We start from the raw sequence: 64,425 nt of genomic DNA, 5'->3' as shown, positions 1-64,425 counted from the left end.
GAGGGACAGCACCAGCCATATTTTAGAGTTATAACATGCGTCCATACTGTTCATACTGAGGTGACTTACAAATTTATTTTATTGAACATAATTGTTTGGAGGCTCTCTTAAACGGCCTTTTAAACTACCACAGGCATTATTTTGTGTTTGTATTTTCTGTGTATTCTTTTTTTTTTTAACAGTCATATACCAAAAAGATATCTTCTAACCAAGATGATCACTTGAGTCACATTAGAGATTCACTTTTTAAGCAGCACAGATTCTACTCTAAAAGACAGTTGACAGGATGCATGGCTCAACCAGCCTTAGATAGAAGATATAAAACCTGACATTGGGAATGTCTTTCTTATTAGTAGTACACCCAACGGTACAGATTCGTTTGGATTTGTTGATATGTGGCTAAACTGCTACTTAGCTGCCTTTCCCTGAATCAGACACATTACATTCATTTGGATTAGAAACTGCTAGCTTACAGTCAAGACTAGACTTGATGCTCTGTGGTCTTTTTTTCATAGGCTTTATTTCTTACCCATATTTAATAACAGCCAACATTTAGTATATATACTATATCGAAATTATCATGGTAATCACATGAGATCTTCATAGTGATATTATCCCCCCAGATAATTGCATCGCAAAGGTAAATTGTATAATAGTGCATATCAGCCATTTGTGTCCTCATAACATCCTCTTCGTAACAAATGAAATAGCCATGCTCCAGCTCTGTGAATGTGGAATCATACTCATAAATGCAGTCACTGCTCTCAGCATTTCTGCTCGCTTTTTACGTTGTGATCATCCTTTCTTGACAAGCAACAATAGGGTCCCAATGGAGGCATCCGACTGTAGGCCTTTGAGGACTGTAGATCCTTCCTAAATGAAAGCTTGATCCACGCCGGTGAGGTGCAGCAGTTAAGCGTTATCCCTGTCCCGCACGCTCCAAATTCCAGCCGAAGGAACAGGCCAGACACTACACTTTGGGATCCAAGAAATCTGGCATTCAGGAATTTTATTTGCGCTGGGATCAGACTTGTGGACCTTTCCCTTCTTCTCCTTTTTCTTCTTCCCCAGATTTTCAGTGCTGTGTTCTTTTCATTTGTCAGAGAGAGAGAGAGAGAGTGGGGATAGGTGGCTTGTGGTGGGGGGGACAAACTTGTGGTCTGGTCACATTCACTCGAGCTTAAAGCAGGCTCCACATGTGGAGAAAACCTGGGCAGATATTTCTGTCATTTGTGCGCCAGCAGATCCCACTGGTCGCTGCCAAGCTGTGACAGAGGTGCTGACAGACTCGCTCGTATGTGCTCAGCCCTAGCAGCAGCTCCGCGGCCTGCCCAGATGTGCTCGGCGTGGCAGCAGGGGAGACATTAGGGCTTCACAGCACACCAAGGTAATCCCCTCTCTCTCTCTCTCTCTCTCTCTCTCTCTCTCTCTCTCCGTTCCTCTTCTCACCTCTCTGCCTCACACTTTCAGACACTTCATTGTCCAGCCTACTCCAGCAACTGACCCTCTGCCTGGGAGCAGTCTTTGGTTTTGTTCTTTCTGTCTGAAGTTTGGAATCTGTAATCACTGTGTGGCTTCTGTGTGTGGAGAGGGAGCAGGCAGACGTTTGTGGAGTTGCTGTCGCACTGCTATGGTTCACGTGGCTCACCTTGTTTCTCTCCTTCTGGACTGTCTCTCTGATCTGCATGCAACAATGACTTTATGTGGGATAATGCACTTTCACCTGTATTCAGTACTCACATATACATTTAACAGGGCATGTTATTGCTTTTGACAACGTATGCAGCCGTGGTAAGAGCAAAGTGCTGTGCCCTGTAAAAGTCTTGGCTCGTCTGTGTCAACGACAGTAATGCGAGTCTATTCTGTGTCTTAGGGCAGAATGTGTGCCTGAGGGCCAACTAAGCTGAATAATCAAGGGGTGACTTTTTATTTCCACTGTCATAAAGACTTCTGTTAGCCTGCTCCGCGCTCCGCGCTCCACGTCTGGTACACTCTGCCTGTCTGGAATGGCTGTAGTCGCTTTCAACTAAAAACATTCAGTGCTCAGTTTCTGGGTTGTTACGGGACCACAGCTGAGGCCTGTTCTTGCAGCCAGGCATACGTTGCACTGAAAAGACCACTTGTTGCCCCCCCCCCCCCTTAATTACGTTCTTTTAAAGTCACTGGGCAGACTTCAGGGGGAATTTTGTAGTGAAATTCCGCTGGTATGCCAGCGTTTAAAAAAGGTTTTGTGTTTTCTCCACCAGACACTACTCAGCTTATTTTCCATAGTCTGAAGTAGTCATTCTGTGTCATGTATTCACTGTGTAATTATTCAGCAACTGTATTTGATCCGAGGAGAACTAGGCGAATAATCACTAGTACGTCTCTTTCATCTCTGCCAGTGATCATAATAAAATAGTGAATGTGAACAAGGGAGAGGAATGTGTTCTTGGAGGACCATTTGTTCTGGATGAAATGAAATGAAATTTAAAGACGTTTCACTGTTTTGTCAGACAATATGTGGCATTTAATGGGAACGAGTGAAAGTCCATTGACGTGTGAACGAAAGAATTCTGTTCCATTCCACCGCTGGCCATTGGCATTCTTTCTGGCTGTGATTTCCTGTGGCGTGGCTGAACCCCCCCCCACGCCCCCCCCCCAGCTGTGAGGCGTGACTCAGTGCACTCAGATGCCAGTGGTCTGGGGCTGACCTAGTGATAGTAGAGTGGAAAGAGATGACAGGCAGGTTCTCCGGTGAGAGCACAGGGACACAGTCAGAAATACACACAAGTCCAGATTTATGTGATGGCACAGACAGCCCTGCATGCACAGACTCATGCAGGCTCACAGGAGTGCATGCTCCTCTGTCTGCTGAGTTTGCACGCCGGCCTTGTGGTCAACCACTTCCTGGTTTCTCAGGGTTATATTCCCTCCCTAAAATCCACATCTTTTTTGCAGAGATACTTAAATTCACATCATTTCCCTGGTTCCCTTTGTCATTGTCATATATTTTGTAATTCTTGGACTCTTTCACAGATATATGGCGTACAATTTTAAAAAGAAAAGGAAGAAATGGTCATTGCCATGTTTCATGATGATGTAGCAGTCAGGTTCTGGACCCCTACCCTGTTTTTTTGGCAACCAGCTGGCAACATTATAGACTTTTGTGTAGTCATTTAGCTAATGACCTGTGTCTTGTTTGATCTGTGTACTATAGTTGCCCTGATCGTGTCTGTCTTTGTTCAGTCTTTGCCTTTGAACTGCACATAAGTCAGTTCTTTGTGCCACTTTTGAGAACTGTTTGTCGTCTCCATTCGAGATTTTGCATCCTCTGGGATTTCTGATGAGTTTGACGTTTTCTACCACTTCCATGAACTTTGCCCTGAGTTGCTTTATTCTTGCACAGTGAGGAGACTGGCTTTGTGGTTGACCTTTTCTTTATCATGTAATAATTCAAACTTGATAACTGGGGGGGAGAAATGACACATCACCTGAAGGCTCTTGTGGTTTCCATCTCTCGTCTCAGCGTTACGGCCACTGTACGAGAGTAGCAATCTGGCAGTGCACCTCTCCTTCACGTATCTCTGTCCTCAGGAAGAGGTGAGATTCTGCCGTATCCAGGCTCCTCCACGCTCCATTTCATCCTGGAGCTAACCAGACCCTGGAGCTTCTGCGGAGGTGCCTCTAGTGTGTGTGTGTGTGTGTGTGTGTGTGTGTGTGTGTGTGTGTGTGTGTGTGTGTGTGTGTGTGTGTGTGTGTGTGTGTGTGTGTGTGTGTGTGTGTGAGCATTGGTCTCAGCCTGCCAGACCTGTCCTTAAGGGCTACTCCATCCTTTGGTGTGTGTGTGTGTGTGTGTGTGTGTGTGTGTGTGTGTGTGTGTGTGTGTGTGTGTGTGTGTGTGTGTGTGTGTGTGTGTGAGCATTGGTCTCAGCCTGCCAGACCTGTCCTTAAGGGCCGCTCCATCCTTTGCCCATTCCTTCAGCAACCCTGGTCCCATATCTTCCCTGACTTCATCAATGGCCTGCCTCCATCCCAAGGTAATTCAGTCATTGGAGTTATTGTTGCCTGTTTTTCTAAGGCTTTTAGTTTTTGATCATTGCCTAAATTCCCCACTGCAGGGAAACATGCTGAGCTCATATGCACCTATGTTGAAGTCTATGGGGAAACCTGATTGGCTAATATGCACCTATGTTGAAGTCTATGGGGAAACCTGATTGGCTAATATGCACCTATGTTGAAGTCTATGGCCTACCTCAGGATATTCTTTGCGACCGGGGTCCCCAGTTCACCTCATGCTTCTGGCAAGCATTCTGCAGATTCATTGGGGCCATGACCAGCCTGTCTTCTGGGTGACACCCCGAGTCCGATGGCGGGACGGATGGAGGGACTAGACTAGGTTCTGGAGGTAACCCTGCGCTGCCTCGTCGCTTCCAATCCAGCCTCCTGGTCTCCTCACCTCTTCTGGGTGGAGTACGGTATGTGATGATGTAGCTGTCAGGTTCTGGACCCCTACTCTGTTTTTTGGCCACCATTATACCATTATTTGTCCAACTGTAGACTTTTTTTGTCGTCATTTATAGCTCCTTTGCTTCCCCTGCATGGTGTTTGATCGTACGTAAGTCAAGCCCTCTCTTCTTTGGCCTGAGTGGGAGTCTACTTGACTTGTTTTTTTTGTTTTTCCTCTCTGCCAGTCTTTAGAACTGTTTGTCTCCATTGAATTAGACACCCCTCCCCCCATCCCCCAGGATTCAGTCGTTGAGTATAGCTCCATCAATAGAGTGTCACTCTCTGACTCCAAAGTCCGGGGTTCAGATCCTCCCTGCTCCAGACAGCAGCGCTGCGCTGCTCAGGCATCTGAAATAGAGAACATATGATTCCCCTGGGAGCCAACAGCACCGTGCCTGGGGGGGCAAGTGTTTGTCGAGTAACAGATGGCCACGATGACCAAAAAAGGAAAAGAAAAATGTAATAAAACTGTCTGGCTATGGCGATTGATTTAAGTCATATGCTGTTTTCTTCCTGTCTCAATGGATGACATATTCCATTATTCTGTGGAATGTGGCAGGTCAATGAGAGACAGCAAATACCCTCAAGGCACTGAAATAAGTCATTCCTTGATACCCGACTTCACTCATTCAAACAAGAACACACAAATAAAACAGAAGCTCTATGTTTTTGTGTGAAATTAAATGTTAAGCATACCATCAAATTCTCCAATCCTGCAATCTTCCCACAGATAGTGTAATCTACTGTGGTGTAATCCATCATTCGGCTTCCCCATTATTGTATTCTATTGTAGTCTAAATTTCCCTCGGGATTAATAAAGTATCCATCTATCTATCTATCTAGCGTTCCTTACCGTTTTTAGATGACTCATTGAGGACTTTTACCAACAGGTAGTACATGTTCCTATGGCCCCTGAACGTTGCATCTTCTAATGTTGTAAATATGTTCATAAAAAGCTGTCATGGTTTAGAGATGATGTTTTATTATCCCCGCGCTCCGTGACCACCATCATCAGTCAGACTACCATCAGTGGGAAAGATATCTGCTCACATCAGGCTTCACATATGTGCTTAATCTGTAGGAGGGGGAGGGGTTGGGGCTCCCGACTGTTTTTACTACATCCAAGGGTTAGAGTCATTCAGTTTTAAACATGACTGTTTAATCATTTTATCATGGCAGCTAGATGGCCTTAGATGTGATCGTGACAGTGATATTTTTTATTTTCCCTTGTTTACTATGAAGTGTTAACAAGCATTTTGTAAAAATGAAGCACCAAGTCATGCACCAAGCACTTGCCTGGGTTCAGATAACGGCATGGTTTTGCCTCTGTGTGTTTAGGGTGTAGGTGTGCGTCACAACCACTAGATGGAGCTATCAACAGACCCATACAACAGAACCCCCATGTCATGATATCCTTTGCTTTGAGCAAATTCAATATTTAGTGAGCTAATTATCACGTATGGGATGTCAGTGGCTTAAATATTGACTTGTACGTTCCTGTTGTTGTTTTCACCACTAATGTGATTTGAGTCGAGGTTGTTCTTTGTGGAGGTTAGCAGTGGAGAGGGAGAGTTGATGGTAATAATAGCCTAGAGATTGAAAGGTGTGTTGCTGACCAGGACATTCCTGTGAGAAGGGCCCAGCCCAGCCCAGCTTCCCAGAACCCCGTGGAGAAAGCGTTTCCACCTGGAGCCCACTGGATGTGTGTGTGTGCCACCAGCAGAGGCCAGCTCGGGCTCCGTGTGAGAGGGGAACAGGGGTCATTTCCTACAGACTTCCTGCAGAAGGCCATAAAAAATTCAAAGACAACAACAGATACAAAAGGACAAAGTTGGAAAGAAAGAAAGATATAAGGAAGAAAACATGTGGGACATGATACAAATATGGCATGAACTTGAGGGAAACACTTGATTTGTTGTGTTAAAAGCAGTTATCTAAAGATCATCTGTCCTAATATGGTTTCATCGAATAACAGAGACTTTCAATAGTGAAACACACACAGAAAGCTCTTGATACAACTTGTGAGTGAGGCATCAATGACAACTGTTTCCAAAAAAAAGTGTAAGGGAGGCAGACAGCCGTCTGTTTATTGAAATGTGTCAGTAACTTCACAAAATGTTCATTGCACTTAAATGCACTGTTCTGTATGTATTTGTGAATAATCACAGTTGATAATCACATCTGTTACCAAACCTGTCTGTATTCATCTGGCCTTGCCCCAGAAGTGGTATTGAAAGCAGACAGTGATCTTGAAAGTGAAATTTAGTTTAATAAATGTTATGTAACTGGTCAAATTTCATTCTGCTGTTAACTCGCGGGAGATCCTCAGGCCTCTCTATCATAAGACATCAGTGTTCAGAATCTCCACTCTTGGATTGTAATGATTTGAGAGTTTTTCCTCTTATCATTTCACCTTGTGAGAATTAAGTTTTCCTCTGCCTCTACCTTCTCAGAGCAGAAATCTTCTAACGCTCATCATCAGGAACAACAACATTGTTTTAGCCCCTTCTTATCTCCCAGCTCCCAAATATCCTGTTTCTTAGAGTTGCGCTGGCCAGAACCAATAGAAGCCTCTTCCTGCTATTGGCTGAATTCACTTCCCAACGTTAGCACAATCTCATCCGCTCCAAACAACGCTTAGTAGAACTCCAACTTGCCCACTGGCTAGAAAAAAAAGACAAAAAAATCAGAATAACAGTCGCATATGTAAAACAGGACTAAAAAGTCCTGATCAAGAATGGCAAGCACTATAAAGGTAAGTGACAAATTTCCCAAAACTTTGGACACGGGTCAATTTAGAGAGTTCTTTAGCTTATCAATGATTTTCAAGCATTATGCAGCAATCAGATTGAGAGGGAGCGGTAACACCCAATGGCCATACCCGTAAAGCAAGATTTCCTTTTTGCTGCCTTGTAAATTTCCTTTTTCCCTACCCCAGCTGTCGACATGGTTTTGAAAGCCTTCAGAGGAGATTTGGTTCATTGGTTGGGGAATTATCAAGTGGAGAGAAGTTGTTTAAGCACATTAATTTTTTTTACATTGTTCTTGGGATGAACTCCCACCATGTTTCCAAGTAGATTTCTTTTGAGGGTTAAGTGAATGTTATAAATGGATGGATATCAGATCGATCAATACATTGTGACATTAAAGTAATTATATGCAATATACAGGGTAATACTGAAAAGTGGAAAAAAAGATTTTACACATACCTTAACAATGTGTATTAAAACACGCCTTACACTTTGGATTCATGAGTATGAGACAAAATACAAAATGATTGTATCTAGCTTTGTGCTTTTCTTGTATATAAAGATGTTCATAGTGATGGCGTGAGCTTTGCGTAAAGAGAGAAAGCTGGAATGGAAGCTGTAGTTACATAATTATTTGTGTTATTGATGTTCGGTCTAAATAATACAGAGACGTGGCTAGATCCTTGAACATTCTGAGCTTATATTGATAACCTTGTGATGTTAGGCTAGGTGTTTTCTTGATATTTTAGTTATTTTATTATTGACTCAGGATTGAGCAGGTGGTTGGCCATTTGGTCAGACATTTTAAGTAGTTCTCCCTTTACTTTTTTCAGTACACGTTTAAAATACATTATCTCAAGTGCATAACTCATTCATTGTTTGTTTATCACATTACATAATAAGACACAATTAAAATAATAATAATATGCCAGTCAAATGGAATGTATGGATGTTAACACATCACTGTGAGTCAAAGTTGCATATAGCTAGATATGAAAGGGGACACTTAGATCAGCTTTAGAAATATGACTGAAGAAATAATATACCCAAGCAAACATGTTTGCTGTAAGACAACACCTTCTCTTATCTGGCTTATCACCATCAAAACATAGGCTGTCAATAAATGTTGTCTTCCATAGGAGCAACACAGTAGTCAAGTCATTAAGATCATTAATAGCTCTGATTGGTTGAAGACCAATACATCTGAAAACACAAAATATCCAGAAAAATAAAATTGTAAAACAATCTGTGCATTTGTGCCTGAGGGGTCCCTAGGGTGATTAGCATCCAACATAATTTTAATACTTATCAATGTTCTGTCAAAAACATAATGTTTCACAATAAGGCTTCACAAAACAGTCAACACTTTGAACAGTTGGAAAAAACAGCACAAATCACCCTACTGGTTCAAAGTAGGGTAGGCGATCTCTCCTGACTAAATGGAAAAGAGACCAAAGTGAAGGAACGAGGGAGTTGGCTGTAACAATAACACATTCAACATTATGCTGTTGATGGTAGGGAGATGTAAGGGCGAGCTCGTACTGTTGATGTTGCTCCGAGGTTAATGCTCCGCGCGTCTCCTCCACCTCCATTAGTGAGGGCCCCCCCGCTTTCTCCCGCCTTCACCATGAAGCCTTCACCCACAATCAGAATGTCGATGGACGAGCACTTCCTCTTTTCCATTCCCCACCTCCATCAGGAACTTTCAATGCAGGAAATGCCCTGAGAACAGAGCTTCCTCTCTGATGGCATACCGCTGAGCCCGTGTTGTTGCTCCGTTGGCCTGTTCTGCATGAATGAACCTCATATCTCAATGAAGTCCACTGTCTGTCACAACTGTATCAAAGTCAGGAGATACCACAGGTTAAGCATTTTTTAATTCTGTAAAATATCACAAATTCAGGAATCAGGTGAATAGCAAAGTTTCAATGAATACAAATTCTTTGCTGCTGATTTGCTACGGGTTTGCTGAATCTGAAATTGTTCATAACTTCAGATTTTGGTACCCTTTCTTAAATGTTAAAAGGGCTTTATTGTAATACAATATAAAGGGTGTTTAGAAGGAAGCTAGAAAAGTGCCATGTCATTTGACCACAATTTTAATCATTTATTCCAGTAACAGATACCATTCCCCAATTCCTTAATGTCCAAATTCTGAAATTCCACTAGGGTAATTTTTGCTGCTTGCTTAAACCTCACTGATGAGGGGTCCTATTGAATCCGATATATTGGGATAGGGTTAGTGCTTTTTTACCAGTTTTCAGATTTGTAGATTATTCCAGAATCAAAACTAAGGGATTAAATAATTTAAGGGGCTATAGGCCTTTTATGTTTTGTTTTAAAGGTAAACTAGCTAGATAGATAGAATACAGTATATATGCTGTATATTACATACATAGATAGATTACATGATATATTTTTGTCCATTGATGTCCATGGAGACAACATAAACTCCTTCAGAAAGCCATTCATTACTGAGCATCTGAAAATGGTTTGTCTTGTTCATCTCAGGAAGCATTGTCAGTGGTGAGTGAAGATCAGTCGTTGTTCGAGTGTGCCTACGGACAGTCACATCATCCCAAGACAGACATGACAGCATCTTCTGCCAGTGAGTACGGCCAGACAGCCAAGATCAGTCCCAGTGTCCACCCGCAAGACTGGCTGACCCAGCCGCTGGCGAGAGGCTCCATCAAGATGGAATGTAACTCCAGCCAGGTCAACGGCTCCAGGTAAGGTCTTCTTCCCCTACTGTCTTGGTTGTGACTGTCTCCCCTTCGTCCTGAAAGCATAGACAGAAATCTCGCTGGAATACCTAACTGAACTAGAAGAATGTGTGTGTGAGTTTGACTCTGCCAGGAAGAAGGGCTGTGGTAGAGAGCTAGGTGTAGGGTGAGAGCTAGGCGTAGCGTGGTGCACAGGTATTGAGCTAGGTGTAGCGTGGTGCACAGGTAGAGAGCTAGGTGTAGGGTGGTGCACAGGTCCTGACTGGTATAGAGCTAGGTGTAGGGTGGTGCACAAAGTTACTGCCTAAATTCAGAAAGTACTTCTTTGCACCCATTCAGTGTCACAAAGATAATTTTTAAATTATTTCAATCCTAACTGACGAAATCATGTAACAAATCTGTGTATTATGGTCGGCCCAGAATAACATAGGCTGACAACATTAATCCACACACATCATCAAACACAAGTGCTATACGTATTTCAGATAAAGCAACACTTCAAATTGCAAGGCACTGAGCAACATTAACCCACAAATGCATTTCCAGAAACAAACACCCGGAACATTCTTCCACACATTTCAAACTGCTCACAACATACTGCTCCAGACAACATCAACAATACACATTGATCAAAGCTTTATCTTAAATTAATCCTGCCTTGTACAGGGCTTGACAAAAACCTAAATATCTATTTATCTATTGTTATTCATGATATGCCTGCTATTTGACACTGGTTGAGGTGAGGTAGGTTGAGACACTGTTTTGATAACTGAAGTGAAGTCTGGCTTAATTCACGTAGTTTGCTTTGTCATATAGTCTACAAGCTAAGTGTGTGTTTTTGGCAGATTATGTGTGAGGACACTAATTCAGTCCTCCCCTGCTTGACCAGAACTCTTGTTCTTGTGTTGTCAGCGGAAGGACATGCAGTGTTCTGTGTGCTTCTGGTGGTGGTGTTGGGTTGTAGGCTGACACTGATTGGCTGGAGCCCAGTGCTGTTCTGTTGTGGGCTGACACTGATTGGCTGGAGCCCAGTGCTGTTGTGTTGTGGGCTGACACTGATTGGCTGGAGCCCAGTGCTGTTCTGTTGTAGGCTGACACTGATTGGCTGGAGCCCAGTGCTGTTCTGTTGTGGGCTGACACTGATTGGCTGGAGCCCAGTGCTGTTCTGTTGTGGGCTGACACTGATTGGCTGGAGCCCAGTGCTGTTGTGTTGTGGGCTGACACTGATTGGCTGGAGCCCAGTGCTGTTCTGTTGTGGGCTGACACTGATTGGCTGGAGCCCAGTGCTGTTCTGTTGTGGGCTGACACTGATTGGCTGGAGCCCAGTGCTGTTCTGTTGTGGGCTGACACTGATTGGCTGGAGCCCAGTGCTGTTCTGTTGTGGGCTGACACTGATTGGCTGGAGCCCAGTGTTGTTCTGTTGTGGGCTGACACTGATTGGCTGGAGCCCAGTGCTGTTCTGTTGTGGGCTGACACTGATTGGCTAATGCAGCTGTGTTGTCACTTGTGGTTTGTTTGGCTTTTTAAAAAATTTTGTATTTTCAGAAACGATTGTTTGTTGATTGATTGATTGATTGATTGATTGATTGATTGTTGTGGTGATCAGATAGGCCATGTGGAGGAGGGTGATGGGTGATGTGATTGGCCAGGTTGAGGAGGGTGATGTGATTGGCCATGTGGGGGAGGGTCATTTACACTGAATGGAGGACCACCTGTCATGGCAGCAGAAAGGAGGATGTTTCACCATTTCCCAGACAGTTTTTTTTTTTGAGCGCACACACTGGACGGGCAGCTAGGGGAACATGAGGAAAATGCCACTGAATTTGATAAAAAAAGTGTAATGGATTATAAAACAGGACTGCACTGAGATGATGGGTTGGGTCAGCTAAATGAGAAACCCAGGACAGAAGCTACCATAAACACTGGAGCAAAATGTCAAGTCAGTTTTGTGTCCTAACACATAATGTGTGGTCAGTACAGCACGGAGGTAGTATTAACAGCACACAGGACACATTAGTGTTACATGTGTAACTGAGAGTGTGTAGGAGAGATTATATCTCTGAGAGAAAAGTAATGGATGTGGTTTGAACTGAAGAGCAGATATACTATGGAGGAGTTCTTAATATTATTAGTCTCTATATCTCTCTCCATGAAAAAAAGCTATACTGGCCAATTGCTGGAATAGCTAAAAATAATCACTGCTTTTGGTTTCCAAACAGAAACAGCCAGTATTACTCTTTTAAAAGGATTTTTTTTGTAGTAAATAATTAAGGACATGGAAAGTCTTTAAAATCTCTATTTACTTTCCATGAATCTTATGACTCAAATTGGGTGAAAAAAAATGGGGAAAAGTTCTTTCTAAACAGTCCACAAAGGCTTTGGCAGCAGTTGGTTGGCACATGACCACAAGTCCAATGAGTTCAAATTGTACATATCCTGGCTATGGTAGGTTTATATGAATGTATGTGACATTCCATCCTAAATCCACCCCATCTGGTGCCTCCCCCCCCCCCCCAGGGGAATCTCCAGCCGTGGTCATGGGAGCATGATGATCGTGTTTGGGCTCATTTAGCGATGCAGAGCCCCCTGGCACTACTGTATAATAATCTACATGCTTCCCCTCTTCTGTCCTCAAGACAATGTATAGACATGAAGTGGATATTTAATATTCTCAATGTATAGACATGAAGGGGATATTTAATATTCTCAATGTATAGACATGAAGTGGATATTTAATATTCTCAATGTATAGACATGAAGTGGATATTTAATATTCTCAATGTATAGACATGAAGTGGATATTTAATATTCTCAATGTATAGACATGAAGTGGATATTTAATATTCTCAATGTATAGACATGAAGTGGATATTTAATATTCTCAATGTATAGACATGAAGTGGATATTTAATATTCTCAATGTATAGACATGAAGTGGATATTTAATATTCTCAATGTATAGACATGAAGTGGATATTTAATATTCTCAATGTATAGACATGAAGTGGATATTTAATATTCTCAATGTATAGACATGAAGTGGATATTTAATATTCTCAATATATAGACATGAAGTGGATATTTAATATTCTCAATGTATAGACATGAAGGGGATATTTAAAATTCTCAATGTATAGACATGAAGTGGATATTTAATATTCTCAATGTATAGACATGAAGTGGATATTTAAAATTCTCAATATATAGACATGAAGTGGATATTTAATATTCTCAATATATAGACATGAAGGGTATATGTAATATTCTCAATATATAGACATTAAAGGGATATTTAATATCATGGTTGTTTGTTTGTTTGTATGTAATGTCATGTGTAGCTGTCATCAACAGGAAATGATCATTGGAGAATTTGACTTTTTATCTTCCATTTTTTCCATGCATATTTCTTAATGTCTTATTTCCATAAGGTCTGTGTCATGTAGGTTATGTTCCACATATTTGAAGCCAATGTATGTTGAATATTCTTGATGCCCTTGTGCTGTGGTGTTGTGTGCAGGTCTTCTCCAGATGACTGCAGTGTGGGGAAGGGGCCTAAGCCCAGCGCTGGGAGTGACGGTGTGCCAGTGACCTACGGCAGCTACATAGAGGACAAGCACATCCCTCCCCCGAACATGACCACCAACGAGCGTCGGGTCATTGTGCCTGCAGGTATTGTGCCCGTTTGCTCTTTCTATTCAGCCACATAAACTAGCAACTCCCACTACTGGTGGCTAGACAGGTTAGGCTACTGAACAGAAGCCTGAATATTGCTCAGGGTTTGATAAGAGACCAATGGCCTTATGGCAGTCACTGAACAGAAGCCTGAATATTGCTCAGGGTTTGGATAAGAGACCAACGGCCTTATGGCAGTCACTGAACAGAAGTCTGAATATTGCTCAGGGTTTGGATAAGAGACCAACAGCCTCCCTCGTCTGCCTGCATTCATCTGTCAAAAGGCTGTTTCCTGAGATCTGCTGCACAGAAGTGTGTTTGTTGCAAATATGTGCTCCTTGTCTAGACTATTTCCTATGGTTGAGTTCCAAAAGGGGTGGATAGTGTGTGGAGTTGTATGTCATAGAGTTCCAAAAGGGGTGGATAGTGTGTGGAGTTGTATGTCATAGTCAGCCAGGAGGAGAAAGGGAATCTTATCAGTTACCATAGTTACCATACACCAACCCTACAAAGTGTTACCCGAGATTTATAGGCCAAAGATTTTAATGTGGGTAGGTTTTAAAAAAAAAAAAAATGATAGTCTAAGGAAAATATATTTGTCTAAATATGCGCTTTTCTCTTAATATCAATAAAGGCATTTAAGAAACTGTTTTCAGGTTTTTTTTAAATATATTATTTTAGCTGTGAAAAATGTACTTAACTTTCTTGAATTATGCAACATTTTTTGTAGCATACGTCAACTTCCTCTTTAACTGAAGTTGTCAAGGCCAATGATGAAGTATATTAAGAACATCCTGTTTTTCCCTTTCATTTACTGTTTGACAATAGTCATCTTGCTCAATGGAATTTCACTAGCCTATGTGATAAACTGTTGGAAACAAATACATCTGAATGTGGTGTAATATTATAATTTTGTAATCATTAGCATTAGTTTTGTGTGTGTGTATTTGTGTCTCTGTGTGTGTGTGTGTGTGTGTGTGTGTGTGTGTGTGTTTGTGTATCATAAGAAGGTATATTCTCAAGTTAGATATGCAGATGTTAATGTTTATTCACCTTAGCATGTAGGTCCTATGAAGATCGAAAGGCAGCTGTGACATCAATTTATTTCACCACATTAGGTGATATTTCAGCCCTGTTTACATGGACGGTGCCCATACAGTGGAGGGATGTGTCCGCCTTACGTGCTTGATTGGGAAACGTGTGAAAAACATTAAACGAACATTGGTAGAATCACTTGTAGCTGCTAAGAATCATCGTTATTGTGAAATCTGTGGAGTAATGAATAATGAATCGTGTGGAGTTCCTCTGAGATTGTTATCTCTGACTGACTGCTCCACCTCTGGCTTTGGCACAGACCCCAGCCTGTGGACGGCGGAGCACGTGCGTCAGTGGCTGGAGTGGGCAGTGAAAGAGTACACCCTGCTGGAAGTGGACATATCCGTGTTCCAAAGCGTCGATGGCAAGGAGCTTTGCAAGATGACCAAGGAGGACTTCCAGAGGCTGACCCCGAGCTACAGCGCCGAGATCCTGTTGTCACATCTCCACTACCTCAGAGAGAGTAAGTGCAGACCCAGACCTCACAGCTCCACCACCTCAGAGAGAGTAAGTGCAGACCTCACAGCTCCACCACCTCAGAGAGAGTAAGTGCAGACCCAGACCTCACAGCTCCACCACCTCAGAGAGAGTAAGTGCAGACCTCACAGCTCCACCACCTCAGAGAGAGTGAGTGCAGACCCAGACCTCACAGCTCCACCACCTCAGAGAGAGTAAGTGCAGACCCAGACCTCACAGCTCCACCACCTCATAGAGAGTAAGTGCAGACCTCACAGCTCCACCACCTCATAGAGAGTAAGTGCAGACCTCACAGCTCCACTACCTCAGAGAGAGTAAGTGCAGACCTCACAGCTCCACCACCTCAGAGAGAGTAAGTGCAGACCCAGACCTCACAGCTCCACCACCTCAGAGAGAGTAAGTGCAGACCTCACAGCTCCACTAGCTCAGAGAGAGTGAGTGCAGACCTCACAGCTCCACCACCTCAGAGAGAGTAAGTGCAGACCTCACAGCTCCACCACCTCAGAGAGAGTAAGTGCAGACCCAGACCTCACAGCTCCACCACCTCAGAGAGAGTAAGTGCAGACCTCACAGCTCCACCACCTCAGAGAGAGTAAGTGCAGACCTCACAGCTCCACCACCTCAGAGAGAGTAAGTGCAGACCTCACAGCTCCACCACCTCAGAGAGAGTAAGTGCAGACCTCACATCTCCACCACCTCAGAGAGAGTAAGTTCAGACCCAGACCTCACAGCTCCACTACCTCAGAGAGAGTAAGTGCAGACCTCACAGCTCCACTACCTCAGAGAGAGTAAGTGCAGACCTCACAGCTCCACCACCTCAGAGAGAGTAAGTGCAGACCCAGACCTCACAGCTCCACCACCTCAGAGAGAGTAAGTGCAGACCTCACAGCTCCACCACCTCAGAGAGAGTAAGTGCAGACCTCACAGCTCCACTACCTCAGAGAGAGTGAGTGCAAGACCAAGCTGCATCGGCACACAAGCCTTTGTAGAGCCAACCATTGAAATAAGTCCTACTCTTTATTTTAAGTCTACTTTTATTCGATCTCATTATAATCTTATTAATTATTTTAAATTCATTTATTATCTTTTTTGGTATATTATATTTTCCTATTTTCTGCACTTCTATTACTTTGTATTATTGTTGTTGTCTGTCTATACTATGTTAGGCACCTTGAGATTTCTTTGTATTTTAAAGTGTGCTATACAAATAAAATCCATTATTAGTATTATTATTATTACTCAGGGCTGGTAAACTGGGCTTGTCAGAGTAGTGTTGCCAACACTGAACACTAATACTAATAAGGTTAGTACAACTACAGGGAAAATAACTTAAAACAATAATAATGCATACAAAATATATATTATAACAATTAAAGGAACTAATAATAATAATACAAAATAACTTGAATCACTTAACCAAGTTAAAATAAGGTAGTGTATATTTGAATGTTGACTGGCCAAATAATAATAATAATTTTCTTCATAGCATGAACTTCAATGCTAGATTTCCTCCAAGGGTTGTTCTATTCCCTCTGTACAATGGTATACATTCAGTTCAGATCATTCTTCAATTTCCTATTGGTTGTCCTGCTAAATTGTATTTGTGCTTGGAAATAGTGTTCAAATCAAGGTCAAAGGGTTTAGACCAAGACCACAGCTGATAGATGACAAGAGTATTTCTATTAACAACAGTAAAACACACACACACACACCGACACAGACACACCGACACAGACACACACACACACACACACACATACAAACACACACACGCACATTCATACACACACGGGCACACACACACACACTGTCTGGAATGTTGCATGTGTTTTAGAGTAAAAGACAAGCTATAATAAATTACTAGGGATTATTAATAGGAGAGTCAGGGTTTTCCTTCTTTTGGATTATTATTCAATACAAACCCTGAGGCAGGTTCAGCTGCAAAGCCAGATCTGCATTGAGTGGCCTGGACTTAGAGAGTTTCAGTCTGCACGTGCATATGACTATTTAAAAGGCTTAGAGAGTTTCAGTCTACACTTGCATATGACTATTTAAAAGGCTTCGCATGAATCTATTTTTGGTTGGTCTTGCTTTTCTGCATGTGTTGCCAATGCAGTTTTCCTCTTTTGGTGTCTCTTTTCTCTTTCATGCTTTCGAAATTATTTCCAGACCAAATGACACATCCATCTGTCGAACTTGATTTAGCACAGACAGAGGTGAATCAGCTTGAGAGAAAACTCTCATTTCTTTTATCTCATTATACTGTTTTATTTTTTAATGACAGCAAATACATCTGTCAGTTCCATTAAAAAATGTCCATTCAAATTTAGAAACCAAACTATTCTACTGAATGCTGTCTTGAATGGTTGACATTGCATTAGAGCTTTCATCTCATTCTCAGGTTTCACACCCTGATGAAAAACTTGAAAAGTATAGAAACATTATTTGATTGTTATTGCAATGAAGAACATTTCATGGACAACTGCTGTTCAGAGAAGGAGCCCAACACATTGATTGAGTTTGAGTCTCAGAGCCCCAGTGAGATTGTGCAGTGACAGACCAGGGGAAATGCCATGAAAGACTAGTCTAGTCTCTCATCCCTCACCCTCATTTTGTCTTTGGCAGACAATGTATACATTCCCGTAAAAAGCACTCACACATGCCACATTTATATAATATATATATATTTATAAGTGCAGGGAAAACGTTCAAAGACCGCATATGTCAAAGGCAACCGCAGGCAGCAGTGGTCAAGTGTGTATTTCATTTGGCACTAGGTCTGTGTCTCCTCTTTTGCTTTGCTGTTCTCTCTGCTCCTCTTCCTCCTCCTCCTCCTCCTCCTCCGCCTGTCCCCTCGTGCTCCTGCTCGTCTGTTCACAGGCCAGGCCTTAGTGCAGCCCGCTGGCTGGTGTGGGCCAGTGACGGGCGTATGAGTAGCTTCTGGCACGTCACAGGATGTTGTGAGCTTTCTTTTGGTCATTCTTCTATTTAATGTCAAAAAGAATGTTTTGTTTCTCAGCTCCACTTCCTCACTTGACTTCAGATGATGTTGACAAAGCCTTACAAAACTCCCCGCGACTAATGCATGCCCGCAACACAGGTAAGACTCTGCACCTCTCCTATGCTTTGCTTCAAACTCCACATTTTAACCTATACAATGCCCATTGCATATACAGTACTTTTAACCTATACAATGCCCATTGCATATACAGTACTTTTAACCTATACAATGCCCATTGCATATTCATTACGTTTAGAAGACCACATACATGCACTCTCATGCTGAATTATACACAAGCTGTGTAAAGTACTTTTACTGCTATTTCCAATTAGCTCCTATAATATGATGCAAGTGTTCAAATAAATTAGGAACGTGAAATAATCACAAAGCTATGCTACTAAAATTATAAAATCATAATGGTTATAAATTAGATTGTAGTCGTGCAAATCATCCATAGACTTGATGAATAGTAGGTCTAAGCAAAGGTACTACATCCAGACACTTGATGTCTCTTTCCCCAGGAGGTGCAAGCTTCATTTTTCCAAATTCTCAAGTCTATTCTGCCGACACTACCCCAAGACTTCCTGCCAGGCCAGGTTTGTGATGGCTTACTGATTATATCAAAGTAGAAGTCTTTGGAAGGTGCGTAAGCTCAAAGCATAATATTTAGGCATTCGACTTCACGTGGGGCCCTAAGATTGTAAACCACAGAAATGTCCTCCACCATTTTCTTCTGATTTTTTTTCCTACCATTTTCCCTCTATGGGTGACTGCAAGTAGTAGCTTTGCCTTTTCTCTCACAGACTTGGCCTATGAGGTGGCGAGACGATCAGTTTGGCCCTCCCAACCGACATCTACCTCCAAAAGTAAGAAAAGTTACATAAACAAGAAACATGACCGTAAGGAGAGCGACCGATATAAGGATGAGGTTGCAAATTCACTGCTTTGAATTTGGCTTTTACAGTTTTTGCAAAACAAGTTAAACTATTTGATTGTTTACTTAACTTGACCAAACAAGTTTAACTGTTGATTGTTTGTGGCTTTTGTGTTGAATCCACAGTATTTTTCTGTGCTGATAATTCGCTAAATTGTTTTATTGTTGGTTCGTTTTTGAATGCCAAATCTGCTCTGTGTTTTGTAATATTTCTGTTTCATTCTTCAAGGCTCTCCAAACCCATCAGCCATTGTGACAAAAGCTGAGGACCAGAGACCTCAACTAGGTGATGAGAGTTATTATAAGATCCTTTTATATCATGTCTGTCCAAAACATGACAATAGAGAATGAGTGTATACAGTTGTTTGTGTTTTTTTTACAGACCCGTATCAAATTCAATAGAGAATGAGTGTATACAGTTGTTTGTGTTTTTTTACAGACCCGTATCAAATTTTAGGACCCACGAGCAGCAGGCTTGCAAATCCAGGTAAGGTCTGGTGATTTATAGGAAAATAATCACATGTATAAATTCAGGTAAGGTCTGGTGATTATAGGCAAAATAATCACATGTATAAATCCAGGTAAGGTCTGGTGATTATAGGCAAAATAATCACATTTATAAATCCAAGTAAGGTCTGGTGATTATAGGCGAAATAATCACATGTATAAATTGTTGCTGCCTATGATACTGATGTAATGTGCAGAGAGGATTAAAACACTAGGCCCTATTTTTGTGCGGGCACAGCATGGACCAAACTTTTGATGTGACAGGGCTTAGTGTGGAGTCTTCATGCCCTGAGCCAGGTACCAGATGTCAGGATGGGTCAGCAGCTGGTGTCAATCATCTCCATCCTGATAATAACAAATAATAAGCATGGTGCTGTCTGGCAAAATTAATTATGCCCATTGTCCCGCTTAAGTGCATAGGAGACAACCTGGTATGTCGATGGTTTATATAAGCCTCACTAGTTATTTACATAGGGTAGTTGAATAACAGTTTATTATTGCACTTATGGTTAGAAATATTTTACAAATGACCTTTGAGGATTTCCATAGGTCCTCGCATGTGTGTGTTTCTAGAATGAACCATCTCAAACTCCAAACTTAGGTGATGTATACAAATGATTCCACACTGAGACTGTAGACATAATCTCTAAATACCAATACAGACCAAAACATTGATGCTAGCTCCACATCAAACGTGTTCAGTGGGAGAAATACAATCTATTAGCACAACACAGACTGGCCACTATATTCAGCTATTAGCACAACACAGACTGGTCACTATATTCAGCTATTAGCACAACACAGACTGGTCACTATATTCAGCTATTAGCACAACACAGACTGGCCACTATATTCAGCCCAATATATTAGCACAACACAGACTGGTCACTATATTCAGCTATTAGCACAACACAGACTGGTCACTATATTCAGCCCAATATATTAGCACAACACAGATTGGTCACTATATTCAGCTATTAGCACAACACAGACTGGTCACTATATTCAGCTATTAGCACAACACAGACTGGCCACTATATTCAGCTATTAGCACAACACAGACTGGCCACTATATTCAGCCCAATATATTAGCACAACACAGACTGGTCACTATATTCCATCCAATATATTAGCACAACACAGACTGGTCACTATATTCAGCTATTAGCACAACACAGACTGGCCACTATATTCAGCCCAATATATTAGCACAACACAGACTGGTCACTATATTCAGCCCAATCTATTAGCACAACACAGACTGGCCACTATATTCAGCCCAATCTATTAGCACAACACAGACTGGTCACTATATTCAGCCCAATCTATTAGCACAACACAGACTGGTCACTATATTCAGCTATTAGCACAACACAGACTGGCCACTATATTCAGCCCAATCTATTAGCACAACACAGACTGGTCACTATATTCAGCTATTAGCACAACACAGACTGGTCACTATATTCAGCCCAATCTATTAGCACAACACAGACTGGTCACTATATTCAGCTATTAGCACAACACAGACTGGCCACTATATTCAGCTATTAGCACAACACAGACTGGTCACTATATTCAGCCCAATCTATTAGCACAACACAGACTGGTCACTATATTCAGCCCAATCTATTAGCACAACACAGACTGGTCACTATATTCAGCTATTAGCACAACACAGACTGGTCACTATATTCAGCTATTAGCACAACACAGACTGGTCACTATATTCAGCCCAATATATTAGCACAACACAGACTGGTCACTATATTCCATCCAATATATTAGCACAACACAGACTGGTCACTATATTCAGCCCAATATATTAGCACAACACAGACTGGTCACTATATTCCATCCAATATATTAGCACAACACAGACTGGTCACTATATTCAGCCCAATCTATTAGCACAACACATACTGGCCACTATATTCAGCTATTAGCACAACACAGACTGGTCACTATATTCAGCTATTAGCACAACACAGACTGGCCACTATATTCAGCTATTAGCACAACACAGACTGGCCACTATATTCAGCCCAATCTATTAGCACAACACAGACTGGTCACTATATTCAGCCCAATCTATTAGCACAACACAGACTGGCCACTATATTCAGCCCAATCTATTCGCACAACACAGACTGGTCACTATATTCAGCCCAATCTATTAGCACAACACAGACTGGCCACTATATTCAGCCCAATCTATTAGCACAACACAGACTGGTCACTATATTCCATCCAATATATTAGCACGACACAGACTGGTCACTAAATTCCATCCAATCTATTAGCACAACACAGACTGGCCACTATATTCAGCCCAATCTATTAGCACAACACAGACTGGTCACTATATTCAGCCCAATCTATTAGCACAACACAGACTGGTCACTATGTTCAGCTATTAGCACAACACAGACTGGCCACTATATTCAGCTATTAGCACAACACAGACTGGTCACTATATTCAGCCCAATCTATTAGCACAACACAGACTGGTCACTATATTCAGCTATTAGCACAACACAGACTGGTCACTATATTCAGCCCAATCTATTAGCACAACACAGACTGGTCACTATATTCAGCCCAATCTATTAGCACAACACAGACTGGTCACTATATTCAGCCCAATCTATTAGCACAACACAGACTGGTCACTATATTTAGCCCAATCTATTAGCACAACACAGACTGGCCACTATATTCAGCCCAATCTATTAGCACAACACAGACTGGCCACTATATTCAGCCCAATATATTAGCACAACACAGACTGGTCACTATATTCAGCTATTAGTACAACACAGACTGGTCACTATATTCAGCTATTAGCACAACACAGACTGGCCACTATATTCAGCTATTAGCACAACACAGACTGGCCACTATATTCAGCCCAATCTATTAGCACAACACAGACTGGCCACTATATTCAGCTCTTAGCACAACACAGACTGGTCACTATATTCAGCCCAATCTATTAGCACAACACAGACTGGCCACTATATTCAGCTCTTAGCACAACACAGACTGGTCACTATATTCAGCCCAATCTATTAGCACAACACAGACTGGTCACTATATTCCATCCAATATGGCTGCAGCTGAGCGGTGCACAGTGACATATGGGGTCAAGGGGGGCATCAAAGGGTGTGATTATTCTGCTTTCATTTTCATTAATTAATTGAAATGAACGTGTTCATTTGACAACCCTAATTGCAATACTGCATGGAACATGGTTGGAATTGGAATTAAGGTCATAACAAAAGGTTCCGATCCATCATTACTAGAACACAACCTGAGTTAAATCTTTCTGATATACATGCTTGTCTTTTAAGGCCATTCTAAGAGAGACAACAAGAAGCAAGCTATGTTTCACATTTCAGATTTCAGACGTATGAAGTCAAATTGTCTGAAGAATAAGCTTGCTTATTGTTATGCTAAGGAGTACATTTGATAAAAAATGTTCATGAAAAAAATCAATAATAAAATAAAAAGCTTCCCATGTGTTTCCATTTGTTTTCCATCCCCAAAGTATTCCCTGATCATGTGGAACCCCCAGTATATCTGTAGTCAGACGTGCTCTCTCTGTGTACATCCTGCTGAGTGTAACTGCTATGTTTGTGTGATCCTCTCATAAATGCTTACATGAGGCTAGGTCCATCTGGCCCTAAGTGTGTTAGGTATGTCCTTAAAGATTTTAGTAAAAACCCTAAATGTGCTTTTTGCTATATATTTATTGTGAGTCCTTCACTGACCATTCTTTTATGCAAATAATACGAAAATGTTTTGATTTATTGATTGAGTGGTCATGGTAACCTATTTTAAAATGTTTTGATTGATTGATTGATTGAGTGGTCATGGTAACCTATTTTCTCACTTCAAGGCTCTGGGCAAATCCAACTCTGGCAGTTTCTGCTGGAGCTGCTGTCAGATAGTTCGAACTCAAACTGCATCACTTGGGAGGGCACCAACGGAGAGTTCAAAATGACCGACCCCGACGAGGTGGCTCGACGCTGGGGGGAGCGTAAGAGCAAACCCAACATGAACTATGACAAGCTGAGCCGTGCCCTGCGCTACTACTATGACAAGAACATTATGACCAAGGTGCACGGCAAGCGCTACGCCTACAAGTTTGACTTCCATGGCATTGCCCAGGCCCTGCAGCCTCACCCTCCAGAGTCCTCCATGTACAAGTACCCCTCAGACCTGTCCTACATGAGCGCTTATCACGCACACCAGCAGAAGATGAACTTTGTCTCGCCACACCACCCTCAAGCATTGCCTGTTACCTCGTCAGGTTTCTTTGCCTCCCCTAACCCTTACTGGAGCTCTCCAGCAGGGGCGATCTATCCCAACACTCGACATCCTGCCTCTCACATGCCCTCCCATCTTGGCTCTTACTATTAGCAGGTGCTGGGCACCACACTGGAGGATATCATGGGGCAAAACAGGAAAGAAACAAACGGCCCTCTGGGTAATGTAGTCAAGCATGTGAATATGTATGATATATATATATGGACACAAATGGAGTGAAATGAAGGTAAATTGCACAGTAAAAACTAAAAGTGAGAGTTAGATTTTTAATAGTTAGGCCATCAGAAGAAGGGACATCAAATATTTTGCCAAGAAATTTCATTTTGGAAAATATTACGCGAGGACAACAACAAAGGATGTGAACCATGCAAGGTGCTGGATGTCAGTATGAATGTGGATGCTTCCTGACAGTTTAACATTGCATTTAACACTGCATTGTTCATGAAAATGCCAGTGTATTTACAAAGAGGATAAATAATAGCTGCATGAACAGTTACACAGTATTATATAGTTGTAGTATTACACTACCTTATTTAAGTTATTGGGAAATGCAGAAAAGTGAGGTTTGTTTGGAGTGAAGTGAGTGCTCCTCTATATGTGGAGAGGGATAGAGAGTAAACTGTGAAACAATCATTGCAGGATTTGTCAGAAGGTTAGTGTGAGTCGGAGAGTCATGGAAACACGGAAGAGGTGCAGAAAAGACGAGGGAAATGGTGGAACAGACAGAAAGTTGGAGAACATGTGAATTTAAGTGTTATTCCTTTGAACAGCCATATATTTATCAGTATTATGCTATGTTGCAGTTCATGCAGTTCAAAAGCATGTTGAAAGTAAAGGGCGGTGTATGTGATTGTCCATCTAAATGGGTATGCCTTGAAATGTTGTATTCAGTGTTGTGACAAAGAACTGGACTTTGGAAGCTTTATGTAATGCTATGCATGACCTCCATTCTCTGTCTCTTGGGAGTGGGGCGGGGCGGGGGTTGGGTTTGACTTCTTTGGTCAGTGCCTTAATAGACGTAACTCAACATACAACTAAAGAGATTTACAAAAGCACCCATTTTGTATTATTATTATTATTATTATTATTGTTATTCTGAGTCGCGAACGCTGTGCGTTTGTTAGTTTCAAGTATGCAATTAAGTGTTATAATCCTTTTTTATTTTAGATATATAACTTATGCATTTAACACTATGAGTTGATCTCAACTAGCCACGGACAGTGAATTTTGTAATAAATACTGAAAAGATATTGAAACTGACCAAAGTTGGCTTAATAGTCATGGCCTTTGAACTCTGAACTTGAACTTGAAGTTCTATATGCAAGTGTTTACACAAACGTTCATATACATACTAATATAAAACTATTTGTAACTCATGAAGACACCTGGCATGTCATTTCTGACCTGCTCAGCATCACAGTTTATTTTATGTGTTATAAAAATACAAATGCTATGTTAAAGCATCATATCTAAAAACCCAGTAAGTTCAAAGGTTGGACAGAAATACTGAGATTTACAAAGGGAAGAAAACATATGGATAAATTATATGATTTTTATATTGTCATTCCAAATAAACAATATTTAAAGCCAATGTCCTTCCTTCCTTGTCTTTTGTTATTGCTCTTGTATTAGTTATGCACACAAACATGACCTACTGATCCACAGGTTGACCTCACGTCCTTGGTGTGTACTGTCTGACAATGGTCAACAACACTTCTTGTTGCCATAACGCAACAAAAGAAAAGCGCAGTAAGCATCAGCTGTGAATCTGAAGGTCATGGTGGAGCTGCTGTAACTGTTGCCTGTGGAAGGTAGTTCATAAACAAATCTTCTTCATAACTGTCAAAATCTTAATTTTATTATTAGCCTCGTAAATGTAGTGTCATTCTGTGGTTAGCAATTCTGATCAGAACATGAATCTAGACACATTCACCAATATTTCTGGGTGTTCCATTCCTGTGGTCAAACTCATCTTTTGTGTAAATTTGAGTGTAACTCTCTGACAACTGTGTATATTGTGGTGTAGTTAAATGAATATGATCATATTCAATATCTTTAATAGACAACAACAGAAATAGAAATAGTAATGGACCAACAATATAAGACTAATACGTTTTGCACAGATGGGAATCCTACTGGCAGGCCTTGGATTTTATGAACTAATAAGATGTTCACTGGAGTTGGCTACAAGGTCTTATGGTTGAAAGGTATATATTGAGCCAGGCAGACAATCAGAAGTCTGGCACTTATGAGACATCAGGGGCCGCCTCACAATCGATTTCAGATGGTTTAGGAGTGTTTTGTGCACCTGCGTGTTGAAAAGAGGCCACAGGCCTGAACGATATCAGGTTTAATGTCCAGCTGACATTGTACTGCTGACGTGATGTTTGCATGTGTACCCCTTTTGATGTGTAGATGCTACTAGATGCTTCTAGATACTACTGTCATTTACCAAACTGCTCTTTGCCCCTTGATTCTCTCAGCAATTCTTCTCTCTCCCTTCCTGCCCCCTCCTTTTCTGTTTTTATTCTTCTAGTTGACTGCCCTCAGGCAGATGGGTCCCTCCCCCTTGAGCCGGGTTCTTCCCATGTATTTTTCCCATTAAAAAGGAGTTTTTCCTTTTCACTGTCACCTGTGTGCTCGAAGTTGGGAATTGTCTTTGAAAGATGAATAATAAGCCAGTGTTGTTCAAAAAACACTTTTTATAGGTTCATAGTTCAGGTAAATAAAAGCAGTACTTCTAATACCATTCTGCATGCATAAATGTAGATCATTTATGAAGTAAAACAACTGTCAAACATTTACATTTGATTTATTTATAAAACAACTGAAGCCATGTCCCCTCAACATTTACATTTGACCCTAAGACTAAGGTTTATTTTCCCCTTACACATTATCCAAAGCTCACACCCTGTTCTAAGAAGTCTTCAAACTAGTTTTGATACGAATTTGACTAAAATGTTATTTACTCTTTACGATACACCTCTTCAAGCTGAAGCTTCTCAGTGTGATTGCTGAGCAGGGTGGAGTCATTGCACAGTTGCATTTTGTCAAAGAAGTTGAAGTCAGCCACATAGCGCCCCCTTGGAGTGGTAAAGAGCACTGGCTTAAATTCGTAACCCCACAGGATCTCCTGGGCCACATAGGACGTGCGACTCTGGCAAGTGGCAGCTGTTGACTCCATGGTTGCATTGAGTGTCACCAGTAACTCAAAGTCTCTGGTCTGCAGGTTCTCTGCAGTGAGACCTGCCAACGGACTGCTCACATCCAGGACATGGTAAAATGTCAGAGGAAGGCTGAGGAAGGGACACTCCCCGCTGGAGTCCAGCTGGAAGTCCACACTGGCCTGCTGGATTTGGGTTTTCTCCCCTTCCTGTGTTACGTAGGGGAAAAGAAGCTTGCCTGTCAGATTACATTGGATCAGCAGGCTTTTCCTCATGTTCGCTACCCTGACCATCAGACACAGCTTCCCCTCGTGTTTGCAGACCACAGCTGACTGGCTGAACTTTATAGTCTCTGCTCTCTTCTTGGGGCGCGCCAGCTTAGCCAACAGTGCCCCTGTGACAAAGATCTCCGCCAGGCCAGTGATCACCAGCTGGGCCACCAAAGTGAAGATGGCAAGTGGGCACTCCTCTGAAATGTAACGGAAGCCGTAGCCTATGGTGGTCTGAGACTCCAGGGAAAACAGGTACGCCCCGGTGAGAGTCTCCACATTGATCACACAGAGAGTGTGGTTCGAAGGCAGGTCACTGTCAAAGTCTCCGTTGGCCATGCCGATGAGATAGAAGAGAACGCCGAAGATGAACCAGGTCATCACAAATGTCGAGGCAAAAAGAGTTAGCTTGTAGCGCCACTTCATGTCCACCACCGTGGTCCAGATGTCATGGAGATACAGCTTCACCATGCCCTCGACATTCTCAATCTTCACGTTGTTGTGTCCATCCTTCGACACGACCCGTCGCACCTGGGCCTTTTTAGTGGTCATCCTGCAATGTCAAATAGTCATTGATTTAAAATCTTGATTTATTTGATCACAATACAGATAGGGACATCGAAAACTAGCACGTTTGTCCTGTTTGCGTGATGTTCTTCTATTGAGAATATGTCTGATAAGAATTAGCAAATGGCAGTGGTGTTATCAGCCCTCGATCTTTTGGCGGAGGTGAATAAAAAAAGAAAAAAACGCACTTAATGGGTCCATTCATGGGAAGGCCTACTACAGCGAGGTTTCCAAACCTGTGTCGAGAGCTGGAGATAAAATAAACCTCCAATTTGAAACTGCCAATCAGAGTGATCTCTCTCACCGACGGGCTGCTCAATCAGCCATAAAGCCGCAGACGGGTCCAAACCAAAGACCAAGGCTGCAGAGGCTTACTGACAGCCTAACATTGTGACCGACAGCCGACCATCGGCTTGGTGTGTCAGGGGCTTAAGGAGTAATTCATATGCTATTATTATTTAGTGAAGTTGAAAGAGATGTTCTTGTGCAGTTGTTTGAAAAATGGAAATTTTTTGTCAACAACAGAAGGAAATTAAACAGCCGAATTAATTGTTCCTTTAATAGTAAGACATTTTGAACAAATGTCCTTCTTCCGCTCACCAAGTGAGGTGACTCTGTGGCTTAGTGGCTGAGCTGGACTGCACTGCATTGGACTTACTTCTAGCTAATGCTGCTACATGTGCTACTACTATTGAAAACAAAGTAACTATCTAGACATACAGCTAACATATAGATAATCTGGTAGCATTAAGGAAAAGATATTGGAGTTGTTCACCGTCTCTTCACTGTTGTCGGCTAAACACTTGTGTTAAAAAAACAGGTTAGTCAACAACCATGGCATGTACTTGTAACAATGTATTTTGTCTTCCTCAGGCTTGTGTTGATTCGGACTAGGGATTTGCATCAGGAAACAAATTGGAATCACTATTGCCTTTACTTTTTTATGTACATTCCAATTATTAATTAAATCCTTGATATTTCTTTATACTATCACTGGTATATGTAGTTAGACATACAGACACACACACATACACATAAGCCAGTGAAAATTAAGAGTAACACAGTTTTAAAATATGCTCCAAAGGATCCCTATCAGTGTTGTCTGTCTTCAGCAATCTAACAATAGATATCAAACCTTAAGTTTAGGTCCTTACTTTATCTAACAATACATATCAAACCTTAAGTTTAGTGCTTACTTTATCTAACAATAGATATCAAACCTTAAGTTTAGTGCATACTTTATCTAACAATAGATATCAAAACTTTAACTTTAGGTGCTTACTTTATCTAACAATAGATATCAAAACTTTAACTTTAGGTGCTTACTTTATCTAACAATAGATATCAAAACTTTAACTTTAGGTGCTTACTTTGTGTGTGTCCTCCTCACAGTCTTCAGCGGGAGATGCCTCTTGTCTTCAGGGTGTATTGGGTGTGAGCTGAAATGCGCACGGCTGACAGACCAATCTCACAATGCCCTTTCTCCTTTAAGTGTTGTTACAGAATGGACGCTGAACTTCGGCACGGTGTTATTTAGGGCAGCTAATAGGCACAGGTGTAACAGGAGAAACAAAGAGTGAAAAGACTCTCCCCTACCTGGACATCAGGTTTCCTATGAAACCCCTCCTTCTCTCCGCTTCACAATCTGATGGCCAGTGAAGCCATTGTTTGTAAGTACTCTCTCTCTCGCCTCGCTTTCGGCTGTTGTCCCATTCCGAATGATTGTTTTCACTGGAAACACACCCTGATTTACTGTTCCCTTTCAAAGAATTGAGTTTTCAAGGGTGATATATTGAGCTGAGCTCTCTTCTGAAGACCACACGGCCAAGGCCTGTTTTAAACACTGCTTTAAATGTTGATTTCATGTTATTGTAAAAGATTTGGTTTTGGTTTGGTTTGTTTTTTTTATTTGTAATTATAAATGGTATTTCAACCCAATCCTTTTAACTGAAGATTTTTAATACATTTGTCCCTCTGCTTCAGACTATTTGACATGTCGTGACTTTTGAATCATCGGTGTGCCATAGTGTCATGATATTGAGTATATAAACCTTTGACTGCCACAGTACTGAAGTGTAATATGAAAATGGGCTATGTCAAAGAGAAGCTCTCCTGGCACCTGTTATTTAGCTTCTTATTTTACAATCACTGCAGATATGTCAAAACGCATGCTCCTTGTCCACCTTCCAAACCTTCAAAGATACTAATCTCACATCACTTATTTGTAATCAAGGCAACCTATTCACATCTGAATGACTGAATTAGTACAACTGATGATACGTCCTATCTGCCCTATTTGTTTGTTATTAACCAAGCTTTGGTTTGTGCAAACACACACGGGTATAATTAAACAGCCCATTGTTCTTTGGTCAGTCAGCCCAGTAAAGGCTTGCTGAGTCACAGTTGCCTTAGTGACCTTAGTGATGTCACTTTCGTTGTTGTGTTTACCAGCAATGAAATGATGCAATACCACTATTTCATTCCACAACAGTGCAATGATAATTCCAAGAGAAACAGACTGTTAATGAAAATGGATGAAAAATAAACTAAACTCCCACATGTGTAACTCCCTTTAATAGGATTAACTGGTCAGTGATATTCTTAATATTCTGCTTTCCCCAGGATTTGAAGGTAATCTTAGTCATTTGTTTATTTTATCATTTCATGCTTTTTTTTTTTTCATAAATCATTCCATTCCAAAGGGGCAAAAACACACATGGAAAGTTACAAGTTTGCATTGAAAGTTAATCAATAATGTTCGCTGAGAAACTCATGGCTCATAAAGTTTATGGTTATCAAGTGGCACATTCCTTTCCTGAAAGTGCAACACAGTTAATAATAAATGAAGAACAGTCGTCCCTGTCTGTTTTTACTGTCAGGTGTGGGAGAAGTGCCACAATGGAGCTTCATAAACAAGGCAGTGCTACATTTAATACTGGACCCTTCTTGATTTGTTTACATCTGGGGAAGTCATTCTCAATTTATCTTCTCCTTAAGTCACAGAATGGATTTCAGCCCCTCCTACCCCTAACAGTATGGTTTTATAGGTGTCTGAAAGCACAGGGTGTCTGGATGATGGCACAACATAAGCACACCTTCAAACTTTCAAATGAAACAGTTACCTTTTCCAAATCAGTCTCTGGACATGGAGCCCTTTCAAAACTGAACTTTAGCAGTTTCGTAGGAGCGTAGGCTACAGGGTGGGTGTGGTAGAGCGAGGGAAAGAGAGAGTGAGCGAGAGAGAGAGAGAGAGAGAGAACGCTGATGCACACGGAGAAATCAGATGTAGCGATCGGAGCAAAGTTATGTTGCTGTAACGTTGAACTCTGTGCAACCAGTGTGGAGAATAAATCCTCGGACCAAATCAAGTTGCCATTCATTTGCTCATCGACCGCAGACTGAAGGGAAAGGGAGATAACCCCGGAGTTTAGAATATAGAACACTTCGGCTCTGGAGCAGTAAACAAAAGTCTCCCCTGTAATCTCCGACTACGATTAGCAGGAAAAGTTAAGAACAGGCGAATTAATACAATACAATACCTAAATAGGCTAACAATACAACATTTCTTTGTTTGAGAGTGGTTGTTTAGTGCAATAGGGGTGTATGATCGTTATTGTCTATAAAGGATTTACTCTTCTTAATGAAGATCATGTGACCTCTAACGCTGAAACAATGACACCTAGCATTTATGTGAATACTTATTATATTATATATTTAAGCATAAAATGAAGTGTGCATAAGATATAGCATATATATGGATGTAAAAGATAGAGCATATACTGTATATGGTTGCATTAGATAGAGCATATATATAGTTGCATAAGGTAGATAGAGCATATACTGTATATGGTTGCATAAATCTTTTGTTTTTGTTGTTTGTAAGGTTTATTTACATGAGACTCGTGGTTAATACCAGGCTTCAGCATCAGTGAAGTTATAGGAAAAAGTGGGATGGTCATAGAAAAGGTCCCAAAGCTATATCTAAAAGTTATGTTGCATATGACCACATGAGGTAGAAAAAAGTAAGAATGACCTTGATCTGATTTCAAAGCTCTACAACTCACTGTCCCAGTTAATGTGTGTGAAAGAGACACAAACATAAGCATGCTGTCATTCACACTCTTCTTTCAGTGGGAACTTACTGCTTACTACTCTTACTCTTATAATAATAATAATAATAATAATAATAATAATAATAAAGTCTCACTGATTTGATTGAATACATAAATGTTGCAAATGTAGATTTCAACCCATCCCTTTTGTAGCCCTTTCCAGTGGCACACTAGACTCGGAGGGCATTTCCTTGAACCCTTTCACCTCCCCCAAGGGTTCAAATCTGTCTATTGTGCAAACAATGACAGTCCGTTCTTTGCTATGTAGGGCCAACACTTATGTGCATGCAGCCACTGAATGTGCCGCCACTGAAGAGGTGTCAGAGAGAGATGTCCCAGCGTCACTCCCTTGCATATTTAGTCTGCTTTTCCCTTCTGTCATCTAGATTCAGCCTCCAACAGTATTGAAGTGAGCTCCTCCATGTATATCCAGTGACTAACATCCTCTCTCTGTAAAGGCTGCTCAGTGAAGTCCACTCTTAACTCTTGATGGTAAAGGTGTGCTGATGCTATGGGTAAAGTGGAAAAAGTACTCAGTAAAAACTTAACCCCTTGGAATATGCCTCAGTCAGTCATAGTTACACATTGGAAACAAGCAACACTACCTTTTTTGCAATCCTAAATAATCTATTTAGTTCACCTTATCCTATATTCAAGTCCCTCTTCTTTGCTCCAATGGGGGGTAGTAGCCCATATAACCCATAGGTCATTACCAATGAGCTCAGTACACGAGGACTGGTGTGACGAGTTTACTGGCTCCCAGAGGATCCATACCATTATGTGAGGCTACAATTCAAGCATGGATGCCATTGAAACTCAAGAGGTGCAATGCAATGCCATCTCTTTCAAATGTCATAAAATGTCATTGTCATATAGATGACAATATATAGCAAATGGAAGCTCAACATGCCTCTTGAGTTCCCCAGTATGAGAATACTGCCCAAATACAGTAATGCTGTTGCCCAATGCTGCAGTTTGTACATTTGACCAGCAGAGGTCCTACACTGACAAGATATCATTTCCCTCAGGATGTGCTGTGAAGATTTATGTTCTGTTTTCCTAAACCATGTAAGGTCTGTGTTCTGTCCATGTTTAATTTCTGAGTTTGTCTCCCTTGTGTTGTCACATGTCTGTTCCCTTGTCTTGTCCTCGTGCTTCCTTGTTCCCGCCATGTGTTTTCCTATGTTTGTTTGTCTGTGCCATGTGCCCTCTTGTTGTTGTCCGTGTCTCCACCCCTCACCTGTTCCCAATCTCCCGGTTTGTTTGTATTATTGGTTTCACCTGTGTCCTGTTAATTCCCCTTGTTTAGTCCACCTGTGTCTTTGTCTGCCCCGCCTTGATTGTTCTCACCTGTCCCTCGTTATCTGTTGCCTGTGTGTATATATAGTCCTTGTTTTCTTGTTTCTCGTTGCGTCTGTTGTTGTTAACTGGTATGTTCCTTGTTTTTGTCCGCTGTTCCTCGTGTTACTAGCGATTAGCGCTTCCTCCTTGTTAAAGTGATTACTCGTGCTTCTGACCTCTGCCTGTACTACGACTATTCTCCTGCCTATTCCCTGTTTAGTTTTGTTTGCCACTCTTGGACTGCCTACCTGTGTACCGAACCCGGCTAGTAAAACGTTTCACCCTTTCAATCTACCCCTGTGCTGAGTCGTGCATTTGAGTCCTTCACATCACCCACCAGTCGTAACAAACCAAGTGCTAGAAGGTCTGGAGATTCACTAAATACTGCCATACTGAAATGTGCAGCACAAGCAATGTCCGTATCTGAAGCGTGTAATTCAGACATATGATACTGATCGCATGTGATTGCCGGAAAATGCTTGATATGATGTTTAGAAATATTTAGTTTTCTAACAAGAAAAAATGCAAACCACACCCTATGGATCTTTTTCTTGTTTTGCTGCATTCGTCTTAATTTGTCTGCTTGCTGGAAGAGAAGGCAAGCGCACCAAAAATGGCAATATATATATTCAATAAAAATGGCTAGAAGAACAGAAAGAACAAGGTATTCTTTGTTTTGAGGCTAGGTGCAAAATATGTCAAAAGACATATTCTCACTTTTCACATGAAGGGCTTTAGTTTGATGGCTTGTCTTCCTTCAGTTGTGGAAGTTCCCCAGCTAACCGTGTCCTGTCTCCGTGGGATCTCTGAAGCGTGTCCTGTCTCTCTGAAGCGTGTCCTGTCTCCGTGGGATCTCTGAAGCGTGTCCTGTCTCTCTGAAGCGTGTCCTGTCTCCGTGGGATCTCTGAAGCGTGTCCTGTCTCTCTGAAGCGTGTCCTGTCTCTGTGGGATCTCTGAAGCGTGTCCTGTCTCTCTGAAGCGTGTCCTGTCTCTGTGGGATCTCTGAAGCGTGTCCTGTCTCCGTGGGATCTCTGAAGCGTGTCCTGTGCTGTATTATGGTATGTAAACACATACACGTTGTGGATTAGCCTGCCTGACTACCCGTTCGGAATTAATTCATTAGCCATGGATATCAGGCGATTTTTGAAGAGACCATCAAGTGCTTTCACTCACACAGATGCCCGCAGAAGGCCTCAAGTACAAAGTAAGACTGAAGAAGATCAATTCACATTTTAAAACGTTGTTTTGGTTCGAACAACATCGTATTAAGACAGGGACAAACGCTATTAATAACGTGCTTTCAAATACGACAATGCAGATAACAAGCAAGCCTTCCCTGTTCCATCTAAATAGGCCTAATAAAACGTAAATTATTTCAGCAATTGAAGATGCATGAGTAATTATCCTCACGCATATCGCTGCAGATAAGGCTATTTCATTGAAAATTGTAGACAGATTCTTTGCAAGCCAGTTAGACATAGCTAAGTGAAATTTTTTAGCTTAGCTATAGAATCTTCCATTTTCGCGGTCAAGGTAAAATATAATTGTAGAAGAAGAGCAACAGCAGAACAAGCATAAACCCGACCAGTGGGCTCTCGCACGCTCCCTTCATTGAGGCAGAGGTACTGTTTGCCTCCCCTTCGATGTTTTTTGTCAGATCAGCAAGACTAAATAGGTTCTACGCATGCGCTCAACCCAGTTTGTGAGGGATTGCGCAATCTGAGATGAGGCACAGCTCGTCGCTGCCTAACCGCCTCGCTGTCTCCTGTCTGTTTGAACAGGACATGCGCGAATTCAGCGATTTTAATTTAAATATTAATATTTATTTTATCGTTATTTGTTTTTTACTTTCATGATGACAGGTGAGGCTCTGCCTTCACTGACCGCACATCCGTGCTCTCGCATAGAAACGTGAGCGGGGAGCCAAGCTGTTGCTTCACTGAATAGGCCTATATGCTTAATCAATACGTTATTTGAAGTCATGAAAGGTGTAGAGTAGCATGTAAGCGAAATACACTGGAAACATAGATTATTTGAAAACAAGTCAGTTCTCAATGTGACAAAAACATGCCTGTTCAATCCAGCACAGTATGTGAAGTCCTGGCTGGTGAAGCACAGGAGAGCCATGAACCCCAGAACACGCCCCTGCAAGGCAGGTTTCTCCAATGGTTAAAGAACAGGGGAAGTGTTAAATTGCAGCATGGTTTCTTTTTATATTAAACTTTGCAGGTGTATCACCCTGGGCCTGTTTCCAGAGGCCTTAATTTTTTTTTTTAGGTCCTATAGAGGTCCTTTCTTTTGTCTCCCCCACCACCCCCTTCATTTTTGTGAGGCCTACACATACTTTTCTTTACTGTTGATGGAGATAATTTCCAAACACTGTTAATGACTTAAGAATATAATAATCAAGTGCCTTGTATTATTAATTTCCTTGTATGAATCATGTGCTTATGAAAGCAGGAACATGGCTTTTCTGTGTTTCTGCGTGTGTGTAACTTAGAATATTAGGTGCCACTTAGTCTGCATATGTACAAGAGCATGTTTAGACCAGAAGTGATAAGAAGGGACGAACTGTGCTTCTTCCGACCTTGCAAAACTACCATCCTTGCCTCGGACATCAGAAATCCACCACGTGGTTATCTCTGCTGAACGCTCAACTTCTGTCTATATAAACCTTGTGCGATGTGTTTATGATTGCGTCACTGTCAGCCTTGTGCTGGGAGTGAGCCCGATTGCAATTGTTGTTTGTCTAATAAATGTACTTATATGCAGCTCCGGAGTCCTGAGGTAATTAGGGTGAATTTTCACCTATCATATTTGGGGGCTCGTGTCCGGGATTCCAACAACCTCATCGACTCTCCACGCTGGGCTAATCATCAGGACCTGAATCGTACGGAGGTATTTCCCTAAAGAAATTTCTAGTCCCCTGGGCGCAGTCACCTTCCTTAAGCCTGTAAAAGAGAGCTAGTGTCTCTCCCGAAGCCCTGAAGCGCGTTCGGTGGAAGAAGACGAGAAGGCCTCTGAAGGAAGGGTATAGAAGGAAGGGTGGCCTCTGGGCACAGAAACATAGCTAGGGAAAATATTTCTATGAGACTCCTTTCTAAAGACCTCCAACTTGAATTGGAAGGAGGCCAGGGCCTGCCAGCGAGGAGAGCCGAGAGTGAAGGAATTGAATTAGACTATAGGGGTTGGACTCCGAGCTGTTTGTGAGTATATTGTTTGTGTGTTGTGCGTGCACGCTAGTATAGTTTTTTTGGGGTTGAGACTAACTTTATGCTTTACACCAAAGCATTTTATTAATTTTAACTTGCACTATTTTTACTATTTCTCTGTAAAACTGTTTTAAGGGTACCATGGCACTGTCGGAAACCATATTGTGACTTCAATATATCACATGTTATTCTCAAAGATATTTCCCTAACGAATGTTCTAGTCCCCTGGGCGCAGTCACCGTCCTTAAGCCTCTAAAAGAGAGCTAGTGTCTCTCCCGAAGCCCCGAAGCGCGTTCGGTGGAAGAAGACGAGAAGGCCTCTGAAGGAAGGGTATAGAAGGAAGGGTGGCCTCTGGGCAGGGAAACATAGCTAGGGAAAATATTTAACAGGGTAAGACGGATTCTATGAAGCAGCACTATGGTTCCGACTGAGCTAAAGACCAGGCAGAAGGTTTTATTACTTTTATTCCTTTTATCATGATTTTAGTAATCCAAGAAGCCTATCAGAACATCAGGTTCTGATACGATGTTGACCATTATTTTACTCCATATATTGCTCTTGCTGCTTGCTTTTATTGATTTTATGTAAAGCACTTTGAACTGCAACAACCGTCTGACACATACACAATTTAAGAATTAAATCTCACAATACTAAAAGATATGCTGCAATATGGTGAAAACATGCCTCAATAAGTGGGGATAGTAAGCATATATTTGTACTTATATTTTTACTTCTGATTTATATTTTATGAGAAAGATGTTTAATCATTCATTATTGATTTTTTTGAGTTAAATCGAAACGAAAGAAAGAAATATTGTCTAGCCATAGACAATCACTGTTCATACAACCCCCAGTCAGCCGGACTGGTACAAAAGAATGAACCAAACTATCAAAAGCAAATTGAGAATCCAAGAGATTGTGAAATTAAGCATGCATGTTGTTATCACTGTTTGAAATGATGTATGGAAGAATCTACACTGCCTAAACTCTCAAACCATTTGCTGAAACAGACAAGAGATTGAATTCACATTTGCAGAATATATGGCAAAAATGTGAATTAGCAAAATGCTCTCAGAACTCTCTGTGCTCCGCTGGAAACTGTGAGGCTGAAACCAAGGTTGGACCAGGAGATTGGGTCCTAATCAACAGCCTCAAAAGAAAACACTGCCACTCGCCCAAGTGGGACAGACCATACAAAGTGCTACTGTCAACATCTAACACATTGTAAACGAGTAAGCCTTCCTTAGAAAGAGACAGAGGATAGGAGCTGTCTTTCTCTACAGTTTTCCAAGGCCGGGCCACTGTGACAGAAGTCCAGCTACAAAGGGGATTCTTTGCGTTAGGCAATTTTTCGTCACTTCTGGGCCGGTCGAGAATTTTATTTTTTGACATTTGTCACGTTAGTCCATCTTCTTATAAAGTAGGCTACACACGGTCCGCATTCTGACACCGCAGCCTCTGCATGGGTTGTACCATGCGAGGAAGTTCTCCCCTCCCAAATAGAGTTGGTTGGGTCCATAGCCCGTCTTTTCCAAAAAGTTTTCTCAGATAGGCTACTGATAGCTGGCCCGGCCCTTCCGCAACGATACGCGTCAGGAGGGGCTGAAAAAGCCAGGTTGAAAAAAAGAAAGGCATTGGAGGAGGATGCTGCCAAATGTGCCAAGCTTAACGATTTATTTTCAAGAAGACAAACACAAGTGGCAGCTGGTAAAGAGAGACATAGGCCTAATGATTAGCAGCGTAACTATTCGGCTAACGTTGTAGCGTTGGTTAATATCGTTGTAGCGTTGTCAACCTATTCGCAAGCTAAATATTACCAGAGATGGAGCTTGAAAGCAGGGCCTGTTCCTCCTGTGCCATTTGTGTCCATTTAATACTCTCACAGGACAACCTCCTCACAGATGCTTATCATGTCATTGGGTTAGCATATAAGTTTCTGTTGACTTTGTCCATCACACAGGTTGCATGTGAGAGAAGCTTCTCAACCTTAAAATTTCTGAAGAATAGGCTACGAAGCTCATTGAGTCAGGACAACTTGGAGGCTTTCATGTTAATGTGCACAGAGAAGGAAATCCTCATGTCTATAAGCAACGACACAGTTATAGATAAAGTGGCTGAAACCAGTGCACTGCTTAGGCGGTTACTGATGCTGTAGATGCTGTTGGTGCTATTCGCAATGTAACTGTATACTGTACTGTGAGTTGAACTGTAAACATTAGTTCAATATGCCTCTTTGTTGAAGAGTGGGATACGTTTCAAATGCTTTATTTATTTATTTCTGCTTTTGTTAATTTATCAACCTATCCTTGTGGAATAGTGGAATATTTTTTGTTAACTTCTCAGTTTAAGTGGATTATTATTTAACCTTTACATTATTTGTTGAAACATGGTATTGATAAAAAAAACACTACAGGATAGTAAGAGCTGAACTGTTGCTTCATTTATCCAATTTCCACTACCATGGAAAAAGTGGGCCGTTTTGGTCCTGAAATTCCCGGGCTGAAAAGTGGCCCCACTCCGGCCCTGGCGACATTAGACATACATGAGGCATTAATTGCTTAAACATTATTCTTTTTTAGACCACCCCATCTTAAGTGGATGAGTGTCCATTTATTACAGCATAATCATTCATTTAGTGAACACATGACCATTCAATTAAGGTTTGAAAATAAAAAGCATCAGTAGATTTTCAAAAGCATGGTTTGTGTACTAAAATGATTGTTTAGCTGGGTGGAAACTGAGTGATCTGCGTGTTCCGACAGATTTCATGTGAAAATACTGTTTTTGCAGCAGTCATTATAAAGAAATATCAGACCTCCGAACGTTGGGGTGGTCAAATGACTGTTTTTGAGTCTTCATGAAATGAAGTTTCCTCCACAGTTGTGGCTGCACTGGTGTTGTGCTAAAATGTTCACTTGCTGTGCAGACAAAGTTCAGATTAATAAAGAAATATGAGATTTAATATGATGTGTACATCACTACAGTTGCCCCGGCCATATTTAATATGCATTTCGCATGTCCACCATGTCATGAAAATGTGCGTCTGTTCTGTATTAGCGTCTCATTTTAGAGCATCTCTCACTTTATTGTAGGTAGGGTTGCGAACAGGAAACTTTCCACTGTCATTTCATGGATTTATGGTTATTCTGGGACATTGATGGTAATTTTCAGTATTTTGGGGGAATTTATACTTTCTTCTGTATGGACTGTTACAAAACTGTCTGTTAAGAAAGATTTTGTATGTTGAGAGATTTTGATACAATTCAAAATAACTTTCTTAACAACTATTGACACCATAAAAACACCTGCTCAAAACATTAAAAAATTGTTTTGTTAAATATTCTCAATGTAGGGGGCTTCCGGTTTGAACATGGAGTGAGTGGACGTGTTTGAGTGTGGCTCCCGTTTTTATATTCTAAATACTTGTTCTACCTTCATTTTAAACCTATGCTTGCCGTTATCTGTATGTAGCCTAAACTTTTTGTATAACTTTGGTCATAGCTAGACACCGAAATGTCAAGTAAAGCAAACCGTCGAAATAATAAAGCAACTGAAAAAGACGACGCTTCGACCAGAAGTGAAAACATGGCTACGGCCTCGATGCCTGATGCACTACCAGAAGACCTTGAGAAACTTCGATCGATTCTCCTCACTGATATGACACAAGCAGTGCATTCTGCGCTTAAAAATGAACTTGAAACCGCGTTGACTCCTGTTAAAAAGGGCTGTCTCACCAGTTGCCTCCAGCTGTGCACCCCCGCTGTGCAGGCCACTCACGGGACCTGGGGTCCAGGCAGAGGTCAGCCTATCAGTTGATCCCAGGAGTCCGTGGGGCTCGTGCACAGTGGAATTTCACTGACCAGATGGTTAACCCCATGCTGGGTTTCTCAGAGCTAGCCTGGACTTGTTCTCACTCCCCCCCTCTGGCCTATATAAGCTTGGGCCACCACTGGCCAGTTGTGGGTCAAGTAAGCAGAGTTGGAGAGGAGCTTCAAGCAGTTCATCAGGTCAATTCACGATCAGAGACATTCGCGATCATTTGCCGTGCGTCAATGAAAGAGTGAGTGTTTCGTTGTTGTATGTGTAATGTAGCGGGTCTGTTTCATATCAGTGTATATAATATATGTATGTTTATGTAGCGTGGTAATTATACTGTCTTGTCATGTTTCACTCTGTTACCGTTAAGCAAGAGTTACCGTTGTTAACGGAGGAGTGGAATGTTCACCGTAACGCTGTGAAAGGGACAGATCCGTATTTATATCATAGCCATCATAATCATCGTTTGTATATACTGTTTCATCTTGATCATATTTCATTGTTAATATTTGTGTATATTTGTTATATATTATTTCCATAGAAACCACGGTTCATGGTTCTTCAACTCAATCACGGTCAATCAAGAATTCATGTGTAAATACGAGTCCTTTACGCGGATAACCGTATTCACCGTTCAGCTTCAATCATTCATGTTCACCCTGCCATTCAAGGCTTGAGTGTGTGCAATAAATACTTCATTACATATGTCATCATTGGGACATTGACATCATTCTAGTTCTAACCGGACAGACCTGTGGCGATTGTCACCTATTTCAAGTACACCAGCATACAGTCTTTGGGTTTCATTCAATTCACATATCACCCTATTTTATATGGTCCTTCGAGCCGGAGATTACATTTACCGCAGTTAAAGATGTCAATGCCAAGAGACAACACTCGTGCTCGCCGTGATGGTCGTCAGTCCCGCTACTTGGATGACTACTCGGTGAAGCTCTCGAGGCCTCATCCACTTCAAACACACGCACTCTCAGAACAAGCCGTTGGTGGTGCCAGCAGACACAGCTATGAAGACGTTCTAGCACCCCCTGCTGGACAACCGTCGTCAAGCCACCTCCAAGAGGCATTCCTTTCAGCCCTGAGGGAGATGCAGGATGACAACCATCAATTAAGGATGGATTTACTGCAGATGTTGCAAGCCCTCTCACCGCGTGCATCGGATGCACCACCAGCTCCAACCACCAGCTTCGCTCCACCATCAGGACGACTCCACGTCGTAGACAGTGGGGTATCCAAGGCCAGTCATCAAATCCCTGACTTATCGTCCACGCCGCTGCCAACCAGTCAGGCATTCATTCAGCCAGTGGATGACCTGCGAGGTGTGCCGTGGCCTGCGTCTCATCATTCTCCGCTGGTGGTCCAACCAGATGATGACACGTTCCCGCCACCACCTCCGCCAGTGTCATACCACGACATGGTCAGTGCGGCAGAGCAGAGATTGCCGTGTCAGGTGCCAGGCCCACATCATCCACCTCAACAGCCTGTGACTGTGCTGACTGACCATATGCGGAGTATGCATATCGGTCCAGGGTACAGCCCATCTGCTCACGCACCGCCATTTGAAGTGCCAACGCAGCAGGATGAGGTGCCATTCATCCACTCCAGAGCACCGCTGGAAGAGCCACCTGACCGCCAGGGAGGCGTCAGGGCGAATCAGAGCCCAGCCGTGCATCCCACCACTGTCCTGCTTGGGTGTGACTCCCCCGTCAAGGCAGTCGAGCCCACCAAGACAGCACAGCCCTCACCACGGAAGCCAGAGCAGCCACCGAAGTACTGTCCGTTCTGCCACAGCATCCAGCACTACTTCAACCAGTGCACAGCCTTCAGAGTGCTGTCAAAGGATCAGAAGGTCAGCTGGATCCAGACAGGGAAACGGTGCTGGAGGTGTGGGAGAGATCATCCAACAGTGCAGTGCTACCTCAAGGCCAGATGTCAGACATGCAATCTGACGCATCTGGAAGTGCTGCACGAGTTGAACATCAGACCGGAGAAGCCAGCCCCCGCCATTCATCAGCCAGTGACGTACTACCTTGATCCTGCCAGGAGGGGTAGTAGTGTGCTGCTGAAGCTGGTGAAGGTGTGCCTGTACAATGGCAACAGGAAGATGGAGACGTACGCCATCTTGGACGACGGTTCCGAGCGCACAATGCTGCTTCACAGTGCAGCTCAGGAACTGGGTCTTCAAGGACGGAAGGAGGATCTGGCACTCCGGACTATCCGTCAGGACGGCAAGTCTGTGCCAGGGAGGTCAGTTTCCTTTTCCGTGGCATCAGCCAGTCACCCTCAGAAGCGGTTCAGGATAGAGCAAGCTTTCACCTCAGCAAAGCTTAGCTTATCCACCCACTCATACCCGCTCAAAGCCCTGCAGAAGGCATATCATCACCTCAGAGGTCTGCCCCTGCAGTCATTTAGTCAGGCCCAACCGCTGCTCCTCATCGGGTCTGACTACCCCCATCTCATCACCCCAGTTGAGCGAGTGCACCTAGGCCCACCAGGTGGACCGGCTGCACTGAACACACGCCTGGGTTGGACACTGCAAGGCCCTTTCAAGGTACCCCTGCATCAGTCCTCCACCCCTCAGTGTCTACTCACTGGGACTCATCCTCCAACTGTTGAGCTGCTACATCACATGGCTCAGCCCTGGCAGATGGATGTCCTGCCCTCCCCGAATGTGAAGCTCATCACACGGTCAAAGCAGGACACAGCCACTGTCAGGTCACAGGAGGAGAAGACAGTCAGAGTGAAGGTGGATCGCCTGCCTCATCAAGCACTCCAACAGTCCGTCCTTGGTCACCGGTGTGGCACTGGGAAACGGCTGCGTCAGGAGTCCATCCGTGCAGAGGCACGGAGCAGCAAAGACAGAAAGGAGTCATCACAGCCAGCAGGAGGAGACGGGTCATCCCTCCACGAGCCTGCTGACCTGCGGAAGTCATCCTTCTGTGGTAACGTCTCTGTGACCTCTGCTCAGTCTCTTACAGATCCCGGAGGTTTCAGCAGCTACCAAGAGCTGCTGGAGGCCTCTATCAGAGCATGTCATGGGGCGGCCACGCCCACAGACCCCGCAGCAGAGGACGTCAGGCAAGCTGAGCTTGCTCTCCTCCGGACAGTTCAGAGAGACTGCTTCCCGGAGGAATTCATTCTTCTTTCCACAGGGAAACCTGTCCCTGCAGCCAGCAGACTGCTCAGGTTGGCTCCTGAGTTTGACGCAAAGGTCCAACTGATCCGCGTGGGGGGGCGGCTCCGCAGGTGTGAGTCCCTGGAGGAGGACGCATTGCACCCCATAGTGCTGGATCCTCATCACCCCATCACCAAGCTCATCATCCAGGACGGTGACAGCCGGCTCATGCATCCAGGCCCGGACAGGGTGGTTTGCTGAGCTACGGCGACGGTTCTGGATCTTGAGGGGGAGACAGGCCGTCAGGAAGCACCAGCACGGCTGTGCTGAGTGCCGAAGATGGCGCAGCAACTCAGTCATCCTCAGAATGACTGACCTTTCACACATCAGGTTGCGGCTTTCCAGGCCGCATTCTATTTCAACAGGTGTGGTTGCTTCGAACCATACCTCATCAGCATACGGACAGCGCAGATCCAGGTCGAGGACCGGACCTACACGTGGCCCGTTGCCATCAGACTCCCATCATTCCTGCAGGATGCAACTGGCTCACTTCATGGACAACAACTTTGCTACGCAAAGTTGGGGCGGCTGTTAAAAAGGGCTGTCTCACCAGTTGCCTCCAGCTGTGCACCCCCGCTGTGCAGGCCACTCACGGGACCTGGGGTCCAGGCAGAGGTCAGCCTATCAGTTGATCCCAGGAGTCCGTGGGGCTCGTGCACAGTGGAATTTCACTGACCAGATGGTTAACCCCATGCTGGGTTTCTCAGAGCTAGCCTGGACTTGTTCTCACTCCCCCCCTCTGGCCTATATAAGCTTGGGCCACCACTGGCCAGTTGTGGGTCAAGTAAGCAGAGTTGGAGAGGAGCTTCAAGCTGTTCATCAGGTCAATTCACGATCAGAGACATTCGCGATCATTTGCCGTGCGTCAATGAAAGAGTGAGTGTTTCGTTGTTGTATGTGTAATGTAGCGGGTCTGTTTCATATCAGTGTATATAATATATGTATGTTTATGTAGCGTGGTAATTATACTGTCTTGTCATGTTTCACTCTGTTACCGTTAAGCAAGAGTTACCGTTGCTAACGGAGGAGTGGAATGTTCACCGTAACGCTGTGAAAGGGACAGATCCGTATTTATATCATAGCCATCATAATCATCGTTTGTATATACTGTTTCATCTTGATCATATTTCATTGTTAATATTTGTGTATATTTGTTATATATTATTTCCATAGAAACCACGGTTCATGGTTCTTCAACTCAATCACGGTCAATCAAGAATTCATGTGTAAATACGAGTCCTTTACGCGGATAACCGTATTCACCGTTCAGCTTCAATCATTCATGTTCACCCTGCCATTCAAGGCTTGAGTGTGTGCAATAAATACTTCATTACATATGTCATCATTGGGACATTGACATCATTCTAGTTCTAACCGGACAGACCTGTGGCGATTGTCACCTATTTCAAGTACACCAGCATACAGTCTTTGGGTTTCATTCAATTCACATATCACCCTATTTTATAACTCCAGTAAATAGCACACTTGTAACAAGTAAAGTCTTACTACGAATCACACGACGAACGCATTCGTGGGGTTGAAGATAACCTAAGTGATTACAGTGACCGTTTGGTGAGTGTTGAGACTGCCATAGCAACATTGCAGGGGGAGAACACGTCTTTGAAAAGGAAGTTAGATGACCTGGAGAATCGGTCGCGGAGATCCAACCTGAGAGTGGTCGGGATCCCTGAAAATTTGGAAGGTTCAGACCCTGTCTGGTTCATGGCCAACTTTTTTCATGAGGTACTAGGGGCAGATTTCTTCTCTGGGCCTCTCCTGCTTTCCCGTGCACACCGAATTGGAGCTAAACCAACCGATGAAGGCCGGCGATCGAGACCAAGAGTATTCCTGGTCCACTTTCACTACTTTCAGGACAAACATCGCGTCAGCAGACAGAGGCAGGAGTTAGTCTTCCGTGGAAGTCGTGTGTTTTTCCATGAAGATTTCAGTGCGGAGCTGGGGAGAAAACGAGCAACGTTCAGGGATGTTAAATCTCTGCTCTACGAGAAAGGGATCAGGTTTGGCTTATTATACCCTGCCCGGCTCCAGGTCACCCATGAAGGTAAAAGACACTATTTTGACTCACCAGAGGCAGCCAAAGAGTTTTACGATTCACACTGGGGAAAACAACAAGAAGTTGAATGACTACAGATAACAGGCTATTTTCACGTAGCCCACTGCTGGCGCTGTTGATGTTAGTTTAGCCTAATTTATCAAGATAACCTGCTGATTTTTTGTCTTTGATCGCTGCATCCCATTTAATTTAGGCTACTTAACAGACTTAAATAAGACTGTGATATACTAACTATGAGTATCCTTTCAATCAGCAGATGAGCAATGGTTTTTTTTATTTTACATGCTAAACTGATCTAGCTAAGCGGGCTGTGCTAATGTAGTGCTAATGTTCTAGAAAGGGAGCCACCCTCGATCAAAACGTTAGTTTTAGTTTTATAGAGGATGATTTTGGAAGTTTCTAGTTTTGTAATGCCTGCGATCGTCTTCAATTGGGGAAGTAGATCTAGGTTTGGGGGGGTATATGTTATTAAGGGGTGTTCTGGGGAATCACCATGGCAGCTTACCTTAGATGGTCGTTTTTGCTTTGTTTTTCTCAGTATGTGTTCTAAAATACAGCGTATGCTTTCATTGTATATAATTGCTTGCCCTATATGTCTGTTGCTGTTGCCAACATAGATGACCCTGATGAAGGCCATCCTGTGAGGTTTATATCTTGGAATGTCAAGGGGCTTAATGGTCCTGTTAAAAGAGCTAAAGTTTTTTCTCATTTAAAACAATTAAAACCAGATATATTATTTTTACAAGAAACACATCTCAGATTGGAGGATCATAATAGACTCCGTAGAAATTGGATTAGTCAGATCTTTCATTCCAAATTTACTAGCAGGTCCAGGGGTGTGGCTATATTGGTTGCCAAAAGTACTCAATTTTCTGCCTCTAATGTAATCAGTGACCCCAATGGCCGTTTTCTCATAGTTTCAGGTTCCCTTTTTCAGAAGCCTGTTGTACTTGTGAATGTTTATGCCCCTAACTGGGATGATGTTCACTTTGCAAACAAGATATTGTCACTAATACCCAATCTAAAAACTCACCAGCTAATTTTCTCAGGAGACTTGAACTGTGCTATTGACCCATTGTTGGATAGGTCCAATCCCAAGCCATTATCTTCTGGTATGGCCAAATCCTTTTCACTTTTCATGCAACAGAGTGGTTTTGTGGATCCTTGGAGAATTGTGTTAGTAAACAATTCTCTTTTTTCTCCCATGTCCATCGTTCCTTTTCCCGTCTAGACTATTTCTTTATAGATAATTCCTTTATTTTAATGATTAAACGGATTGAATATACCGCAATAGTTATATCGGATCACTCACCTGTGTTGTTGGATCTGGGCTTTCCTTTAAACATTAGAGAGCGACCTCCATGGAGATTTGACCCACTTCTGCTTTCAAGTGAGGAATTTTGTAGTTTTATCTCAACTAACATAAATACATTCTTGACGATTAATGAAACTGATTCTGTTTCATATTCTGTGCTGTGGGAAACCTTGAAAGCGTACTTACGAGGTCTTATAATCTCCTATAGTTCGTATGCCAGTAGGGAACGTAAGAAGGAAATGCAAGCTCTAGCACAGTCCATTTTAGAACTGGACAGGAAATATTCAGAGACTCCCTCTGCTAAATTATATAAAGAGCGGGCTGATTTGCAGACGAAATTTAATTATCTCACTACCAAACAATCAGAACAACTCATTCTTAAGACACGTGGTCTCTACTATGAATATGGTGACAAATCAAGCCGGTTAATGGCTCATCAATTGAAACGTCAAGCCGCATCTCGACTTATACCCCTGATCAAAGATACCCACCAAAACACCACAAACAAGCCAAAAGAAATTAATAATATTTTTAAAGACTTTTACTACTCTCTTTACACCTCTGAATTTCCCTCTGATACAACAGATATGGAGCAATTCTTAGATAGTTTGGAAATATCAACTCTAAACTCTGAGGCCACAAAAAATGTAGATCAAGCTCTCACACAAGATGAGCTTAAAAGTGCCATCATGGCAATGCAGAGCAATAAATCCCCAGGGCCCGATGGCTACCCAACTAATTTTTACAAGAAATTCAAAGAGGAGCTCACACCAATCCTTATGAAAATGTTTCAGGAATCCTTGAAAAATGGTTCTCTACCCCCCACCCTTTCACAGGCGTCCATCTCCCTTCTTCTTAAAAAAGACAAGGATCCAACCCAGTGTGGATCTTACCGCCCCATGTTAAAATATTGGCTAAAGTGTTAGCATGCCGTTTAGAGCGCCTCCTCCCTAGAATAATTTCAGATGACCAAACAGGTTTTATTAAAAACCGCCATTCCTTCTCCAATATTCGCGGGCTGGCTGCTATAGTTTATTCACCCAGTGCTTCTCCGTGTCCAGAGGTAGTTATTTCTCTGGACGCAGAGAAGGCATTTGACCGAGTGGAGTGGTCTTATTTATTTAATGTTTTGAAGAGATTTGGATTTGGTAACATATTTGTGCAGTGGGTTAAGCTCTTATACCATTCACCTTTAGCAAGCATACAAACAAACTACTCTAGATCTGACTATTTTCCACTAACTCGTGGCACCCGCCAGGGTTGCCCATTGTCCCCCCTTCTTTTCGCCATTGCAATTGAGCCACTCTCTATTGCACTTAAATCAACATCTCTATTTCAGGGCATTAAGAGGGGGGACATGGAACACCGTGTATCTTTATATGCGGATGACCTCCTGCTCTATATTAATGATCCTATGGCTAGTGGTCCCAGAATTGTGTCGCTTTTAAATCAGTTTGGAGCTTTTTCTGGTTATAAATTAAATTTTCAAAAAAGCATATGCTTTCCTATTAACAACTCAGCTCTACATATTCAACCAGGATCATTTCCCTTTCCCATATCTCAAGATGGTTTCAAATATCTAGGTATACACTTTACTCGCTCCTTCTCCTCTCTGTCTGAAGCTAACTATGGCCCCCAAGTCAATCAAATGAAGGCTGACTTTGAAAGATGGCGCAGTTTACCACTTACCATGGCAGGGAAAATACAATCTGTGAAGATGACAATACTTCCCAGATTTCTTTATTTATTCCAATGCCTGCCAGTCTTTATACCCAAGTCATTTTTTAAATCAGTCAACCAATCCATAACATCATTTATTTGGGGGAATAAGATTCCAAGGGTTAAGAAGACCATTCTCCAAAGAGATCGTGAGGTGGGGGGATTGGGCCTTCCAAGCTTTATCCATTATTATTGGGCATCCAACATACAAAAGATATTATTTTGGCTCCATCGATCAGATACAAACTGGTGTCTACTTGAGCAGTTTTGTCGCTCCACATCTCTCCAAGCTTTAGTGTACTCCTCCTTGCCAGTGCAGCTCTCTGGATTTATATCCAATCCTGTTGTATTGTCCACTCTAAACATTTTCAATCAATTTCGCTGTCACTATAAGCTAACATCAGCATCGGTTCTGGGCCCGATTTATAAGAACCATCTTTTCCCTCCCTCTACACTGGATTCAACATTTAAACAATGGAGTTTGAATGGTCTCATATACATCAAAGACCTATACACAGATAACATAAACGACATAACCTTCCTCGCAGTTCTTTTTTTAAGTATCTACAGATTCGCCACTTTGTTAAGAGTAAATTTGTTCATTTTCCCGATCTCCCAGTCGTCACAGTGTTGGACAAACTTACTCTCACCTTTGTGAATAAAGGTCTAATCTCTCTACTTTATTCTCAGTTGATGTCTCTTGGAGATCAAAACCTAAACAAATTTAAAAGTAGGTGGGAGGATGAGCTTGGTATAGACCTGCCGGAGGAATATTGGGCAAAGGCATTGAAAAGAGTAAATTCTTCATCGTCATGTGCCAGACTGGGGCTTATACAATTTAAGGTTTTGCATAGAGTTCATTTAAGCAAGGCAAGGCTTGCCAGCATATACCCTGGGACGGACGCTAGCTGCGATAAATGTTCTTTTTCTCCAGCCAATCTAGTGCATTCTTTCTGGTCTTGTCCCCAACTTTCAGGTTACTGGGCAATAGTTTTTAAAACGCTAAGCGAGGCTCTTGGAGTGATGCTGGAACCCTGTCCACTTATAGCAATATTTGGTGTGGCTGATGAAACTCTGGGTTCAAATGCAAACCAGTCGGACATCATTGCATTCACATCACTTTTGGCCCGTAGGAGAATTTTGTTAGTTTGGAAATCTTCTACTTCCCCATCAGCTTGAAGATGTAATGTTTTTTCTAAAGCTGGAGAAGATCAAATTTACACTCAGAGGGTCTGTGGAAAGGTTCTATTTCAAGTGGGGACCGTTTTTGTCATATTTTGAGAGTCTGAAAGAGTTGCCCACTGGGTGAGTGTCCCTAACTGTAACTGAGACCCTCCCCCCTCTCTATCCTTTCCTAGCCGTTTATTTATTTATTCTTCTTTCTATTCATTGCCTATTTATTTATCTCCTCTTTTTTTTTTCTTTTTTTTCTATTGATATTAGATCGCCTCACAGAATGGTTGACACATTGTAAATATTTACTATATTTGAGCCACTTACTGTGTTATGGACATATGAGGGCCTATGTTTTGTAAGAATATTGATGCATAGCTGTGTGAATGTACATTCATGACTAAGAAATGTTTTTTTGTTTTTATGAACATACTAACTGCCAAGAGGTGTATGGGGAGGGTGGGTGAGGGTAATCTTGTTCGTGTTAAAAAAAAAATAATGAAAACATGGAGGAAAAATGCTTGAGATACTGCTTGAGATAACCTGTATTGCACAATTCCTTCAATAAATAAATTATATAAAAAAAAAAAATTAAAAAAAATATTCTCAATGTACATTTGTTTGTCATGAGCATAATGAGTTCATGTGTTGAATGTAGTGCAGCCAATCCAGCGCTATTAGTGGAAAAGCCAAAAGCTTTACTTTACTTTAACTTCACACACAAATAAACTTTACTCACTCTTGAGCGCTGTATTGAAAAGATTAAAGCTAAAGGAAAATTTGAGGGAATTTTGAAGGGCCCTTTAACGCATTTTAAGGAGTGCTGCATTCTTTTTGGGGGGTGGGGGTGGGGGATGGCGAGGTGTTTGAGGAACTTACCTACAGAGATGTGCCTGGATGTGCCAAGCAGAAAGTAAGAATATAGAGTTATCAAACAAAGCTAATTTTGCCAATGTGGTGCCAGATCTACAGCAAGGTCAGGATTTTCAAAAGAAAAAAATGTTAAGAATGTATAGCTTAATATGTGTTGATCCCATATAAAGACATGGTAAAAACAAGGTGTTGGTGATCTTTCACTTTGTTACGTGATGACAGGATGACACTGATTATTTCAGTAGATAAAACAGTCAGGTAATTCGGTTTGTGTCACATGTGTGTTAAGTACATTTTTTAATTCTCTGAGCAAAAATGATTTGAGAACATCACCATCCCTAGACTCTTCCTTATGACCTGTTATAATTCAATTTAATTGTCATGTTTTTTTCTTTGTCATTTTTTTTTCTTTTGTTCTTTTTTATTTTATTCATGCAAAGCACATAGAATTGTATCTGTGTATGAAATATCCTATTTCAATGAACTTGTTTTGCCTTGCCTATGCAGATATCAAATAAAAGCTCGGTGTGTCCCCTTAGACTGACAAAATAAAGACAAACACAAAACCTTATATAATGGCACATTTATTTTTGCTGTCAAAGTTTGACAATGTAACCATTCTTCAAAAAGCTTAAAAAAGGATTAAAAAAAGGACCCTGACAAGCAAGCAAACAGAAATTGAAATACAACAGAAAACAATGGAGTTGGGCCAGGAATAATTCAATTGGGATAAATGTAATTTATATATCAATGAGCAGTTATTTCAAAATCAGGCAAATTCAACAAACACTATGCATCAAAAAAGTTAAACCTGTTTCCTCTTCAGTAAATAACAGGGTTGGTTCTCATATTTTATTTCTCTTTGGTTGTCAAGCAAAGAGCTGATGATTTTCACAAACTTCAAGGTTCCAGTATCACAGATGGGTTGAAATCCTGATCACTCAATTAATGAAGGTTTTTTTGTATCACTCTTACAAACTCATCAATCAATTAGAGGATTGGCCCTATTTTGGAATAACATACAGTATGTCTAGCTCACTACAGACTCTTAGCATTCTTGCGCAGAAAAGAAAACATTACAGATTTATAGAAATAGAATATAAATTTCATCAGGGTGCCATGTGAAAGGCTTTGTCTTCTTTCTCCCTCAGAAGTGAATTTTTAGATGAATTGGTCGACGTCCTCAGAAGGGGAGTTGACGATCCGCTTGACTTTCTCCTCTTCCTCTTTTGTAGGTGGGGGTAACAGAACCTGCAGCTCTTCAAGCTGGACCATACGTTCCTCTGTCTTCAGGTTGAAGTCAGTCTTGTTCTTCTGGACCAGGGCTAGTATACCACGCTGGGCTTCCACACAACCGTCTTGTAATTGTTTACGCTCCACGTCAAACTCTGGACTGTTCTGATCCAGGGCCATGAGTCTTCCTAGGCTGCTGACCCTATCCATGATGTACTTCTCAGACACTTCCGTGTATGTGCTTGAAATCATGTTCACCAGACTGGCAACGTTGGAGACTTGGAATGCTTGGCTGTAGACCATGTCCTTCAGGAAGGCGCTGCTAGAGTACTCAGAGGCCTGTTTGGCTGTGCCTGTGAACGATTTCATAGCAGTATTCATGGAGGCTTTAATGATGGTTGACACTATTTGAAAGAAACGCACCATCTTCTCCCACTGCTCCTTCACTTTTCCCAGGGCAGTAAGACCCTGAGCTAGAATCTCCAAGGTCGTCTTAAAGTCTATCTTCTTGGCGTCACAGTTTTTCAGAGTGACCAAAATTTCAGTCAACTCTTCTTTGTTCTTCTCAAATCTCTCCACGGCTGTGCTGTACATTTGTCTAGCAGTGTCCAGGGCTTTTCTGGTCTCCTCTATCTGGACTCTTGCATTTTCTGCAGCAAATGATGCTGCTGACTTCTTACCTTTACTTTGTGCTTGGGATAGCCCTGGTGGTGTCGGGGAAAAGGGTGTGGTCTTAGTGACTTGTTTGCCTTTTGCGTTGAAGGTCTGAGCTTGTTCATGCAGTTTTGCAATTTCTTCAATCAGCTGTTGTTCTTTTGAGGCTTCACATTCTCCTTTGGGTGCAATGCTTGCCATCTCTGTGCAAATGGATATGCCTTTTCCGCAGATTTCTAGTGCTGTGTTTTTTGCATTTGTACCTTTCAGCGAGGTAATGCTGTTTTTGACTTCCACCAGCATTTCTTTTGTGAAATCACTCTTTGGCTTCTGATGCTTCTGGTCATACAAGTCTGCCCAATCGATTTTACTTTCCGCCGTCAGATGCTTCATTATCTCAGCCAATTTCAGGATGGTGCTTGACTGTTGGTACACCTCCTTCACTGCAAAGTATTCATCCATCTGCTCCTTTCCTTGTATAAATCCAGCTTCTCCTTGTTTTGTGCCTGTGTTAGGTGCAGAGCCTCCCTTGCCTCCCTTGCCTCCCTTGCCTCTCATGCCTCCCATGACTCCCCCCCCAGCCATTTGTTCAAACTTCAAGGTCGCTACATTGGTTAAGCCAGAAACTAGAGTATTAAGACTCTCTGCGAGTCCCTCTACCAGATTCATCCCAATCATCTCCCATCCGCTTGGCATTGACTTCATTGCTTTGTCGAACAGCTTCTCAGCAGCATCCAGTTTAGTTTTAAAATTCTGTAAATCTTCTTTTGTTCTTTTGTCTGTTTCCATCTTTGACATCTTGCGGACTTCATTTTCTTCCATCTTTTGTGTTACATTCTTGAGATCTTCATTGTAAACTTCTTTTGCACTCGTACTTGCTTCAAGGATCTCATGAACCAATGAAATGACCATCTCAAACCTGTCCTTGGTAGAGCTGGACAGCATCAAACATTCACTGGCTATGTTGTCAATGTATTTTAAGGTGTCTGGCAGTACAGCTTGACAAAGTGTATCATCATTCTTGAGAATAACTTCAACAGCCGTTCTGACATACTGTGGCACGTTTGCAGTGTGGAGTCTAATCTGGTCCATACTGGTGTGTGCTTCATTAAAAGCATACCATCCAGCATTGCACACTTGCATGAGACACGCTCTGAATGAATTGGGGTACTTGATGAACTGGAATCCATCCTTTGGTGGATTTCGGTTGATAGAGAAATCATCTTTGGAGGATATAAATATTAACTCTCCCAGGACAGTAATTGACAGAGGAGCTGGAGACAAGTGCTCTTCCCAGTTGGCGTAGGGCTGCATGATCATTTGAGTGTCTTGACGAAGCTTATCTGGAGTGGTGAAGGACTTTTTTGCCCTAATGATCTGAGTGGATGCCATGGTTAACTTTCCTAAGAAATACAAAAATGAAAGTGTGACTACATTTCATGTTACTGTCTAAAAATGAAAAACAAAATGCAAATATACATTGTGGTCAAACAAAACTCATTTCCATTCCAATATAGGTTGATGAAGTCAAGGTCCTGCTAGATCTCCATGCACTTTTTACAGTGCTGATTATCTGACAGCCTGAGGCAGTGGTTGAAAATCTTGAATGTCTCTTTATGGTTTAAGTATCTAATATCAAAAAGTATAGTATCAAATTTTATGACTGAGTTTGTTCTGCTTCACAACTTACTTGATGTATACCTCAGAGCTTTATTGAGGGGCTTTTCCACATCAACATATTAAATCTCTGCAAGATAATTACGTACTACAATGCAAACTTTCTCTCGGCTACAGAAACTGGAAAAAATGAATCTGTTAGCAATTACTTACTGTTTAACTACCATAATGTTATTTCAGGATATCACTGATTTTATGAAATTCTACACGTTTATGCGCTTGAATTTGGGACAGGGGGGATACTTATACTGTGTACATTATGCTCAAATTACATTTGGGATTTGATTAGTTTTGACATTCTCTATAGATCTCACAGATCTTCTCTTCGCGCTCTGTGATCTTGCTTCCATCTGTCAAAATGTATTGTATGCTTTTTAATTGGTCCTCGTTTCAGTCTTGATTATAAGGCTCAATAACAGTTATTACGAATTTCTTTATTATTGTTTTAATTTTAGCAGCGTAATCTTGTTGGTCTGAGGTGCAGGTAATGCATACTGTACATAGGACGGAAATACTGGAATTACAATATTATACAACACTGTTTAATTGACTGTAATTGATGTTATGAGACTAATTCAAAGGCATTACAACAGTCACATGGCACCTGCAGTGCACAGGGACGTCATAACCAATGAATGATGATGTGTCCAAAAAACCTGTATGTCCTGCTTTGTACTATGTGCCCAGTGTAGTTTAGTACAATTAAATAATAGTTATATTTAGTCCATTACTAAATCTTGCAATTGCATCTAACTTCAGGGCTAAAATGTTGTTAATGTTGTAATATAGGCTAGTAATTTGACATTGGTCCAGAGAATGTGCTACACTGCCCTCTAGTGTCTGTTTGTACTTTCACTTTCAAGCACATGCGAATAAACACATGCAACTTCAATAGGTTATGGGCCCAGAGTGTTGCTGAAAAGGCTGTTTTACACAGAATTGGTGTGGCATAAACAGTGTTGTGGGATTCACAATGGAAGATAAGCTGTTTATTGAGAAGCTGAGCGGACCAGAGAACTGGGCAACGTGGAAATTTCAGATTGAACACTTTCTGAAGGCGAAAGGGCTATGGGGCATGGTCATGGAAACGGAAACCGTAGCAGCAGATGCTAACGCACAGACTCGAGCAGAATTCCAAAAACCTAAAGAGATTTTCTGTGCTAGTGCTGAATGTAAGTACACCCCAATTGTACCTAATAACAAGCTGTCAGACTCCAAAAGAAGCGTGGGACACGCTAAGAGGACACTTTGAAAGAGACACTCTTGCTAATAAGTTGTTTCTCAAGAAGAAATACTTCAGATGTGAAATGAAAGAAGGAGAAAATATTACATTTGAAACGAATGAAGGACTGACTGATAGACTAGGAGCAATAGGTACTCAGATTGCTGAAGAAGATCAGATTGTAACACTGCTGGGTAGCCTGCCACCAAGCTATGCAACAATTGTCACTGCACTAGAGACAAAAATGGACAATTTAATACTGCAGTTTGTACAGCAAGCGCTGATAAATGAAGAGCAAAAGCGTTTGCGTGCTATTGATGGTGGTGCTAGTGCTAGTGCATCAGGAAGTGCATCAGCCATATAATCCCAAGGCAGTAGGAGCAGTCAAATATAGCTCATATCGATGTTACAATTGTGGGAAGGAAGGTCACCTGAGACGGGACTGTAAAAGTTGGAAAAAGAAAAAGAAAACCCACAAGGCCAAAAGCATGGTGTGTGAAGATACAGAGAGTTTGTCTGAGAGCGCCTTTGTGGCTAAAGAGAAAAATCAGAATGAGATACCACAACAGGTTGAGTGGTTGATAGACTCTGGTGCATCAAAGCACATGACATGTCACAGAGAGATTCTACAAGATTACCAGGAATTTCAAAAACCACAGTCAGTCAAACTTAGTGATGGCAGGGTGGTTGACGCCCTAGGACTTGGAAACGTCAAATTGAGAATGACATTCAAAGTCAGCGATATAAAAACTGTCAAGATGTATGATGTGCTGTATGTTCCCAAGTTGTTTGGAAATCTTTTCTAGTTGGGAGCTGCTGTCAGAAAAGGTAATACAGTGAAGTTCAATAAGTTTCGTTGCTACATGCGTGGAAAAGATGGCGATCTTTGTGGAATGGGGACACAAAGAGCTGATGGGATTTATCAGCTGGATGTCGAAGGAAGCTCATCTGTCTGTCATGGTGCATCAAGTGCATCGGTAGCTGCCAGTCTATGGCATCAGAGACTGGGTCATACGACCAAATTGAAAGAACTGAAAAAACTGACGAAAGGTGTGGACTTTTGTGCCGAGAAAGAATCACCCTTCTGTGAAGCATGTGTTGAGGGTAAACTGTCTCGAAAGCCATACAAACCAGTGGGAGAAATTCGTACCAAGCACAAGCTACAGCTAGTTCATAGTGATGTCTGTGGTCCCATGCAGATTGAATCTGTAAGTGGATTGAAGTACTTTGTAACTTTCATTGATGACTACTCGAGATGCTGCAAAGTATACTTCATGAAACAAAAGAATGAGGTGAGAATTCAAGAAAACATTCACCAATGAGAGTGGCCGAAAAAATCATTAGATTGATAACAGACAATGGAGGAGAATACACATCCAGAGAATTTCAGGAATACCTGAAGGATCAAGGTGTTCACCATGAAATGACTGTACCATATGCACCACAGCAAAATGGTGTTGCAGAAAGAAAAAATAGGAAACTAGTCAAAGCAGCCAGAAGTATATTAGCTCATACTAAATTGCCAAAGATGTACTGGGTGGAAGCTGTGGCAACTGCAGCTTACATACAGAACAGGCTACCCACATCTGTTCTGAAGGAAGGTACGCCCTATCAAAGATGGTGTGGCAAAAAGCCAGATCTCTAAATATCAATTTATCATCAACAAGGGCTTGAAGAATGATACTAGGCCATCCTTTACGGCTGACAAAATCCCGATAGCCTGCTGCTGGGTGAAGTATGGGAACGTGAGTTCCATCCAGTGCACAAAACACATGGTGTGCCCGGTTGTTGCGGTCAGCAATCTCTTGCGCCTCGACAAGGTCGGGTAACTTTATATGTTGTTTGGCTTGTTCACGGATGGCAACGCATACTGCATACACACATCTATGGACAGTACTCTTGCTTACGCCAAAAGTTTGTCCCACAACAAGGTATTCTGCTCATGTTGCGAGTTTATAAAGCGCTATAACAATGCGCTCGTCTGTGGGGACAGGCTTTCGGCAGCAAACACTTGCAGGCGACACAGCAGGGCCTATCAGTTGGCACAATTCTTCGAATCCTGACCTGGTTAGCCTGAAGTTTTCCACCCACAGCTGATCAGTGAAGTGGGCCTTCACCAAATGAAAAAAACTCCCTAGACCGCCCTTGTTCCCAAATGTACGGAGGTCTGCGGGGAGTGCGTAAAATATGTAAAATCATTCTACGCCTTCTCCTTCTAGCAGCTATTAAAGTCAATAGCTCAATAGCCACAGCATTGATAATTCTGACTGCGGAGAGGAGGGCGTCCATTATAGCCTACACAAAACTCTTCCTCCAAATTAGACTCAGGACTCAGGTGATTGGAAACGGTCGCTGATGCGCATTTGGTTTGTCCGAATCACCGTGAATGCGCATAGCTAATGCGAACGAGCTGAATAGAAACCCACCTATTGCGGGAATGCGCTAAAATATTTTAACCCAGAAGATGGAAGCTGAATTTTGCTATCACAGAAGCAGCTCGTCTTCAAGTTAATGCAAAGCACCCGACAGAAAGCAGCCCCAGGTTAGATGGTCGCTAACCCACACTCTCTAGACGTCTCTAGGAAAACAACTAGACCAGTCCGTGAAAAGGTTACCAACGCTGTAGCAGTTTGGGTTGCCGGTGACTGTCGGCCCATCAGCATAGTTGAAGACGGTGGGCTGACTGAGGTGTTCCAAATTGCTTCAGGGAACAATTCTTACGATTTACCGTCGAGGGGCACCATTGTGAAAAAAAATACCATTTAACAACAGTGTCTAAAATACACGCCGTCTGAAGTGATTACTCGTTCATTTATAAAATGTAGTCTTTAGAAGAAAAACAAACTTTTAATAGCGATTAATCTAGATGAATGAATTTCATAATGTGAGATTAATTAGTACATTTTTATAAATCTTTTGACAGACCTAGAATAAACACATGCAACTTCAATAGTTCTGTCCATTCTACTGATCAATTTACTATTGGATAATAATTGTCTATGTACACGTAATGTAAAAAGGGATCATAACTTGTCTTTTGTATTATTTATAGAGACTGCTGAATTAATTTTAAATATAAACAAGCACCTCCGCAACAGTGACAAAGTGTCCCTGAGAAAATATGCATGACCTTCAATATCCCCTCACCCTTAAGAGTGTCTATTTGGTGAGCAATAATGCTGCTCTCAGCCTTAAAATGTCAGTCCACAAATCCCTCATATAATATATTTAAAGATCAACGATATTATTAATTAGGATCGTTCACGTTTCTTACCAATGTATTCTGGAACGAGGAAAAGCTACAGCAGACTCCCGCTGTTTGAAATCTGAAAAAAGACAAAACACAAATCTTTACATTATCTCCCGCTTATCATACAGTGTCATACTGTGGAATCCTTACCTCTCATATTCAAGTGAAAAACAATTTAGCCTTTATGAGACAGTTATCATTTCATTAGTGTTAAAATAACAGAAAATGTCTTATTTAAAGGAAGAAAACATCATAAAATGTAGCAATGTAGCAAACCTACTAAAGGAACTAAGCCTCACCTTATACAAGATATTTATAATCGCCGCTCAATTACAGCTGACTATCAGTTTTTGCACTGAACAACTTTAGTGATCTTACTTACTACTACTACTACTAGGCCTACTACAACTAATAATAATAATTATCAAAATCATTATTAAGATGAAGTACACACGAATTAAACTGTACGTATACATGATATAATTCCTTATATCATCACTAACTATGAAGGTTACAATATGCCTCCTTTTCATCTGTTGCTTTGTTCTTTCTTTATCAAGACAAACAGCACAACTTGTGAAGTCAACACTTACTCACCAGTTGTAGATCTTCAGAGTGTCTCTGGAGAACTGTCTCTTCAGCTTCAGAGAGGTTGCTTTTATGCTTCTCTCAGCCTGAGTCAGCGAAACACGTGGGTTGAGTGTAGAGGTGGAACACGTGGGACAAGTGTGAGGGTAAAAAAAAACGTTGCTTTTGTCTCATTTGTGGCAAAATCCCGCAGTACCTGTAATTCTTTTTTTTCCCCAAATGTTTTAGATCTAGGGTTTAATTAAGCATTATTTAAGCTACTTGTCTAATGGACTTCAGCTGTTAAATTGTACGACATCACCATTAAATTCTTAAAAAATTACAGAGAGCAGAAAGGAAGGTGACCATTTTGTCAGTTTTGCACTGTGGCCACTACCCCTGATAAGCAGTCACATTTCACTGAGGCACCATCCAGGGTAGCCTCTCTGACTTACCACTGAACACTCCAGTTGGAATTAATGAATACATAACATAAATAACTGAAGGAAATTAAAATCTGGTGTCTTAGTTGGTAGTAGACTTGTTGTATAAAACAAGCAATATGCCAAAAGTCAGAGTGGGGTTGGTAAAGGATTCCTCACAGCTGTGATTTGACCATGTGCCAAAGGTTATCACAACCATGATTCATCCAGTAAGGGATTATGTATAGTCCGCCGGTCAGTATTGGAAAAAAAATCCAGATGGGACGAGCAGGAATCCGACGCGCAGCAGAAGGATCGTGATTCGTCTTGAAAGGATTTATTTCCCGATACTGACCGGCGGACTATACATTATCCCTCTTATTATACGTCGACCTGCCAAAGCGATAAAGACATTCCACCAAAATACCTATATTTAATGCTTTTGTTGCCGTTCGTGACAGAACTTTAAAGTTTCAGGTGTTGTGTAGCAATCTATTACCAGCTGACTTCAAGTTACAGTGAATTTCCGTTATGTTAAGTAAACTGACTACTTGCAGAATTATATACAGTTAAGACACCCATTTAAACCCATTGATGGTGACTGACCAAGCATTACAAATACATTAAACCTTATTTTAAAAGACAACTGGACAAAATATAGCACAAACATAAATCCATGCAGGCTACAAAACATGGCCAGCAAACACTCACATATACATATACATATACACACACTGCATGCCTTTTTAATTTCTACTATGAGGTAGCATAGGCTATATCACAATCAAGTATCAACTGTACCCGATCTCTCACCTTGCTCATTTAGACCCCAAGATAAATAATTCTTATTACTTTCATGCTTGAAAAGACACCCATTATGTAGGACAGTTTTAATATCAAAAATATAACATTTTATTTTCATTTGCTTTGTTTGTTGTCTAACTTTGACTTCTAACCTGCTGATCGCGGGTACAGTTGATACATTGTGTCTCAACTGTACCCCCGCTGACCACCTCACGCTTTTCGCTAGGTTATGCAATGACCTTGCATGGCATGACAGCATAGAATATGTAGATTTATAGTGCACGGAATAACGTTTGCAATGATGAAAGTTGCGTTTGTTGCTCACGTATGATTAATAACATATTAATTGTAGAAGGGACATGATAAAAATCAAGATCTTACGTTGGTAAAAAAAACTTTCGCCGATATCTCCGTACCGGAGATGGGTTAGGTGCTCAAATTTCCCAAGATCAAAGAGGACGTATGTGCAAACTAAAAATCACGTCTCAGGATTGCTGTGCACTTAAGTTATTTTGGGTGTATCAACTGTACACATGTCTCAACTGTACTCAGTCTATACCCTATACTGTAAGTAAATAATCATAGCCTCCTCGTGTGCGTCTCATGTTCATTCAGCGTTTCTCTGACTCTGTGGGGCGCAGAGACGTGACCGAATAGACGCGATGAACGGGATATTTTCCCGTTGCAATGCCTTCCTTTATAGACAATAACGATCATACACCCCCATCGCACTCAAACAAAGAAATATTTTATTAATTAGCCTATTAAGTATTGTATTGTATTAATTAGCCTGTTGTTAACCTTTCCTAGTCGTAGTCGGCGATTACAGGGGAGACTTTTGTTTACTGCTCCAGAGCCGAAGTGTTCTATATTCTAAACTCCGGGGGTTATCTCCCTTTCCCTTCGGTCTGCGGTTGATGAGCAAATGAATGGCAACTTGATTTGGCCCGAGAATTTATTCTCCAAACTGGTTGCGCAGAGTTCAACGTTACAGCAACATCATTTTGCTCCGGTCGCTACATCTGATCTATCCGTGTGCATCGCCGTTCTCTCTTTCTCTCGCTCCTGGACAGTATCGTCAGAAATTGCACATCAAAAGGCACTTGCCATTTAAGTGAGCTGGGCAGTTAGTGGGCTCGACAGGTGTCTGCATGATACTGCCTTTAAGTAAATAATCATAGTCCCCTCATGTGCGTCTTATGTTCATCTAGTTATACACAGCTTATCATATCCCTAGACCTAACTGTAACCTTGACCTCTAACATAGCTTATAATGACCTCAATTAATGCAAGACGGTGCCTATACATTAGGTAAGTATTAAGACTATACTCACTAAGGACCAAGAATATAAAGAGAGGCTGAAAGATATAAATACTTTCAGAGCAAAAGTGAAGTCACCCATAAAATGCAATGCACCCTGGGATTAGGGATGGACACATCGTTGTGTCATGGAGCTGCTATTAGTCAGCAGAATACGGGTGTCTAGCGTTTTGTATAAAGAGCAAACCACCCCACAGTCGTGTTTGTGCCAGTATCCCTCTGCACATGGTAAGTGTTTCTTGGTTTTCTTTAAATCAAAATTAAATATATGTATTATAAATACTATATGGATTTACAAATTAACAAGTAATTCTCCTGCAACTCTCAGGCTTTTGTGATTACATATGAGCTACTACATAGAGATAAAAATATACTTCAATCATGTGCATCTGTCTGTAATATCCTTGTCAGATCTTGAACTAACATATATTGATTGTACTATTGCTCACTTAAACCTGAATACAGTCTAAATATTCCCGGCCATTATATGTTATTTTCAGCACATAAAGACACCTACTCCTCTCATCAGACGAACTGTTTCAGAGTATCACCAGAACTCCAGCATGGCTCTCTCTAAGTAATCCATTATCAATTTACTATTTTCATGTTGATTGTGAAGCATAACCAGCCAGTGTATTTTGTAGAAGAGTATCTGGGTTGAATGTAATATATTTGATTAAAATACAAATGATAACTCGAAGGGCACTCGGAGAGCGCAGAGCTCCGCCAAGACAATCTCACAATGTTGTGGATCCGCCCTAAGATTCAGATCCACTCCAAAATGTAATGGATCCTTCTTTGGAATTAATTCATTTAATTTGGATTCATTTCTGGCATCCAGATGTTATCCATTTTGTTCCAAGATTTCCTTGTCCCTAGCAACATGAACTGATATAAAAGTAAATGATATACCTTTATATTTCACATTTAAATGTGCTTATTAATTGATGACAGTGTCTATTACAGTTAATATACAGTATAGTGTAGATGCGCTTCATATCACTTTTGTCTGACTAACACCTTTTTCTACCCTTTTCTCAACAGGACTCAGCAGACATTTATGGATGTAGCTATTCCATCTCTCAAAAGAGGAGTAATTTCATTCAATGAACTTGCATGCAAACTCCTCGTTACCAATGTCTCATACATTCTTAAAACTCAAGTCATGTTTGAAGAACTCCGTAATATAATAGAGGCATCTCAGAAAAGCATCGGGCAGTCAGAGAGGGCAGCTAGCAGTGAACTGTACAAGATAGACACACATTATGAGGAACTCACAGTCCAAAAGGGAGTCCTTGAACAAAAGAAAAGAGAGAGAAAAACACAGAGAGATATCTTGACTGTACAATTGAGCCAGTGCAGGAAAACGTTAAATGCGTACTGCAAATCTTTGGAATGGGCCAAGAGAAAAGCTCGTGACGCTCAACACCGGCTTCAGAGCGAAGAACACAAGAAGAGGAAGTCACAGAAACTAAGAGATGCTGGTTATGGACTATTGGCCATCCCTATATATGGGTGGATAGCAGGTAAGATGTCTTCCCCCATGAGTCCTGTATGTTTTATACACAAAATGATGCAAATAATGTTTGAAGATGTTTTACCGAACAAGCCGAACACCGAACAATGGGTTCGTTGCATGATTGTTAAATCTCTTTTTTTTTAAATGGAAATTAATTCTGACCTTTTCTAGGACCAATCATGATTGATGCTGGTAAGAAAGACTATGACAACGCATCCTACGCGGCAAGACAAGCCACCATCGTGAAGGAAAGCTTTGAGGGAGACGTACGCAAATATTTCTCAAAGGTGTCCGAGTTTACTTCCGACATTGATAACATGAATAGCAAAATCACAAAATTGTATCGGGAGATAGAGGGGGTTGACCGCGAGATCTCAGACATCAAACAGCAGCGTACTGTGATGTCTGATATTCAGGCTAAGATGAGGAGTTCTGTTACTCTTTTGGGCAGCTTGGCCAAATCCACTAACGCTGCCGAGCTCGAGACACGCCACATCATGGTCCTGGGGTCGTTGATGGAAATCCTGCAGCATGTGTTTGCACTTTCCGCTAAGTTGCTCGGAGACCATTTCTACAATGATGCGGAGCTGAAAGGTCTCATCACGACTCTGCAAAAGAATCAGCACAAACTCCAAGCGCTTCCTAATGCAAATAAGAATGACTCTCTAGATGATTTCTCTTGAGTTTTTCTTTCTTTTCTTACTTTCTCACATACATTTGCCTCTCGAGTTTTTTTTAGTTTATAATGTGTGTCTGTAATGTTTGGCACAGCTAATGTATGGGTCGGTTGCCTTTTGCTGATGAAAAAATATAAATAAAAATGTGGTGTCAACAGGTGTAATTTTTTCTCATCTATTTTTTAACACCATTAAAGAGCAATAACTAATGTGCTCTTGCAGTACATTGGGAATATGAATGAAAGTATTATCAATGAAGATATTAGTTAACA

The 64,425-nt window shown here is 41.8% G+C and overlaps 3 protein-coding genes and 1 long non-coding RNA gene across 6 annotated transcripts; 2 read left to right on the top strand and 2 right to left on the bottom strand.

Moving 5' to 3' along the window:
- The first annotated feature begins 6,843 nt into the window (after nt 1-6,843).
- erg (ETS transcription factor ERG) lies at nt 6,844-25,570 on the top strand. Of its 3 annotated transcripts, XM_031572671.2 has the most exons (10): nt 6,845-7,243; nt 9,750-9,967; nt 13,479-13,630; nt 14,988-15,191; nt 18,225-18,305; nt 18,728-18,802; nt 19,010-19,072; nt 19,370-19,426; nt 19,580-19,627; nt 23,549-25,570. In XM_031572671.2, the coding sequence occupies exons 1-10, from the start codon at nt 7,226-7,228 to the stop codon at nt 24,070-24,072; spliced, it is 1,440 nt and encodes a 479-aa protein (XP_031428531.1). In that variant the 5' UTR covers nt 6,845-7,225; the 3' UTR covers nt 24,073-25,570. The 3 variants fall into 3 exon arrangements, with proteins under 3 accessions (XP_031428532.1, XP_031428533.1, XP_031428531.1); XM_031572672.2 differs by lacking the exon at nt 18,225-18,305 and having other exon boundaries at nt 6,844-7,243; XM_031572673.2 differs by lacking the exons at nt 18,225-18,305; nt 18,728-18,802 and having other exon boundaries at nt 6,844-7,243.
- A 1,093-nt stretch (nt 25,571-26,663) lies between these two features.
- Nucleotides 26,664-29,701, bottom strand: kcnj15 (potassium inwardly rectifying channel subfamily J member 15). The gene is made up of 2 exons (XM_012823586.3): nt 29,350-29,701; nt 26,664-27,965 (listed from the first exon to the last, which is right to left on the bottom strand). The coding sequence occupies exon 2, from the start codon at nt 27,962-27,964 to the stop codon at nt 26,945-26,947; it is 1,020 nt and encodes a 339-aa protein (XP_012679040.1). The 5' UTR covers nt 27,965; nt 29,350-29,701; the 3' UTR covers nt 26,664-26,944.
- Nucleotides 29,702-51,213: 21,512 nt separating this feature from the next.
- LOC105899245 lies at nt 51,214-54,101 on the bottom strand. Its single transcript, XM_012826408.3, has one exon. The coding sequence runs from the start codon at nt 54,084-54,086 to the stop codon at nt 51,969-51,971; it is 2,118 nt and encodes a 705-aa protein (XP_012681862.2). The 5' UTR covers nt 54,087-54,101; the 3' UTR covers nt 51,214-51,968.
- Nucleotides 54,102-62,497: 8,396 nt separating this feature from the next.
- Nucleotides 62,498-63,257, top strand: LOC116221385. The gene is made up of 2 exons (XR_004164096.1): nt 62,498-62,534; nt 63,002-63,257. It is a non-coding gene; the product is annotated as an uncharacterized LOC116221385 (long non-coding RNA).
- Nucleotides 63,258-64,425: the final 1,168 nt, after the last annotated feature.

The sequence above is a fragment of the Clupea harengus genome, chromosome 8, assembly GCF_900700415.2.
Source record: "Clupea harengus chromosome 8, Ch_v2.0.2, whole genome shotgun sequence".
Classification (NCBI taxonomy): domain Eukaryota; kingdom Metazoa; phylum Chordata; class Actinopteri; order Clupeiformes; family Clupeidae; genus Clupea; species Clupea harengus.
The sequence above is the reverse complement of the archived record's forward strand: the minus strand, read 5'-3'. Positions and strand labels throughout refer to the sequence as shown.

Excerpts from the sequence above, each read along its gene's own strand:
- erg (XM_031572671.2), top strand. Across the intron at positions 13,631-14,987 it reads TCGGGTCATTGTGCCTGCAG|ACCCCAGCCTGTGGACGGCG; the intron begins GTATTGTGCCCG and ends GCTTTGGCACAG. Across the intron at positions 19,427-19,579 it reads GGACCAGAGACCTCAACTAG|ACCCGTATCAAATTTTAGGA; the intron begins GTGATGAGAGTT and ends GTTTTTTTACAG.
- kcnj15 (XM_012823586.3), bottom strand. The coding sequence starts at position 27,964 with ATGACCACTAAAAAGGCCCAGGTGCGACGGGTCGTGTCGAAGGATGGA.
- LOC105899245 (XM_012826408.3), bottom strand. The coding sequence starts at position 54,086 with ATGGCATCCACTCAGATCATTAGGGCAAAAAAGTCCTTCACCACTCCA.